This window comes from Archocentrus centrarchus, chromosome 10 (assembly GCF_007364275.1).
Source record: "Archocentrus centrarchus isolate MPI-CPG fArcCen1 chromosome 10, fArcCen1, whole genome shotgun sequence".
NCBI lineage: Eukaryota > Metazoa > Chordata > Actinopteri > Cichliformes > Cichlidae > Archocentrus > Archocentrus centrarchus.
Window position 1 is genome coordinate 19,617,593 of NC_044355.1, and position 66,213 is coordinate 19,683,805.

The 66,213-nt window shown below is 40.4% G+C and overlaps 3 protein-coding genes across 4 annotated transcripts; 2 read left to right on the forward strand and 1 right to left on the reverse strand.

Annotated features, from left to right (window-relative positions):
• The first annotated feature begins 15,772 nt into the window (after window positions 1-15,772).
• Window positions 15,773-20,818, forward strand: zdhhc15b (zDHHC palmitoyltransferase 15b). Its single transcript, XM_030739786.1, has 11 exons — window positions 15,773-15,911; window positions 16,336-16,362; window positions 16,475-16,569; window positions 16,640-16,760; window positions 17,070-17,139; window positions 17,421-17,453; window positions 17,549-17,669; window positions 17,825-17,957; window positions 18,090-18,216; window positions 18,838-18,956; window positions 19,929-20,818. Exons 1-11 carry the CDS (start codon window positions 15,794-15,796, stop codon window positions 19,970-19,972), a joined length of 1,008 nt encoding a protein of 335 aa, XP_030595646.1. The 5' UTR covers window positions 15,773-15,793; the 3' UTR covers window positions 19,973-20,818.
• A 1,080-nt stretch (window positions 20,819-21,898) lies between these two features.
• Window positions 21,899-30,861, reverse strand: uprt (uracil phosphoribosyltransferase (FUR1) homolog (S. cerevisiae)). Its single transcript, XM_030739787.1, has 8 exons — window positions 30,840-30,861; window positions 29,894-30,125; window positions 26,954-26,996; window positions 26,799-26,868; window positions 26,550-26,612; window positions 25,470-25,631; window positions 24,628-24,726; window positions 21,899-22,299 (listed from the first exon to the last, which is right to left on the reverse strand). Exons 1-8 carry the CDS (start codon window positions 30,844-30,846, stop codon window positions 22,193-22,195), a joined length of 783 nt encoding a protein of 260 aa, XP_030595647.1. The 5' UTR covers window positions 30,847-30,861; the 3' UTR covers window positions 21,899-22,192.
• On the forward strand, window positions 30,440-55,707 carry abcb7 (ATP-binding cassette, sub-family B (MDR/TAP), member 7). Of its 2 annotated transcripts, XM_030739784.1 has the most exons (16): window positions 30,440-30,619; window positions 32,128-32,211; window positions 32,297-32,374; window positions 33,583-33,702; window positions 37,452-37,584; window positions 39,394-39,662; window positions 40,275-40,363; window positions 41,474-41,561; window positions 44,058-44,232; window positions 44,762-44,919; window positions 46,987-47,150; window positions 47,325-47,454; window positions 47,888-48,059; window positions 50,745-50,848; window positions 51,587-51,694; window positions 53,013-55,707. In XM_030739784.1, the coding sequence occupies exons 1-16, from the start codon at window positions 30,470-30,472 to the stop codon at window positions 53,229-53,231; spliced, it is 2,241 nt and encodes a 746-aa protein (XP_030595644.1). In that variant the 5' UTR covers window positions 30,440-30,469; the 3' UTR covers window positions 53,232-55,707. The 2 variants fall into 2 exon arrangements, with proteins under 2 accessions (XP_030595644.1, XP_030595645.1); XM_030739785.1 differs by lacking the exons at window positions 37,452-37,584; window positions 39,394-39,662.
• The last annotated feature ends 10,506 nt before the right edge of the window (window positions 55,708-66,213 follow it).

Genomic DNA, 66,213 nt, shown 5'->3' on the forward strand with positions numbered 1-66,213 from the left:
CTCAACACGACCAAACACACGGGTTCAGAGTGGAGTGTGGAGAAGAGTTCACAGAAACCACTGTCACAAGTCACCCAAAAGAACAAAATAACACAGCCTCATCTCTGTCTGTCAAGGTTGCAGTCGATGGTACCACGAGCACCTGCAGGTGCCAACTGTAAAGCTGAGGGCGTCTGCGAGAGCTCTGTATGACGCAGGGATGCAGTTTCTGCTCTGTTTGATATGTACTGGGCATTCTTTAAATGCTTTAGACACAGCAGTAGTGCTTACTTTGAAGGGTAATGATATAAGCCTCTATCTGATTTTAAACAGGAGTAATCGTCCCTCCTCTGAGCAAGGCTGTCTCGACAGCTGTGAGTCTGAACTTTTCTACTTTCTTTTTGTCAGCCGTGTCATTATAAGTAAAGACATTTATTCACTACACAAAGTTAATTTAAGCCTATGTTTAGTACTACATGGGACAAGCAGACATGAACACTGACATAATTATGACCTTACCTTAGCAAACAGGTTCCATCTAATAGATACAAAGCAACATTTGACATGTTTGTAACCAAGCAGCAACCTACAGTGTTGAAAAATGATGACTATGCCAAAGTGCAAAACAACCAAATTCCCCCAGAAGACAATTTTGGATGAATTTTGCCCCAGCATGACTGTACACGAGGTACTCACTGTAATTAAACTCAAAGGTTTACGTTATCAGGGCACGGATACTTTCTGTGACAGGTGCAGTTTTGTCTTCAGCATTCAGCTGTACTGACAGATACTTAGGAGTTGGCTGTTCAGCTTTTCTGGCAAGTAAATTTTGTTTCCAGCCTGTAAACCTTTTTAGTCAAAGGTAGCATCCCTTTCAGTATCACAGGTAATTACAGACTAGTTACTCAACACTTGTGTTAGCACTAAATAAAGTAGGTACTTTGAGCTGCTCCCTTACTTACCAGGAGGTCACCGCAGTCGATAGATCCACATACTTGATTTGGAACGGATTTCACACCAGATTCCTTCCTGACACAACCCTCCCATTTATCTGGGGTTGGGACTCACAGAAGGAGTAAACTAGCTTGTGAATCCCCCCTAAAGCTGGGTTTTGCATCTCCTCCCAGTTGCCCTATGACAGCCTATCCCACCTGTCACACAGCGAGTACACCCTGGACAGGTCGCCAATCTGTCACACAGCTAACACAGAGACAAACAAGAATTTGCACCTAATCACCAGGTAACCTAACCCCATGCATGTGTTTCGACTGTGCGAGGAAGCCAGAGGTCCCAGAGAGAACTCACACAGATACAAGAAGAACCACAGACTGGATTTGAACACAGGACCTTTTTGCTGTGAGGCGACAGCATGAAACACCACACCACTGTGCCATGCGGAAATAATATCCTTCTAGCTAAACAAAGTTATGTTGGCAAAAAAACCCCCCCCAAAACCCCAAAAAGTTCAAAATGGTAATGGCTAAATTCTCAAACTCGAGACTTTAAAATTATACAGAGCCGGGTTGAGGCATAGGCGGCATATTCGGCTGCATAGGGCCCCCTGACCACCAGGGGGCCCCCAAACTCACCCACATTTGTCATGAAACTTTTTTGGTTTGCTTTAATTTTTTACATATGCCAATGTCCTAAAAGAAAGAAGAGACTATTCTAACTGTCCAGATTTGTACACTTGTAACAATACTAATTTATTGAGTTGGCTACACTCTAATATTTCTGTCTTGGACTAATACTGAAAAGCTAATTCATGCATTTATTACTTCTAGACTGGACTATTGTAATTTGTTATTATCAGGCTGTCCTAAAAGCTCTCTGAAAGGCCTTCAGCTGATCCAAAATGCTGCAGCTAGAGTACCGTATCACCCCAATAGAGCACTTTGCTCTCAGGCTGCTGACTTAATTGTGGTTCCTAGGATACGTAAGAGTAGAATGGGAGGCAGAGCCTTCAGCTTTCAGGCCCCTCTTCTGTGGAACCAGCTACCAGTTTGGATTCAGGAGACAGACACCCTCTCTATTTTTAAGATTAGGATGACTGTTGGGTTTTCTCTGTAATTATTGTAGGGTCTTTACCTTACAGTATAAAGTGCCTTGAGGCGACTGTTTGTTGTGAGTTGGCGCTGTATAAATAAAATGGAATTGAATCAAAAAATTGAATTGAAAAGGCTGAAACAGCAATGCATCCTAAAAAAAAATTAATAATCAACTTTAACCCTTCAGCATTAATAGCGATTAAGTTCAGGGGACAATGAAATGGTATGAAGGAGGCCCCAAATCAAATCTTGCTTAGGGCCTATTCAAGGCTTGGGCTGGCTCTGAAATGATAGCCCAGAAACCAGTGGGTATTCTGCTTGTTTATTTGGCTAGAGGCTATGTTTTTAACCAGCGGGATATATTAGCTTGGTCCCCTTTAAGCTATTTTTCTCTTCCCCACTGACTTTTGAGAGTAATATCTGTGTCATGAACTTTGTGAGTTTGCTTAGCCTTTTGCAGGTAGTAAACATATGTTTTTGTTGAAAACAACTTCCTGTTGCTGCACAGTGGTGACATTGAAAAGTCATGGGGCAGAAAGCCCAGAGCAATAAGCCAAAAGATGCTGAAAAAATCCCCAGAGCTGAGGCAAACTTTAGAGTTTGGGTGCATATTCTCTATGGATTAGTCATGTGAACCAAACACTGATATTAGCAACTTAAATATCAATTTACTACACTCACATTGAGACTAATTCTTGCCTGGTTGTGAAAAAAACATGAACAGATGCTCTGAGTCTTCATTACCACAAAGGCAGCCTGGCCTCCTGAGTCACATACTGACAATCAATGCTGTCCTGTACAGCCATCCATCAGAAAACAGACGTTCTTAAACGCCCTGCTTCACTAAAAAAAGAAATACAAGAGAACTACCTCAAGTGGAAAGTTTGTTACGCTAATGTGTTGAGGGACTGCAGGGAGAAGTGTCAAGTGTGAAGGATGTATGGCTAAATATCTAAATAGTTCGGCTGCCGTCCCAGCTCCTGGAGTCAGTCCTGTCGCACTGTTGCAGTGGATGCTTGTTACTTGCCAAAGGGTGGGAAGAGGGAGTGTGGGTACACAGGAGCAGCATGAACCATGCCCCTCCTTTCTGTGTTGCTTTCTCTTTCCCTCTTCTCCCTTTTGCAGTCCCCGACTTTGATGTAGCCCTGCTGGTTATGCCATATTTTTCTTGGCTATTGAATACAAATGGAAAATAGAATGTAACAAAGTTCTCGTCACTGCCCAAGTGCATAGATTTAACTTTTTATGTGACTTTAAAAGATGGAGGAACTATTTGGAGGTGACACTGGCACTCTAATTCCCCCCTAATCCCCAACTTAACACAGAGCTCTTTTGCAAATGAGAAGTCTCTTCCACACTCTAGTTAATGCTGGAACTGTCCTTTGTATGGAGGTAGTGACATCATCACTACAAGACACGTCCATTATCAGCCACCTGATGACATGTGAGCAAGTTGAATTTGTTGTCTTGGAGACAGAAACACTGCAGTATATACAACGCATATCTCTGGCCACTGCACAACAACGCCCGGTGAGATTTTACACGCTGTTCTTACAGCTTGAATCTTGCACAAATGATTCACATCAGGAGCTTATCGCTAAAACAATAACTGACAAACACAAAGTGGAGATAAGTTAAGAAAAAGAGCAGTCGTGCCACTCTTGGTAGCCTGAATTCAATCCAAGCCAGATGTACAACAGTTGCTCAGAATATTAGGCTTACATGACTATCCAAGAGAAACATGTTTCTACCCGCTGAGTTACTGTTTTCCATCAATGAATCACACACACATTACGAGGAATTTGTGTTTGCACTCTTTTGACAGTAATTACTTATGTTGTCAAGTTTATAATAGCATTTTGGAATGGCATGCCATAGTAGGCATTGGAGTTACAGTAGGTATAGTCTGCGGTCTGTGGGAGTCAGTGCAATATTTTGGACTTCACTGAGTAGATGAGGATTTACAGTCATGCTAAGACCTGAAGGACCCCAACTAAGGTTCTGTTTGGACTCACGAGAATCTCTCTCCAGGCAGCTGTCGGTCTGGCCGGTGGCTCCTGACAGGAGTGGGACTGTAACACTGGATCCAGTGCAGGGGAGACAGAGGCAGCTGCCAGGGTTTACATGACACTGCCAATGGAAAGATGGAGCATTTAAAATAAAATACATCAGTGGAAAGACCAGCAGTGAAACGAGCTTTCCCCTACAGATAAAAGGTGCTGTGAAAAAAAAAAAATACACAAAACAAACCAAAACAAGTTCTTGACACTTAGTAATAAACCATGGCTATAAATTTCTCACTGATTAATGGCTGTCCTGTGACAATGCTAGGCAAATTAGAGACAAGACAAGTGGTATTTATAAAATAAATAAATTAATACAAAAAATTATAATTGCCATGCTTTGATTAACTACTTTGTCAATTGCTTTAGCCCAGCCTTAAATATCTCAACAATTATTACAATGATTGTTGTAAAATGTTGTACAAACATTTATGGTGCTCAGAGCATGAATCTTAATGACCAGCAGGTCCAAATCAGTAGAGGTGCCAAAAGTACAGACATTCTGTTCCTAAGTAGAAGTACAAATACTTGTGTTAACAAATACTCTGGTAAAAATTGAAGTACTGATCTCAACTTCTTTACTCAAGTAAAAGTGAAAAAGTACAGGCTCTGAAATCTACTCAAGGTAAGAAAGCAAAAGTAGCTCTTTGGAGGACGTTTCTACCAGCTATTTTTGTGCAACAATAACTGAACCTGGTGCTATATTAGTGTAATACTAAAACAATATTATTGCATGGGAATACAAACTTTATTTCAATCTAAATTCTAATTCTAATGAATGCACTCAGCTTGAACACGTAAAACATGTAAAACATGAGCAGAGAAAAAGAAAGATAATTTGAAAAATTATTTGTTGTTAACTACATTGTAGAGGGTGACTGCCTCATCACCTAAACAGTCAGGGGTTCCAGTGGGATTCAGCAGGTGGGCAGACCCTAAGATCAGTTGTAGTGGCTTAATGTGGGGAAAAGAGTCCCAGCACACAATAATTTCTATTGTGAGGTCCAGTAGATTTTGTTTGTGTGAAGGCTGTGATCAGCTGCTGCTGCTCTGAGGTTTACTGCTCTGTGTGGATTTACACAACTGAATTCAAAAAGATATTTCCTATCTTCCATCCCCTACACTGAGTATAAAGTTGGTATAAAAGGTTGAATTCAGTGAATGAATCTAAGCTTCATCAGGTTAAATTCAAACTCATCGTTGCTCTGCACCAGTCCAACACAGAGCTTTACTGTAAACTCACTGCAGTACAGCAAACTAACCTGTTTATCCTGCACTAAACTGCAGTATTTTCATGCTAGTTAGAATACCTCAGTTTGTTTGGCAGGACGTTTCACAATAGAAAAAAAACTCAACTTCACATCATAGCTGATTTTAAAAAAATAAATAAAACTTTAAACATCCAGTTTATCAGATGTCACTGAGCAGTCCTTAACTTTAAATCTAACCTCTCTTCTTCCTCTCCTGTCCTCTTTCTTCCATCTTTCTCCATCTCTGAGAGAACTTCTCCCCCTTTCTCCTTTCCCTCCCTGGAAATACAGCAGCTGGACCTTTAGCTAGCAGACACACTGTGTGACAAACTGCACACAAACAGTTTGTGTGTTTGTTGAGCCGATAGAAATGTTGCATTTGAATTTAGCTACCACAACAAGTTACCCCCTTTATGCTCGCTCCTCTTCAGTAGCGCTGGCTAGATGCTGACATACCGCGACCACAACTTACGGGCATCAGCACTCAGTCCGGCCCACTGTAACCCCAGAGCACAGCGCTATAAGTGCATAAATTATATGTTTTTGCCTCTTTCATGTCTTGCGATAAGCCCCGGGGATGGATGGATTGTCTGTTATCTGTTATTATTCCTCTGTTTAGGCTCAGTTCGGTTTGATGTTTGAAGGCGTGTATTTAAACCTAAAGTAATGAGTCTGTTTTGAAAACGTAAAGAGTAGAAAGTACAGATATTTGTATAAAAATGTAGAGAGTAAAAGTAAAAATTTGTCAGAAAAATAAATACTCAAGTAAAGTACAGATACCTGAAAAATCTACTTAAGTACAATAGCGAAGTATTTGTTGTACATTACTTCCCACCGGTACAAATCAGTTATCATGATGTACACTGTGAGCATGGTAAAGCCCATACCACCTTAAAGTGGACCTGTTATTCTTTTTACAGCAACATTTACGCTCACCGGCCACTTCATTAGATACCTGTTCAACTGCTCATTAATCCAAACATATAATCAGCCAATCACATGGCAGCAACTCAATGCATTTAGGCGTATAGACATGGTCAAGATGACCTGCTGAAGTTCCAACTGAGCACCAGAATGAAGAAGAAAGATGATTTAAGTAACTTTGAATGTGGCATGGTTGTTGGTGTCAGGTCTGAATATTTGAGAATCTGCTGAACTACTGGGATTTTCTCACACAACCATCTCTAGAGTTTGCAGAACATGGTTTGAAAAAGAGAAAATATGGTATGGGGACATTTTCTTGGCACACTTTGGGCCCCTTAGTACCAACTGCACAATGGACATTGCTGCTGACCATGTCCATCCCTTTATGACGATGGCTGCTTCCAGCAGGATAATGCACCCTGTCACAAAACATGAATTATCTCAAACTGGTTTTTTGAACATGACACTGAGTTCATTATACTCAAATGGCCTCCACAGTCACCAGATATCAATCCAATAGAGCACCTTTGGGATGTGGTGGAACACGAGATTAGCATCATGGCTGTGTAGTTGACAAAACTGCAGCAACTGTGTGATCCTGTCATGTCCCATGTTTCCAGGACCTTGTTGAATTAAGGCAGTTGTGAACACAAAGGGGAGTCCAACCTGATACTAGCAAGGTCTACATAATAAAGTGGCTGGTGAGTGTATAATGGAGTAGCACTGCATGATTTATGGTTCAAAATAATCCTTATTTATCATATACTGTGCATTGCTTCAGCCCTTCAGTTCATTCACTGTCTGACCAAGTTTTTGTCTCTGTGTCTGTCATGATCATATCACGTCAGACATCTTACAGGTTCAAAAGTAGAAAAAAAAAAGAAACGGTCTAAAACTCTGAGTGTTCAGAGCAGTCTGAAGCCTGAGATTTTGGTTCACAGGTATTACTTGCACATACACTGAGCTAATTATGTAAAACTTTTAAGTTTTAATTTGTCATTGCTTAGTCAACTGCAGCTGATCCAGAACGCTGCTGCGTGGCTATTAACACACACACGCAAGACCACATGTCCCTCATACTGACTTCCTTACACCGGCTGCCAGTCAGTTTTAAGGGTGATTTTAAGATTTTGTTTGTTCTTAGAGTATTGCATTGGGTTGGGACCTCCTTACCTCTCTGATCTTTTAACTTTGCACACTCCCACTGAGGTCTGCTGAGCAAATGCTCCTAGCTGAGCCACGCTCCAGATTAAAACACAGTTTTTTTTTGGTGTTATTTTACCATGTTTTCCCATTTTATATTTTCTTTTTGTGTTATTTGATTCTTTTAGCTGTACAGCATTTTGGTCAGCAGGTGCTGTTTTTAAAGGTGCTTCACAAATAGACTAATGACAAATTTAGCTGCTCTTGGCATCATGCAGATTCTTGTTGGTTTGTTCCTACAGCTGATTACAACAGTGTGAACCCTCAGGCATGAAGCTGTATTGTACAAACCGAGAGGAAATATCTTTGCAATATGAGAAACTTCCAAGACACATGGTTTATGCATTATATTCTATTTTTAAAAGCAATGTCAGCTAATGAAGTGTTCCCGCTGGCACAGGCAGTGATTTGAAATGGCACACGGGCCCTTTTTCTACGCCTGCCTGTCTTTCTGTCTGTCTGCACTTCAAAGGCATATATGTATCAGATAGAGCGACCGGTCCAGGTTTCTTGGGGGTGCAGACAAGGTCAACAACATGTGCTATGACTACTAACCAGCCCCCTGCGGCTCCAGACTGCATCTGTTACATTCCTTACGAAACAGAACAAAACACGGTCACCCCGTCTGTTTTGGTAACCCGTAGCATGAAACACATTAGTGTCTACATCAGGAGGCTTTAAATGCAAAAGGTTGGGATTACTTAATGCCATTTACAACTCAGTAACTGTGCCACCTTTGGCTGCCTTCTCTTGCTGAGCTGGGAGCTCTGACTGCATTACTAAATCAATAAGCCCCTTTCCACTCCCATATGCTTTCGATTTGCTCCTTGTACCTGGATCTTTCTTTGTCAGCACCCCGACATTCATGGATCGTCTAAATCTCTTTTACCTATGCTGTGTTTACCCTTCTGTCTGCTCCTTGCTCTCATTACTCCTCAGCCATCTTGTCCCTTTTTTCATCTGTCTCCCACATTCACCTCTCTCTGTTCTATTTATTCCACTCTCACAGTCTGCCTCTCTGTCCCCGTGTGTTAAATTGGTGCATGGAAACAGATTCCCTTAAGTACCTACTCTGGAATCTCCTGCACGATGATAACTCCAGACCCTTTCCATGCAGGGCTGGGAAAACAGTCAAGTCGAGCTCAAATTCAAGTCTTCAATTCAAGACTCGAGTCTTTCCTCAACATTTGTGAAATGTAAATTACTGAAAATTTAGATGGTGTCACCTCTTCACTCATGGCATCGATAGGAATATTTATGAGTATGTAATTTTGGATAGAATTCATTTGTGAATGGTTCAGATGGGGCGCTCATAAATTACTTTACACAGGAGACAGATGAGCTGTTGTCACCCAGATTTTCTTTATGCCACATTACTGCTGTGTCTGAGATCCATCCTTTGCGGGATCTGGCTCAGACGGACCCGAGCACATCTGGTACCAGACTGCTGACACTCGAGATGACCTTGCAGCCAGACTCTTAGGTGAACGTGGACAGCGACCAACTTGTCAGAGAGGTGATAAATCAGAATTTTTTTTTTTTGATTGTTGCCAAGTGCCACCTGGAATTTTCATTGCTGCCTTTTATACAGTAGGCAAGAAGTCTGTAAAAGTTTATGTATGCTTGAATAGTTCCATATCATTAATTCTGAGAGTAGTCACTCTGTGTGTGTGTGTGTGTACATATACATATGGGCAGAGCAGTGTTTATTCATGAGGATGAGTGACAGACACCAATGGTGGAAGAAGACTGATTTGTTCCCATGTGAACCTGATGTGGTTGCGTCAGTAGGACTGGATCATCAGAACCCAATGAGGCCTTCCACTGTCTACCTCAATCTATTCCCTGTTGCACCATTAGTGAGTAATCTGTTTTCTGAGGTAGTGGGGGTGGGGGGTGGGGGTGTTCTGGCTATTGGTCTCATGTGTTCTCACTGCATGCCCGGAATCTGAAACAAGCGGATACAAAACATCCAAAAAAGGGGAATGTATTCATGAGTACATTTTTCCTTGTATTATGCATGTTGTGACTGTGTGCTCCATGGAAAGGTGGGCATACAATGCAGAGCAAACAGTTTCTAACCCTGAGAGATGATAGAGTTTCCGGCTGCCCTCTGCATCCAGTCCAGTACTTTGTTTTCTCTGTTTGTATCTCACTGGTGGCACTTAACAACCGTTTCCCTTTCACTCAGTCAAATAAAACAAATCGATACAATCTATTATAATTATGGAAAGTTAACCTTAGGTGATGAAAATGAGCTTAGATATAAGTAGATTGCCTTTTGTTCTCACTATCTAAAAAGGACCACATCAGACTTTCCGCTTTCAGCGGTGTAGAGGTGTTTACATTTAGACAGGCAGCTTTCAAAGGGGCTCTTCAAAGTGACAGAGCTGCTCCAGTGTCCCTTTGATTTCCCCAGCCAATATTACCATGTGGTTAAATACACGGTGTTACTTTATCACTTGATGAAATTTAATTAATCGGTCTGATGACAGGCATAGAGATCACGAACAATGATAATGATGAAAAACAGTTTTTGTTTAAATCCTGTGAGCATCAAGGCAAGGAAAAGGACATCAAGGCATACGGTGTGGAATGAAACGCCTTTATTAAAGAGCATACGGTCCTCCTTTTGTGGCGTGGCCACTGAAATTTCCATGATTGTTGAAGACACAGAGGTCTCCACCCTTGAGCAGATTTATTTTCACACATGCTGGGTGAGGTGTCTGCAATTCCTCCCTGCCCTGTCATTGTTTGCTCTGCTGTTAAGTGTGAATATGAGCAGAGGCTAGGCAGAAGTATAGCCCCGTTTGAGGGCTTCTCCTGCTCCACCGAGTGCCGTTTGCTGATGTCACACCAACTCAACAGCTTTCCAGACGTCTGAACTCCGCCGTATCCGTCAGTGGGGTGAGAACGAGACCTTGAGGCTCTGCAGTTGTCCTCAGAGTCTGAACATTGGGCTGTATGACGTAAAAATGCAGAAATGGCATGCATTATTCTCCCCGATTCCAACCTGGCTTATTCATCCATGCATAATGCATCAGAACAAGTCTCTAGACATGTCTCACTGCAGTGCATTGGTGTTAATAGGCTAATAGTTGACTGGATTAAGTCTTTTTTCTGGGTTGTGTTAAACTAAATTACAGATGATGTGCGTGACCATGTTTTGTGAAGTCATAGCTGTATTTTCTTGTACTGCTCTGTCTCTCTAATTACTCCTGTGCTCATGGCTGATTTTTGCACACATACCTTTTGTCTAAATGTGGGCAACTCAAACCAGCAACTCTTCAATCACCTGGACACACACCAATGACAATATGTCAAGATGAATGCAGACTTTCCAGTATGTGCTGCTCCGTACTGACTTCAAACGGATGCACACATGATGAACTCCCAGCCCAGACACTAAAGCATGCAGGGAATGAAATGGAAATCCTACCAAACTCAATACTGCATCATCTTGTGGCATTTCAGAAACTGAGACAGACACGAAGCCTGAAAACACAGAAAACTAATAATACCACCATTCCCTCTTTCTCTCTCACACACATACGCAGGCTATGTTGCTCCCTCACATACACATGGAAACACACACACACACACACCTCCCAAATGAATCACCCTCCCAAGTGCTTAGCATCATCAGCATTCCCTGAATCAGCCGTGACTGCAGAGCACAACTGCATGACATGAAAGTCTCAGGGGTCAAATGAAATGCACACTCTAAGTGCCACTTCATCTTCAAGGCATAACAGTGAGCAGCAACACAAGAGCAAACTCAAATAACGCTAGACTGTGTCAGCCATTGTGCTCCTCTTGCCAGTTAATAAGCCTGCATGGTGGTTCATTGTAAAGCGTGGTCCTTTAGCACTTTTCTGCAGCCACGCATGACTTCTCCCCAAATGGGCTCTTCTCCAGCCCCTACTGTCTGTTTATGTAGACTACCACCAGGGCGGCAAGGAATGCACTTCCAATGCGATCTGCTCGCACACATCTCTTAGACGAGGGGTCTGCCTCAACTTGCTGATATGAGCTGTTTTTTTTACTTTTACACGGGAGTAAATGTTTTGATTAAAAGGCCGTTACTATTTTGCTAGTCACAATGACTTTGTAGTGGAGGGGTTTGCTGCCGTGCTGATGGATGGATGGCCGCTCCCTGCCTCCAGTGAGCGGTTGAATCAGAGAAGAGCTGTCATCACCGGGCTGCCGACACTGTTGCCTGAAATGAGAGGAAGGCGGGGTAGTGGAGGGGCAAAGAGAGTAGGAGTTAGATGGAGAGCCAGTGAAGGACACTGTGTTGAAGTGGGGGAAGATGTAGGCCTTGAAAAAGAGAAGGGGGAAGAACACAAGAGGTCAGTATTGGGTGCAGCTCACCTCACACCCCAATCCCAGAAGGCACTGCAGAGAGGGAGTCTGCATTACGTAAAGGGGGGAAAGCAGGTGGTACTGCTGTGGCTTTTAGTCCACAGTTAAATGCTCTGGTAATCTGGGGTCCCATGACATAATGAAAATGGGGAGATGATTACGCTCGTTGATACGCACTGTGTTGATCTGACACGTCAGAAGATGACGACACGCCATAAAATCTGAGAAGAAAAGGCGTACAGGGCTGAAGCTGCACCTCTGTGATGGGGTACATCGGGGGGTGGGGTGGGGTGTTATGGAGATGAGAGTCGCCCGCTCAAAAACAGACATCAGTTGAGTCTTCGGTTTAAGTTTCTTTTTTCATAACTCATAAAGATGAGCCAGAAAAACACAAATATATGTTCACACAAGTCTAATTACTGGTATAATTGGATTTTTTTGATGTTCACCCACAATCATTCATTATAAAGCTTCAGTGCCCTTTGATGCCAAGACTCGTAGTCGATGAACACATCTAATGAGCTCACATTAAACTAACATTTGACTACATGCAAATTTGAGCTTGTAAAAAAAGCAATCAATGTGTTGTAAACCACTCAGATTATGTCTGCGAGACTGTTCTGGTTTTAAAATAGTCACACAGTGCCTCCTATTGGGCACTCCTGCAAAGTGCATGTGTTTTGTCATATTTTAAGTGAAACCCTCTAACCTTTATTTTCTGTATTTCACATATATTTCAGAGTAGCGTGATAATCAAACCAGTGACCAAAATAAATAAATAAATAAATAAAGCCCAAACAGATAAGCTGCAGCAGGTTTCTGCCTCCATACCAGTGTATGTAACCTTGCAGTGCATGAATGCAAATGCATTTCTCTCTTATTTGGGGTCAACTGCAAGAATCTGGCAGAAAATTTCAGTGAATCACTTCCAGAAGGACGGTGCAGAAGCTGTAAGTACTTCATTTCCAAAACAGAAAAACACCTGACATCTGTCACCACCTCGAGGAAGCTGGAGACACCACACTCCTGTACCTCTAATAAAACTATAAAACAGTGGCGCTGAGTAGAAGAAAACACAAGCACACTGTTCTTCCAGATGAGTCTCATGCTTTTCAGTATGCAACATCACATGCCATCAACTGTCTGTGGGGCACCAGCATCGACACAGGAGAGACCAGTGGCATAAACAAAGTAGTGGAAAGGCTGGCTCTCACAGGGCTAAACCTGACACCCTGGAGACAATCCTTTTACCTCCTCTGTGAGAAGCTGAGGCAGTAAACTCTTACAACTTCCACTTCGTACCTCAACTATGCAACAGGAAGGTACATTTTGACTAAAAGGCCACACACTGAGGTAACTGGGAGAGATCAGAGAGCTTATACTTACTGGAATACTGTTCAGATGATCCCCAAAATATCCACGACATGACTTTCTGTTTGATTTTATGTAAAAGTTAACACTTTAAGAAACACATTAATAAGAAACAGAAGGAGAAGAAGTAATTCACTGAGCATTGTTTAGTAGAGAGGGTGAACATTATTCTTTATGATAAAAGCTAATGAATTGCAGCAGCATTCAGGTCTCACCTCCAAACAATGCAGACGCAGTCTAGTTCAGTGTTGGCAGGTCAAAAAAATTAGCCTAAGTAATTTAATGTAAGCATCTGTGAGGTCTGCAGTTATTCTGACAAAGATGCAGCTCTTGTATAACCTATAAATGAAGCACATTGGAGTAAACAAGAGTGCCAAATTGAAAAAGTACCATGTTATTGTTAAGTCATTCCCCAGGTGAGGTCCAGCTGGGTGCCTGTCATCGCACATCTCACATCATTTCTTCATCAGCTTCTACTATCCAATTTTTAAAACTGGGAAAAAATGTGTAAAATAATCCTCTTCTTATGTTTTAAAGTTTGTTTTCTTAAGTGTTATAGTGTCAAATAAACTGTTCTTCTGATGATGACAAAGGTTAAACATTACAGTGATGGTAAAAAGAAAGTGCACCCTCTTGCACCGTTAAGGTTTTACAAAACAGGACATAAAAATGATTTGGTCCTCAGATGAACTAAAAAAACATGACATATTACACCATGTCATTATTTATTTAACTAAAATTAAATAAACACGAGCATTAAGAGGGTAAGTAGCAGCCAGGTGCTGGTAATCAAATGCACTTGATTAATTGATCATCAGCAAGTGTGAGCACCTCTATAAAAGCAGAGGTTTTGGCAGTTTGCTGTTCTGGAGCATTCAGGTATGTGTTAACACAACGCCAAAGAAAACAGCAATGATCATAACGAAGCAACTGTTGCTGCCCATCAGTCTGAGAAGGGTTATAAGACCTTTTCCAAACATCATTCTACAGTGAGAAAGATTATTCATAAGTGGAAAACATTCAAGATAGCTGCCAGTCTTCCCAGGAGTGGATGCCCTCAGTAAATTCACCCCAAGGTCAGACTGTGTATGCTCAGAGAAATTGCAAAAAAACCCAAGAGCTCCATCTCAGACTCTGCAGGCCTCAGGTAGCACGATAAATGTTAAAATTCATAACAATAGAATTAGAAAAAAAACTGAGTATGACTTGTTTGGAAGGATTGCCAGGAGAAAGACTGTCCTCTCTCTAAAAAAAAAAAGAACATGGCAGCACAGCTTAGGATTCCAAAGTCACATCTGAACAAATCGCAAGACTTCTCGAAAAATGTTTTTTTGGACAGATGAGACCAAAGTGGAGATGTTTGATCATAATGCACAGCACCACATCTGCAAAAACCGAACACAGTGTATCAGCAGGAACACCTCATAGTGACTGTCAAGCACAGTGGATGGAGGGGTGATGATTGGGGCTTGTTTTGCAGGCACAGGACCTGAGCACCTGTTTGATAACTTAACCTTAGCCCAAACTGATTCATGCAACAAGACAAGGACCCCAAGCACAGCAGCAAATCTACAGCAGAATGGCTGAAAAAGAAAAGAATCAAGTTGTTGCATTGGTCCAGTCAAAGTCCAGACCTCAAAACAACTGAAAAGCTGCAGTGGGATCTCAAGAGAGCTGTGCATAAACAAAAGCCTCAAACCTCAATGAACTGAAGAAAAATGTGGCAAAGAAGAGTGGGCCTAAATTCCCCCACAAGGATGTGAGAAACTGATAAAGTCATACAGAAAACAATTATGTTAAGTTAACCCTGCTAAAGGTGGTCCTAATTTGTTTTAAAAAAAAGCAAGACTGTACCTGAGGGTACTATCATAATATACAGATTGTTATATAGTTTTGTTCAAACCTTCTGTCTTTTGAAGCACAATACTTCATTTCTTTACTTATAGAAAAACTGGACTTTTCAAAGCAGAAATTTTAACCTGTCACAGAAGGAAAAGCCCAGATGTTACTGATAACATTAACAGCAGAAAGGCCCTGAACCAAAGCAACTAGACAGAATTGTTCCATCATTAATTTTTATTATTTTCACCTGGGCCTCCCCCCGTTTCTTCCTTTCTTTCATTTCCAAGGGTACTATTAAAATGTGTATCCTTTGGTATTTTGCTTTTTTAATCCAGCTTCCTATAACAGGCTTTATGTGTCCAGATGATTACACTGGAGAGCGGAAGCGTTCGGGATTGTTCTGTTCTTTAAGTATTGCTACACATTGCAATAATGCGTAGCAATAATTACACAAAAACAGTGCCAATAAACCAAACCTGGCTCTGATGAGTTGACAGGAATTTGCCATGTATAACAGCTGTTCTCCCCTAAGAAAATGACCTTTTTATATGCTTATTATGCATATTTGAGTAACTCTATAACAGTGAAATTAATATTCGTCTAAAACTGCTGTAAAAAGAAAAAGAAGGAAAGAAAACGAGCCAAATACATTGATAGCCTCAGTGCAGTGAATCGCTCCCAGATGCCACTGATGGAAAATCCCAGGAATGGTAGTCGAACGCGGAAGAGCGCGGAGCTCGGATGGAATATGGCTCTCTCCAGAGGTTTGAGATGCTGCCAGAGGGTTTTCTCCTGGATACCTGTTCTCATCATCACCGCCGTTGTGTTGTGGTCATACTACGCCTATGTCTTTGAGCTGTGTCTTTGTAAGTACGGCAGACTGTGTCGGTTTGCTGTGACTTTGATCGTTAAGGCAGAGACACCGCAGTTTACCGCACAGCGGTGTTAACAGAATATACGATATAGAAAGAACAGGAAGTGGCTTCAAGGGTGTGCCTTTGTTTTAGTTCATTTAAATTAGCTTCGTCTCACACCTAAATTAATCTTCTATTTGCCCCTACAGGGTCAGCGGTAACTGTTTTTATACCAAAACTGTTGTACCTGTTATTTCTCTTAGCTAACTACCGCCTGACAAACCGGCTAGTCGTGTTAGCCGGTAAATGTTGTTTGAGTAAATAATAAACAAACTAGTGCAAGCATAAACAGTTTTATAGACTGTTGTCAGTCTGTGACATCCAGCTTGTGTATATTTCGAAAGTAATGTCCTTGTTTTTTTTGTGGTTTTTACAGTTACAATCTCCAGTACACTGGAAAAAGGTAAGTTACCCACTCACGTTAGTGCAAAAAGCAGTGTGCCCTGCTAACCCATGAACTAGAATAACATCTCGCTTGTTTCTGATATTATTGTGGCTGTTTCTTGTGCTTGCAGTGGCCTATTTGCTTTTATTTCACGTTTGCTTTGTGATGTTCTCCTGGACCTACTGGAAGTCAATATTTACCCCTCCTGCGTCCCCATGCAAAAAGGTAGCCCGAAGGACTAACCTGAATATTATTCATTAACTGTGGACCTATGCTGAATATATGTTTGCTTTAGTTTCAGCTGTCATACTCAGACAAGCAAAGGTACGAAATGGAGGACAGACCAGATGTTCAGAAGCAAATCCTGATTGAGATTGCAAAGAAGCTACCTATTTTTACTCGAGCCCAATCTGGAGGTAAAGCAAGTGAAAAGATCAGATTGCCCCCCCCCCCCCCCCCCCCCCCCCCTTACCATTATTTGATATAGAGAAAAGAAATTAGCAGCAATCCATCATCTCACACATAATCTGTGTGCAGTGAAAGGAAATAGGTGAGGATAATTAACTTTGTGTGCTTTGTGAGCATCCCCATCCAGAGTAATCAGCCAGTGGATCTCTTTCATTAGTGCTGATTGCTAAGACTTAAGTTCTGGGCTGCAGGAAGTATGGGAAGGGTAAGCTCAGCTCAAATGTCATCCGTTCAACTAGCCATCCTCTTGTCTCCAGCTATCAGGTTCTGCGACCGCTGCCAGGTGCTGAAGCCTGACCGCTGTCACCACTGCTCCGTTTGTGAAATGTAAGACACCCTTTCCTCCCCAATCCATTCATCTGGAGATTGAGAGAGGCAATGAGATATTTGTTGGCCAGGGACTGTTGTGATAATTAGAGGATGTTGCCTTTGTTGTCATGTCATCTCTTGGAGAGATTATCTCAAAGATCAATCAGTGCATCGGTTTAGCAAAGGAAATCAACTGATAGCTACCACTGTACATATAAAGAAAACTGTGAGAAAAGTTGTCCTGTCCAGCAAATTAAAATAATCAGTTTTATAATATAAAAACTTATTTTGCTTTTAAGGTGTGTCTTAAAGATGGACCATCACTGTCCCTGGTAAGCTGTAACCTCTTCTTCTTCTTCTGTTTCAGTGTTGGAATAAATGTATGCATACAGTTTGTTTTGACATCAGAATTTCTTTTTCCTTCTAGGGTGAACAACTGTGTGGGTTTTTCCAACTACAAGTTTTTTCTCCTCTTCCTTGCCTACTCTATGCTGTACTGTGTATTCATTGCAGCAACAGTTTTTCAGTATTTCCTCAAATTCTGGGAGGTGAGTGTCATTCTTCTTTTATGACTCATGTTGAACATCAGATAATGGCGTCATACTGCCAGTTTTAAGTGCTTATAGTCAGCAGTTCTCATCAGAGCGTTCTGTCATACTCTGTTCAAAGGTTTCTAGTTCTCCTGTTTCTCTCTCTTTCTCAGGGGGTCTTGCAAAACGGGCCAGCAAAGTTCCACGTTCTCTTCCTCATGTTTGTGGCTCTCATGTTCTTTGTTAGTCTCATGTTCCTCTTTGGCTACCACTGTTGGCTTGTGGCCAAGAACAGATCCACATTAGGTGAGATTTATTCATATTTATTCCTTTTATTTCACTCATTAAGCACACATTTGGTCTCTTTGGTCAGTGAACTAAGGTATGAAAAATTGAAAGGCATGGGAAAAAAACTGACCTACATTTTTGTTTTTTTAGAGGCCTTCTCAGCTCCAGTTTTTGTCAACGGACCTGACAAAAATGGCTTTAACGTCGGCATACGCAAAAATCTGCAGCAGGTATTTGGAGAGGATAGGAGACTGTGGTTCATCCCGGTCTCTACAAGGTGAGTTTGTTGTCTAGAGGCAGCTGGTGAATTTCCATAATTAACTGATGGCATTTTGGCATCTGTACACTTAAATTGTGACCCCATAGTTTGCACTAGGGTTTTGAAATACACAGAATTAAACCAAAGGGGCCTCTGAAGAGTGCATCATCTGCCTAAACCAGTGCTCCTTTTTTTCCCATCATGTAAACAGAACATGACCTGGATCCTCACCAAAAGTTAATGGATTCTTTCTTTGTTCACCCCAAGTTCTCCTGTGGGTTTCATGAATTTGGACTAGTAGTTTTTGCATAATCTTGTGAACAAACAGAAAAATATAAGAAAACAGGCTGAGAAAATTTCTGCTTCTCAGCTTTTGCCACGGTGGAGGAAGAATTAGAGATCAGTACAATATGGAATAATTAAGTGGTACACAATGTTTGAAATATAAGGGATATGAATAATTGATAGAGTGAACAATATGGCATTGACTGCAGAATACAGAGTGGTTTTACATCAAGCTGCAGTGGGGCTAATGAATAACATGTAGAGTGAAGAATCTGATCAATGGTTGAAGCTTGGTTAATAGTTAACTGGACATTTAACAAGCTTCCATCTGTTTCTGTACCTCGTACATGTCAGCCAAGGGAATGGCCACTACTTCCCTTTGAAGAACCGGAGCTCTGAATCCCAGAACCCCTTATTAGCTAACGAGAACATGTGGGAAGAGTCAGATGATGGGTCTGAGGAGGGAAGCTTGGGTGAGTTTATTTAAATTCTGTCATGTATAAAATACAAAGTATACTGTATATCATATTCAAGTTTTATCATCTAGGACAGGTGTCATGACCTGGTGGTCACCATATCTCCACAGTAGCACCTGATTCATAAAATGTATGTTTCTTAGCTTTTATTTAGGTGAGATTGGTGGCGCTAGAGATAAAAACAACAACAAAAAACTGTTTCCTTCCAAAAATTGTCTCTTATACTTTTGTTTTTTTCTTAATCCATTAAAAACCTCTTAAGAGACTAAATGCATGCGTTTTCCCCAGAATCTGTTAGTATCTAATTACTGTTATCTTGTGGGTCACTGTGACCTTTGCAGTTACTTTGCACTGTTAAATTTAAAAACAAAAATAAAGAGTGAGTCAGAGGCAAATGCTTGCTGACTTTTACTGTATTCTCAAAACAGATATTTTACCCAACGTTTCCAGATTCCAACACCTTTTAGGTCTTACAGAAACAATTAGTAGTGTCTAGTGAATGCCTGCGTTTTATAAGTTGCTTGTACTTGGCTTTCTTTTTAATTTTCATTCCTATGAAAGTTGTATTTATTGCTCGAGAGTTATGAGAGAAAAATTATCCATCCAGAGACCCTGAATTTTCCATAACGTAATTATCCAAATGTGGAACACTTACACTGAACAATCAAAAAACCAACCTCGTTGGAGGTTGCACGGTAGGCACAGTTTGTAACCTTGGACTAAAGGCATAGCGGATGGGAGTGCGCACCTTCTTTGCCACAGTAATGACACCAAGCAATGGCAGATTTGTTCAGTTAAAATGACCTGAAGGCTTCACTAAAATTCCTGCTGTGTTTATATTGTGCTACCACCTGTTGGTCATGTGAAACACATGGTGAACTATCAGCTGCATCAGTTACAACAAAACCACAGAAAAAAAAATTAATTTATATGCTGATTTTCTTTTTCTCTTATAAATCATCATTCCAGTGGAGGATGTGGACCCCTCTGTTACCATAGAGATGGAGGAATAATTTACACTGGTACAGATGTAGACTTGTATCACACACACTGTGTATTGAGAAGTAAATGCATTCCAAATCACGAGGACGTTCAGACACACTGAAGGGGGCCAAACGAGAGGATTAAAGACCTGCATTTGGACCGTCGTTGCCAACTCTACCCTGATGTTTCACGTACTGATGAACAAAGGAACTCATTGGATGACCAGTGGAAGCATCACCTCTTCTCTCATCAGCATTGGTTTTATTTTGGGGGGTGGGGGTATTTCCTAATTTACAGACAAGCAACTGTATTATTTTATTATTAACTGTAATTACAGGGCAAACAGTTGCCCGTATTTATCTTGACAAGGCATTCAAACCTCTAAAGCTTCTGTCTGGCAGTGTGCAATTTTACAGGTTTCTGTTTCAGAGTTAAGCTTACAGTGTTGCACCTTATGGTCTGGTTGGTGGGGGTGGGGTCGGGGGGGGGGGGGCTCACACACGAGGCTTCAGAAGTCTCAAGATTTTGTTTGGCCTCTACAAGTTTGGGGTTTACAGGATTACAAGATTTGACTTACACTTAAACGTATTTAAAAACAAACAAAATAACTTAACCTGCGCCTTATTAACAAGTATTCCTCTGTTTTTGGAGTCTGTCACCTCAGAATGTATCCTCCTGCTCCTCATCATCCTTTCGAGTACAATGCACTAACATTTTGGGCACTTATTTATGGAAGAAGTGATCATTATTGCCCTTTTATGGAGTGTTTTAGCATCCCTGTTGCAGTTAGAATGCCATTATATCAGTGTCTAATCAGAATGGTGACTGTAACAAAAACACAACAAGCATAAATTGGGTCATAGCTAGACCTTATTACATTTTACATCTGAGTATTATGGCAAACTTGATATGTCTATTATCTATTAGTGGAGTCATCCTCAATATACTGTATATCATATCAATGCTGTTTGCTACATCGATTAGAACGAATGCAGTGATTGCTTAGATTTATGGCTGGGGTGAGCATATGAGAGACTTTATCAATTCAGTCCTTTTTTTTTTTTTTTTAATCAGTTATTTCTGGTAAGATAACACTTGAAGTGGACGCAGGGGATTTAAAAAACAAAGATGAAAATTGCTTTTGTTATAGGCATGTAATCATGCATATGAGGACATAGGTTCTTCTATGTCTGTTTTTGATCTTTTTAGACATACAACTGTACAGATATATTAACTGCTCCTCATCCACCGGTTGGTAGAGGGCAGTGATCTTCTGCAATGTGTTTTTTTTTTGTTTGTACCTGTGTTTATGTATTTTTTAATACCAATGAAAGAGATTCTTCTTATTGAGACTGCTTTTGAACTTGTGTATTTAGACAATGTACTTAGCTGAAAACCACTTCTTTAACTGAGTACAAACATTTATTCAGTATGCATAAAAAGTTGGGTTTTCATCGGCTCTTAACACGGTTTTATTTTGATGCTTTATGTTGCTTTGTCGGATCGTTTTTTTCCTGCGTTGAGTAAGCCAAACTGAATGCTGCTCCTGTCTGAGAAAGGCTTCTGTTATTTGACTGAAACTGTGGTTTATTTATCAGGGATATGATTTGGTGTTTGAAGGCATGTATAAAAACATTAGGAAAGATGTGGATGTTGAGAGTGGCATCTAGTCTTTTGTCTATTGTTATAAAAGTCTGCTTTTTATTTCTTCTTGTGTACTGAGTTTGAACCATACCTGCTGCAGGCGGTGTCTGTATATTTTGTTCTATTGAGTGAACTATTGAAGCAATGTACTTTCATCAAACGGGATATTTACAGAAGATGAAATGTTGGGAGGCAGGAATTCAGTGTTGCTAGAGCACATGTGGTCCCTTTTAACCTGTCTTTGGAGTATGTGATTGTGGCGCTTCCCTTTTTCATCACCTCAAAACTACCAATAGTTTCATTTGCTGTTCTGTCTGTAAACAAATATACATTCTTTATTGATCCACCAGATGTTGTAACATGCAAAATAAAATGATCCAAGCTGAACTTTTTACATGGTTATGTGCAGTTTTCTTTCTATAGCATGACTACACAGCATAAAATAAATACATTTCAGTTTGATAAATTTGATATCAGTTTATGAAATTTGTAAATCAAGCAGCAGTATTTGGCACAACGAGGAGAACATGACAAATACAACGCAAATCACATGAAAAACACAACCAAAACAATTTGCAGATCATGTTCCTCAGGTTGTCCTCAACTCAGTCGGTGCCAAAGTACCTCTGTCCAAAATGTGTTGGAGCCACTGGGTGAACTTCTGTTGTCAGGATCGTGATATCTGGGAATTCCTGGATTATAGATTTGGCTCCTAGAAGAGAAATGTACAGTTTCTGTTTGAAACTAAAGGCATCGATGTGTTGAATTAGTAAAAGTAGCTACAGCTACATAAAGCAGCAGCCAAAACATGAATAACTATTTTTCTGAGGTAAGACTGCCATGAAATGCCAGTTCACTTAATTCCCAAGCACAGCTCAGGTCAAACTGACACAGGAGCCCAGACCTTAAGAAGCAACACAACAGACAAATCCTCAATTTTTAAGTTTATACAGCAAACATATTAGTTGCATATTTACACATTCATCTGCTTCCAAACAAAATTATTATTTATCTGGTATTTGGCACTGTTTTTGTTTCTACATCCCCTGAGGGGAAAAATCTACCTTTAAGTCCACCATGTTCATCAGCTACTCTGCTTGCTTCCTACTGTGGCTTTTTAAGTGCCTTTTTGTTAGAGGCAGCTTTCTACTCTAGCTGTAAATGGAGTGAGAATGAACCCATACAAAACAATGAAGTGAAACTCACTATAAAGCACTGTCAACTAAGGGGAACTACAGGGGATCCTGTTGGTTCATTAAAACTCCTTTACCATTGTCAGACACACTGTTAGTCTAAAAATCCTGATTGTAAATTATTAAAAAGAATATGATGGTAGCAGACAATGGCCTAATTCCACATTGATAAGGACACTTACAACAGTTAGTGCAACAACATTTCAGTGGCCTCCAGTAACTAAAAGGAATATACACTCACCAGCCACTTTATTATTAGGTACACCTTGCTAGTATTTTGCCTTCAGAACTGCCTTCATTATTTATGGCACAGATTCAACAATATACTGGAAACATTCCTGAGAGATTTTAGTCTATATTGACATGATAGCATCACAAAGTTGCTGCACATCCATGATGGGAATCTCCTGTGCCACCACACCGCAGTGCTCTACTGGATTGAGATTTGGTGAGTGTGGAGGCCATTTGAGTACAGTAAACTCACTGTAATGTTCAAGAAGCCAGCTTGAGATAATGTGAGCTTTGTGACACAGTGCATTATCCTGCTGGAAGCAGCCATCAGAAGATGAGTATACTGTGGCCATAAAGGGATGGACATGGTTTCATGTTGCTTAATGTTGTTTTGACCCCACCATCTGAGACTCATGAGACCAGGCAATGTTTTTCCAATCTACTATTGTCCAATTTTGGTGAGCCTGTGGGAACTGCAGCCTCAATTTTCCTGTTCTTAGCTGACAGGAGTGGCACCAGGTATGGTCTGCTGCTGCTGAAGCCCATCTGCTTCAAGGTTTGATCTGTTGTGTGTTCAGAGCTGCTCTTATGCATACCTTGGTTGTAACAAGTGGTTTTTTGAGCTGCTGGTGCTTTCCTATCAGTACAAAGCAGTCTGACCTCTGACTTCTGGCATCAACAAGGCATTTTCTCCCAGAGAACTGCTGCTCACTATTTTCTCTTTTTCAGACCATTCTCTGAAAACTCGAGAGATGGCTGTGTGGGAAAATCCCAGCAGATCAGCAGTTTCTGAAATATACAGACCAACACATCTAGCACCAATAACCATGCCATGTTCAAAGTCTCTTAAATCACCTTTCTTAACCCATTCTGATGAATTTCAGTAGGTTATTTTGAACATGACTAGATGCCTACATGCAGTGGGTTGCTGCCATGTGATGAGCTGATTAGATATTTGGATAAATGAGCAGTTGAATAGGTACCTAATGAAGTGGCAGGTGAGCGTAAATGTTGCTAGAAAGAGAATAATACATCCACTTTAAGGTGGTATGAGCTTTACTACATTCACAGTGAGCATCATGATAACTGATCATTTGGACCTGCTGGTAGCATTCAGAAAAAAAGAGCAGCTGAACACTGTACCTAATAAAGAGGCCACTGAGTATATAGTGTACACCAGGATTTAATTACCCAGTGAAAACAGCTTTATAAAGCTTCAACCCCTTTAGAGCATTAAATGGCTTTTTACATTTTATAGCAACATATCCTTCAAATTTAAATGTTTCCTTTGAGTGGAAATAATCCATGAACATCTACATTAAATGTCATGACACTCTGCCCGACAACTAAAGGAGATAAAACTGCCGAGAACATCCAGAAATCACAGGACAACTCTATTTTCTAACGTCATAGCTTGCTGGTGACTGCAGAGCAAACCTTCAGATCAGCAGTGTCACAGAACCTCATTGTGCTTAGCTGCAGAGTGTTTTATGAAGACACTGACGCAGCAGAAACAGGAGTGGAGGAGCAATAGAGGACAAAATGTCTGATCTGGGAGGGGTGGAAAAAAAAAAAACACGCAGGTGATGAGTGCTGTGTTGAGCTGTCTGGCTTACCATGAGGTGTGGAGAACAGGCTGAGTAGGATAATATGTTTGGGCTGCACGCCGTGCTCTATCAGCACCCTCACAGCCTCAATCACGGTGTTCCCTGTACCTGCAGACACAGACAGTATGAGGTTACTCGTCTGCTTCACATTCCAAAAAAAAGTTTATATGTTAAATTCGCTGACTCAGCTTAACAATATGTGACAATTCATAAAAGATTCTTAAAACAAACTACGTAATTGCATTTTAAAAAAATTATTATTAAAATATATGCAACCCATCCATTATAAGCATCTCAAAAAGTAGGTGAGTTGTGTGCTAACTGATTGGCCCATGAGTCTAAGCACTTGGCAGGCTTTAATTTCACATCCAGTTCGCATGCATCAATGAAACCATATGTTCCATCATTCTGACATTATAAAATATACCTTGAGCCTAGCTTGGTTGCATTTTTTTTTTTTTTTTTAAAGCTGAGAACAGAAAAATGCTGCTTTGTGACACAGGGAAACCGGGGCTATTAAGATACTATTTTTGTTGGCCCTCATTATGTTATTCAGCAGCCTGGTGGCTATCTCCCAGGCACTGTATAATTACCCCCATGAGAACCATAATTATCAGAGCAGTGTGAATGGGCCAGCATGATGTGGAAATGCAGAGTTAGTGGTGAAGGTCAACTCAAGGGAGATTTTTCAAAATGAAAAAGAAAAAAAAATACAAAAAACTTCTTTTTACACTTGCACAGAACATCTCTTGACATTTACGTGCAACTGAAGGTGACAAAGTGGAATCACCAGTAAGAAAAGATAGGAGAGAGAAAAAAAAAAAAAAAGAGCTCAGCCCTTAGTTACTTACTGAGAATGGGGTACATGAGCAGCACTTTCCTTCTATACACATCTGGGGGGAACTTGGCATAGTAGACCTTGGCTTTCTGTGTCTCTTCATCACTCTGTATGAGGATCTTGCCAATGCGGATAGAGCGACAGCAATCACGGAGACCCTGCTCCATGGCTTCACCTGTGAGAAAACAAATGGTGGTTGAACGTTTACTCAAATATATTTGTGGTTTGGAGTTGGTGTCGTCATCAGTGGGGATTTCCAGCTGACCCGCACCTACGTGTGATCTGTGGCTCATCTTTCTGGTAAGACGCGCTGATACCAAATCGGTTTGTTTTAAGCACAGTTATGAGCAGCGCTCATCTTAAAGATTTATTTTTTATTTTCCTGAAAACGTTAAAGAAATACAAAGCCATAGGTGATGCCATTTAAAAATCACAATGCTGCATCAGTTTCCCTCCAGCATCTATAACAAATGCAGAACTGCCTGCTTTTCTTACACAACTGCACAGAAAAGTTCACACATTGCTCAAACTCTTAACTTCATTCTGTGAAACTGTCTTCATTTCATTGCAGCGCTCTATCTCGGCTATGTTCAAAGTCAACCCACAAGGATGTGTCAAAGTGGTGTGGAAACCAATAGAAGCAGGTGTTTTGACTTACCTGATGTGTTCAACCTTAAAGGTGCAGTATTTGAGTTTTATACTGTGTTCAACATGCCAACAATTTTAGGTTTTAGTCGAGCGTGACTGTCAAAACAGGCTTTGCAGACAGCTATGGTAACAGTCTCATTAAACCAAAAGGATAGATAACAAGTGTCACTTCTGGTTGTGCGGTCTGCTGACAACAAAGCCTTCAGAGACCATGCACTACAAAAGCAAAGACAAGTAGCTGTCTTACATGCCTAACATAACATTTATATAGCTTAGTATTCAAATGAGAGAGAAGTCTAAGATCCAGTGCAAATGATAACTCAAGCTGATGAGTAAGAGCAGAAGAGATGTCGAGCACGAGTCCACAGCTGCACAGAAGACTTATGTGTTCCTAGGAAAGACACTAATTTGTTTTGATAGGTGTGCTGGAGCAGGTTTAACTTACCACTCCTCATAATGCTGACTCCACAGTTGCCTCTTTCAAACTTGACACCCTCATACTTGTACCCTGAGGGAAAAAATGAAGCAGAAGCAGTCACAAAATGTAGCTGTTCTAAAAAAGCCCACTTAGTCATATCATACTGGAGTTAAAACATCCAGCCACTGGAACCCACTGGTCAAAATCTGGAGCTCCATTTTTGTCTAACCCAGTGTTTAAACCAGAACAATGACTTATTACAGAGATCCTCCTCACCTGTTGGCGTGGTCACTGTGCACTCCGAGTAGGGGAGTTGATTCAGGCCCTCTTCAACTACAAGCCTGATCTGTTTTCCAGGACAAAAACAATGAAACATTATTTATGGAATCTTCACACCCTTACAGAATACTGTAATTACGTCACGATCTTACCAGTCGGTCCGCACAAAACACAAAATCTCCTCTGCTGGTTGTCCTGAAAACATAAATATGAGTTTGAATTAGACTGTTCTAGATCAGGTGGTCGGCAAACTTGACTATCAAAAGGGTCATTTTTAAGCAATTTAAGCAGCAAAAACATCATAGTCTTATGATGGCAACTTATTTAAGGCATTTGTTATGGATTCATGTGAAAAAAGAGTTTCCACAGGACTCTATGTAAGTCTGTAAAATTAAAAGAGACTTCATCAGTCTCTCTCACATTATTGTGAAGGAATTTAGGCCCTGTGTTACTTCAGTTCATTGAGGTTTGCAGACATTTGTTTATGTACAGCTCTCTTAAGGTCCCGCGATAGCATTTCAATCAGGTTGAGGTCTGGACTTTGACTGGACACACTGATTATTTTCTTTTTCAGACATTCTGTTGTAGATTTGTTGTTGTGCTTGGGATCACTGTACTGCTGCATGAGACAATTTTCATCAAGCTGTAGCTGATGGCCTCACATTTGACTCTAGAATACTTCTTGAGGAGACTGGGGTCCTTTAACATCTGTAGGAGACTCTTGCAGATGTTCTACCAATCTATAGTTGCCAGCATTCTCTTTCATGCTGTGGTGTGCTGGGGAGGCAGCATTAGGAAGAGAGATGTGCTGCGGCTGGATAAGTTGGTCAGGCGGGTTGGGTCAATGGTCAGAGTGGAGCTAGACTCTCTGACAACAGTGGCAGAGAGGAAGATATTGGAAAAACTTCTGTCTATCACAGACAATAACAGTCACCCATTACACACCATCATAATGAAACAGAGGACTCTGTTCAGTGGAAGGCTGCTCTCACAGAACTGCTCAACTGACACATCATTTGTTCCAAGAGCCATCAGACTTTGACATAAAATCATCATTACATATGTTGGTGATCGTATTGGTTTGAATGTACAGACACTTTTATCTGCACATTTACAGTTAATTATCTTTACAGTAACTAATTTGATGTTTGATAGTCTGTAAATCTGTCACTTTATCTCTTTATTACTATACAATGTCACTTGCATTGTTGCACATCCATCTGTACATTGATGATTATCCATATATATACTGCACTACCGGACTCATTGTATCCCTGTATTCTTTGTTTTTAGAACCCTAAGTCCTTGTACAGCTTACTATAGTTTGTATAGTTTATATAACTACCTCTATTGTTTGAATTTAGCCTTATTGTTTGTATTTAATTGTGTGTTTTAAGCTGCTGGATGCCCTAATTTCCTTTGGGATCAATTAAGTATCTATCTATCTATGCAGAATAATTTATGGTCAACTCAGTGACTGCAGGGTGCCCAGGTCCTGTAGCTGCAAAATAAACTCAAAACATCACCCCTCCTCCACCGTGCATCACAGTTAGCATGCAGTGTTTGTGCTGATGAGCTTTGTCTGGTTTTCAAAAACATGCACTGTGGCCAAACATCTTGTGGTTTGTTCAGCTCAACTTTGCAAACCTAAGCTGTACTTGCAATGTTTTGAGAGCAGAGGCTTTCTCCTGACAACCCTTCAAAACAAACCATACTTGTTCAGTCTTTTTTTTTTTTTTTTTTTTTTTTTTTTTTTAAGAGGACTGTCATGAACTTTCACATTTAATATATTAACTGAGGCCTAGAGAGTGAGATGTAGCTCTTGGGCTTTTTGCAGTTTCTCTGAGCATTGCACGGTCTGAACTTGGGGTGAATTTACTGGGGCATTCATTCCTGAAAAGATTGTGGCATTGTGTTAACATATACCTGAATGCTCCAGACCAGTGAAGTAAACTTCTACTTTCATAGAGGTGCTCCCACTTGGTGATGATCAATGAATCATGGAAGCACTAAAGATGTAGTTCATTTTTTACAGCACTGCACAGTCCTGTGGAAATTGTATATATGTTTTTTTTTTTTTAACTTGATTCTTATCCCGTTTTAATGAAGGTGACACAGCCTATTATATACAAGTTAGCCTATCACAATACTAATAGGTGTAAAAAAAAAATTTTTTTTGCAGTGGTTTATTTATGATTATCTAATAATTTAGCTTTGCATTTTCATTACAACAATACCATGTTGTTCCATTTATGATCATCAACTTCAGCAAATAGAAAGGTAAAATATTCATATGAATATCATTTTCTGTCAAAGCCACAGTGAGCCACCACATGCATTTCTGGAGCTGGTTGATACTCACTGCTCTTATTTTACTGCTTCAATTTCAAATCTTTTTGTGTGGAACAGATGGTAATTATTTCTCTTTGTATTTGGTAAAGTAACATGAGGCAACAGCTACAAAATGTCATAGCTGAAATTATTTGACTTTTCCTTGAAGCGTAACATTAGTCACATGCACGGACAGCATCACATAACATGTTTTTTTTTTTTTTTTAACCATGTTGCTTTGCTATTGAAGCTACATGGGCCATTCCATTTCAACTGACCAAATCTAAGAAAAAAATCCCAGCCTGACCATCTCTGATTTCCCTGAAAAAAACCCAAAAATTTACAACCAAATATCTGCTACTATGACTTCATGGTAGTAGTTAACTTGTTCTCTAGATACAGCCATTTGAAAATGGCTCCACAGAAAAGGCTCGAAAACACCCCTGACTTCATCACAAAATATTTCTAAGAACAAACTAATAACACTCGAGAGATAAAATTTAGTAGTTTCCCTATTAAGAAGTGTGCCACACCATTGGAATTTTTTTTTAGGGAAATGAGAGATGGTCAGGCTGGAAGCATTTGGTCAGTTAACGTGAGATGATCCACATGTTTACAGAGAGTGAGATATTTAAGCCCAAGACTGTTTTTTTAATACTACACTAAGATTTGAAATGTGCTACACAATGTTTGGCCTGACATATGTGGTATGATTTTAAACTCTATGACTGTGTGTCAGTAAAGGAGCGTGAGGAACTCACTTGTCCCTGATTATTGTCTGTAATTCACGGATCTGGTCGTTCAGAGGAAGCAGCTTAAGCTGGGGTCCGAGACTGTCCTGGCTGACAGGCTGTGTGGTGGCATCGCTCGATTCAGAGTTGGACACAACTGCAGGGACACTGCTGCTACTGTTTGCAAACCGAACTTGCTTCATTGGGTGCTCCTGGCCACTGCTCACATTGTTCAGCTGCTGATTGTGGCATGGCATCCTGACTAAAAGAAATATATTACTTAAGCTAAAACCAGCTAGCTTCCCGCTTACTAACGATGTGCCAAAAGGAAGACAACGTGCTCCTCCGTTAGCTTCAACTCTCAGTTTATGCTTCAAGCTGCCACCGCACAAACACCGTCTGTTAGGACCACACTCACAGATATGCAGACACCCAAAGACGTCGTCTTAAAATCAGTTCGCTGCTGTTATTTTCCCCTCCCGCAAAAAAGACAAACGCAGCGTTTAGAAGTCCTACTCGCCCGTTAGCTTTGACACTGACAACGGTGAAGAAGACCGGATATGACGCACCCGGTGTGTTGACTAACTACCTTCCTTCCTTGTCAACATGGCGCCGATGTTGGCACCGCTAAAATGCGGCATTCACTTTCAAAGACGAAAACTAGCACTTCTCATTCGACAGACGAGCTCGTATCGTGTCTGGAATAAAAGTCGTAATGAGCCACGGACGGACCATGGACGCCAAAACGCACATCTGGTGAGTGAGGACACGGCTGGTCAGTGAGGACGCGGTGTTTTTTGTAGCACAGCCAGCAGCAGCAGGCAAGGGCAGAGATAAAAAGTGACTCCAAGTAACTTCTAGGAATGTTGCCGCGATAGATGGTTTGTCATTTGGTTTGTTTGAGAGACAAGGACATGTCATTTGTCAAACAGACGTTTTGTGTTTGCGTTAAGCAGCTGGCTAACTACTAGCTCACCTTCCATTAACTTAACCAGTTAGTTAGTTAGGTTACTCGTGTTGACATTGCGTCATAACGTCGCCGTTGGTTTTGACCAACGTCAACTGAACGGACAGCACGTCTAAGTTAAGGAGTTTTCTTAACAATAGCATCCAGTATGTTTGTATGTGTTAACCCCGTAACCCGTCAGAGGTCTTAGTCACGTGTCATCTGCTTTTTACTTAAAACTTAGATAAGACTGTCCCACCCCGACAAACTCAGTATAACTGTCATCTCATGTAAACGCATTGTTATTGATTATTTGGCACATTTACATTTATTCATTACCAACTCACACTATCACACCTGATCACAGTCCCGTTTCATGTGTCAGGTACTCGTGTGATACTAGAAGATGTTCACTGTCATTTCATGTTTTATTAAACATGCTTTTTATCTGATAACTTAATATGGGAGGTCAAAACAGAGAAGAGGGACGTTTGCAGCCGTGCTAAACATATTAAACCACGTGCTTCACCCATAGACATGCGTGCATTGATTGGAGTCTTATTACAGGATAGGCTTAGAACCATCCTTTAGGCATGTGGGTAGTTTTCATCCAGTATAAATCATTACTGTGCTTAAATTTGGTCTTTATTTTTTCAGGGTTTCAAAAGTTTGCAGAGACTTTTTAAAAAAAAAAAAAAAGTTTAACCAAATTCTCTTCTGCTTGTTTTGTTTCATAACCTTTGAACTCTGACTAAGGGTGCTTTAAATTTAGGTGAAACCACATAAAGAGAAAAATATTTGTTTTTAGTGCCCTAAGTCCTTGTACAGGTTAGTTTATACAGCATAGTTTGTATAGTTATATAGCTACCTCTATTGTTTGTATTTAATTGTGTGTTTTAAGCTGCTGGAAGCCCTACTTTCCTTTGGGATCAATAAAGTATCTATCTACCAATAGATCTATTTATCTAGAAGAGTTCATGTTCAGTGACTGCAGGGTGCCCAGGCCCTGTAGCTGCAAAATAAGCTCAAATCATCACCCCTTCTCCATCGTGCATCACAGTTAGAATGCAGTGCTTGTGCTGATGTGCTTTGCTTGGTCTTTCAGAAATGTGCACTGTGGCCAAACATCCTGTGGTTTGTTCAGATCAACTTTGCAAACCTAAGCTGTGGTGACCTGAATTGTTTTTGGGCTATTTTAGCATTTTTTTGCTTTTATTTACTGTTATTGTTTCTCAGTGTTTCTAAGTGTTAAAACAGCAGTAAATTAAGGGATAAGAGGAATAAACATCAGTAAAATTAGTGGTCTCATGTCTTTCAGTTAAGTTCCCCGCCACACCTACGAACAGCCACATGGAGTACGAACAGGAGCGAAAACAGTCGTCGGATTTTGGAGGCTGCAAAAGTAAGTGTGTATTAAGAAATAATTGTGCATTGGTGTCTTGCTATTAAAGTCAGACATAGAGTAATGATGAGTGCTGCTTCCACAGCACTTTCAGGTGACAGACAAACGGACATGCTGGCATGGACATGCAGGGGGAGGACTAAGCGCAGATCCAAAAAATGTGGTGAGTGTGGCACCATGTTTTAGTGACTATTCAATGCAGCTTTTTATGTTCATATGCATAGAAATTAAAGAGTGCATGAAACTGATCATTTTAAAAAATGCAGATTTTAATGTCAGTGCCAAGGTAATTAACACCATGCACAAGTATGATTGTGGGCAACAGAGTTCACCACGTACATAGGTTATGTCATTGGCTCTACAAAGATTTAAATTGCATCCAAATCAACTGAGTATCTGTTAGGATCAACATGCTTTTTTATTGGATTTTTTTTTTTTTCTAATGTTCCGAAGGTTAATAAGTGATGATTTATTATTTCCTATATGAATGAAATTCTGTCTGTGAAAATTGGGTTAGGGGTCTAAACTTTCAGTAAACTCTTAAAAAAACTGCTTAACTGCCTAATAGATAAAGCTCTAAAACAGAAATCTTGGGAATTGTGCAAAAACTTGTGTTAACTGCTTGAAAATATACAGTACAGGTTATATTAACTGAGGCTTAATCAACAATGTTAAATATTGAGTTTAACTCTGAAAGCTGTGTTACATTTAATAATTCCAGGTAAAACAAATAACTGTAACGAAGTTAGGCCTTAGCCGTAACCACTCTCCTCCACTCATACAGAAACTTCAGTAGTGCATTAAACTGTTAATTTGAATCCTCCCTCAGCAGTGTCACAGATTGCTGATCGTATTTGATTAAAAGCAGGTGTTGGGTGCACTTTCACTGTAATTTGTTAGGAGTTGCTGCCATACAGCAGTGTCGTAACATGGTGCCACCATATTGAGTGGATTAGAGGAATTACTGCATATTCTCCGGCCTGTGGAGAGTCCCCGTGGCAGATGTGTGTTGGAGCGTGGGTAAACAGCTATGCTGGCACCAGTGGGATCTCGGCCTCAGCTGGGATGACAGCCCAGGTATCTCATGGGACTTGTAGTGTCAGACTGGATCCCCAAGTCCACCTGGAGACTCTGCTGTCATTGTGGCTGGCATATCTCCTTGGGGACTCCTGTTGACATTTGATGTTCTATGTGTGTGCCCAGAAAGCCATCTTTAGGTTATTTGGATTGTCAACACTGAATGCAAAAGACACGGTAGTTGGCAGCATTGTCAAATATGGCAAGTTAGAATGTTAACGTGGTAGTTATCTCACATATTTTACCTGATGTTCTGTTGAATAAATAAAATTTGCGGTTGTATCTTTCACACAGCTGAAGGAGGTGAATTCAGCCCAAATCCTGTCAGCTATGCTGTCTTATGTGTGGCCAAAGGATAGACCTGACCTGCGGGCCCGTGTCGCTCTCTCTCTGGGCCTGCTCGCTGGAGCCAAGGTAACTTTCATTTCTCTTACTTATTTTTGTTTATGTCATATAAAGTTAATTTCATTTGACAGGTGATAAGACATGTTACTTAGACTTATCTAACAGCTGATATTTGTATCACATTACTTCTGCTTTATGCTTTGTGGATTTGTTCCACCCTGAAGAAAAAGGTACTAACAGCAGCTAATGCCCTCCCGCCCTTGAGACATTAGGACCCAGATATTCTTAGATGAAAGCAAGATACTTTGACAAAATAAACTTAGCTGATTAGATGGTTAGAGTTGTTAACTTGCACAAACCCCCTGCAGTCTTCACTCATCATATATTCCCACAGCTTCAGTCATTCTTGCATGTTGCTGCTTATTTTTAATTTGTTGCCTGTTTTCAAAAGAGATGCATTATAGAGAATTGGTAATTGCAAATGAGGATTATTAATTTCTCCCCTGGTAGATGTTTTAGGCAAGGGCATCATCAGGATGTTTAAAAAAAAAAAATAGTACCCTAAGTCATGTGAGTGGCTTTTCACAGTGAAACACAGCAACAAAGGTTTAACAGCTGACATCAGTTAAACCCACTAGATTATTTATAACTGTCTTCATAAAAAGTAGTATGCACTGTACAAAGATGAAGCAGTTTGCAAATCATTTAAGTCCTATATTTAATTTAAAAAGTAAAGACAGCAAATCCGTTTTCTACACTGAGAAATTGTTAGATTTTTTTTTTTTTTTTTAAATGTTGTAAATGAGGGGCACGGGCAACAAAAACCTAGAAATATGTATAATGCTAAAAAATAACCTACATGAAAACTAATTAGGCTGTTTGACAATAAGAGAGGCAAAAAAGTAAAAAAAAAAAAAAAAGCATCACATCAGTTTTTATCATCTACAGTACCTGATATTAAAACATTCACAGAATCTGGAGAAATCTCTAAATAATGGACAAAAAGCAGGAAACCAGTGCTGAAAAGCTTTCAAACCACTGTTACTGGGTTCATCGCTGTTACAGAACGAAGTGATACAAAACAGTGGCAAACATAGATCATCCACACTTTGTTGAACAGTTTTGCTGTCATCAAATAAAAAAAAGACATACATTTCTAGAAAAAAAGAAACGCATCAACTTCAGCACATGCTATGTGTTGTTGGTACTACAAGATGTAAGATCTGTGAAGAATGCCAGTGTTCAGCCAAGTCATTTGAATGGGCCTAACAAGGTTCCTGAACAGTGACTTGTGGTAGTGAAGGCTGCAGAATCACAGATTTTTGTTAGTGTTTTTCACAGCAATATGGTGCACTACTACATCATGCTTGGTTGTTGTTATTTGTCACCAGCTCGTCTTTTTTTTGTTTGTTTGTTTTTGTTTGTTTGTTTGGCACTGTTGTTGGAGTTTGGGACTGATATGAAAAGCCTGATAATAATGTGAATGTGAAGTGCTCTGAAGCCCAACAGATGAAATTTGGCTCTTCAGTTTTGCTTTCATGACTCAGTTCAGTCATTTTCAATGGAAAACAAAACCCAACAAACTAACAAATAAACCTTTACAACATGTAATGCTTGCTATTTTTATTTGTACAGAAATGGTACAAGGATGGAATCATTTAGTCATTAATTACACCAGCACTTCATTATTTTGCATGAAGCTGACCTGTAGCTTCACTTTTCTATACAGTGACTATATACATCCACCCATTTGTGTGACCGCTTATCCTGTTCAGGATCACAGGGTTGGGTGGAGCCAACCTATCTCAGATATTATAGGGCGAGGGGCAGGTAGATCCTGGACAGGCCCCTCAGGCTGTTGCAGGAAACGGTGCCTGCATCTCTTTTCATGTAAATTTGAGTTGATAAACACTGCTCATAAATGCATGTTGCTTTTGGTTTTCTGTCATCCCAGAAGCAATTAAAAACTGAATCTCATTATCATTTTTGTCACACCAATAGCTGTACTGGTAGTTTCTAGGATGATATATATATATTTTTTTTGCTTCTATCATCTTGTGGGCCTTAAGTTTTCTTTGACAATTTCCTACAATGATTCTGTGCTACGAGTTACAAGCGACTCTGTAATAATGTACTAACAGCTACTTTCAGCTACTCCCTTATTCAAAAGGGGTCGCCGCAGCAGGTAGCTCTACTGTAGTACACTTAGCATATTAGAGCACCAGTCTTATTTTTGAAATGATGTTTATTTAAAAAAAAATTGCTTACTTAATCAGATAACCTCTCAGCTCTGACCACCCTGTGTTCAAACAACATGAGCACTCACCATAGGTGATCACATTTGGTGAAGATCCCATGTAAAACTAAAAAACAGTGTGCATTTAAAACAGCATCTTATGAAATAATTAATCGCATACACCAATCATCGCGTGATGCAATGATTGGTGTATCCTTCTTTTGTTGATGGTCTCTAATTTACACCCTGGAAAACAATCACAAATTCACAGCTCCTCAATAAGCGTGTCCTGCTGCCACTCAGCATGGCTCCCTCTAGTGTGTGCTAAAGAGGAGAGAGCGCGCACATGCAATCCAATCTTCTCCTCCTATTTTCCTGCTTGGCTGGAGTTAACCTTGATTTCTCCAGTATGTCTGTTTGAACTGAAACCACCAACAGTGTGGATGCAATTTTTAAATCAGCAGAATAATTATGCGGTTAAAGTGCATCACACCTCTGTGAGGGACATTATCAATGACATTTTCATTTCAAATAAATAATTATATATTAGCTCTTGTTTTTGTCGCCCTCAAATAAAGCTTTCTCTGTCTGTATGCCTTGCTATAAGCTTAAGCTAATTCTTTGTAGCCTGAAGCCTTTTTCTACTTGACACAGCATCTCTATTATGGGATGACACACTGCGAGGTACAGATTGACATAGTGTCAATTTAATCTCCAGCATTGCCCGTTAATGGATTTAAAGAGCGCATCCAACCTTATCATGTATTAGTGGTAAAATTGAGGACATGTTTTGGCCCTGTGATAATAGGCTCAGGCTATTTTTGTGACATGTTCTGTTGTCTTGGTAGCAAAGTGGCAGATATTGTTTTTCCTTGAGGGACTCAGAGGACTTCTATTGTCTGAGCATAATACCCAAGAGTATAAAGCAGGAACCCTAGAGATGCGGTTTTTGCACTTTAAATGGGGTGTTATTAGGTGTCCTTTTACATCAGAGGTGATATAGGTTGATGTCATACATTTGCTGTTGATATTTTATCAAAATTATATCACACGGGATTTGATAGGGGTAAAGGAACATAAATTAACCCTCCCCCGTGTTAGAGGTTGAGATGTTCAAATGAAATGGTTTTTAAAAATGAAAATGCTTTGCTCTGTGATGCTGTGTTCTCTGTCTGTCCTAATGCGCAGCAGACCGCCCAGCCTGAGTCACACAGCTGTCCCTGTGCTTTTAATTAGCCCTAATAACCATTTCAATTCCATTAGCAGGAAGCACCAGCCTCCTCTCCAGCACCACCACAACCAGTCAAGATGAAAACACGTGCATGCATGCACATTAACACAGCATACCATGCATACACATATCTGAATGCACCTGAATGGTAATGTTGGTTTGACAGTGTAACAATGGAATTCTACTTTCTAGACTCTTGAGGTTTGCATACACAGAGACACCTCAGAAAGCCAAAAAGAGGGGTCTGGACGCATATGTCGGTTTAATAGGCTATTTGAAACTGTTGCCACTTTTTTTTTTTTTTTGTTCCCCTCCTCTGAGTGTTTTGTCCCTCCCTCTCTGCCTTCCCAGATCACCAATGTGATGGTGCCCTTCATGTTTAAGTATGCAGTGGACGAGCTTAACCAGATGTCGGGACACATGCTGAACCTAAATGACGCGCCAAGCACCGTGGCTACCATGGCAACGGCCGTGCTGATTGGCTGTAAGTCCCAGACTTGTATTGCACTGGCAGGTGCCGCGCTCATCAGATGGGACTATGGGACTGCCTATTATCTACAGGCTGACCTTTCTCACCACATTCATATCAATGCCGCGCCGCAACCTCTGCTACTCGCTCACATTATTTACATTATGAGCTTCGTTCTGTGTCTGAGTTCCATTCCTTGTAATCCTCACGACCCTCTCGTGAGTGCTGAGGATGATCATGTATGATACCCGTGCGCTCTCAAGGCAAACAGAGGTGAATAGATGTGTAAAGCAGCGGAGAAGAAATTGCAAATGTCCTTTTGAAACTGGTCGGGTTTTTTTTTTTTTTTTTTTTTTGTGTTGTGCCGAGGCCAGGGTTGTTTCTTTCACTTCTTCTTTGAGGTCACCTTTTCTTCTCTTTGTCCAAATGGGCCTGTGAGTACAAAAAAGACTCAGCAGTAAGATGTGAATGTGACGTTTCTTCCTGATTAGAGTATGATTTCTTGGAACTGCTGATGGAAAGCAATATAAAATGAATAAACATGACAGTACTGACAACCAGTGCAAGTCACTGTGGCCTTGGCTATAAACTAGCCCTGTAGCCACTTGTCGTAATAAGCCCACTTAGGTTTTGTACACTGGTACTACAGTTGGAGCACATGACCAGACCTCAAGATGAGATGAATTAGGATGACAAAGAAAAATGAAGAGGAAGCTGTTTAAAAATAGGGAATGTTTTTTTTTTTTTTTTTTTTTTTTTTCTTTCCCTCTTGTCTCCTCTTCTTCATGATACTGGGGACCCAGTACTTGTAGCTTGCAGTGTCTGGTGTAATTTGGCTGAAAAGGGTGCACCGTGCTCATCCTACCTTGTCAGATGTGGACACATTGTTCATTAGATGAGCATTCCTATTTAACGCCACATTACAGCCCCACGAAGACCAGCAGACAGAGTGATTATTGCCCTGACTTTGGTCTCAGCAGATGTGCCATGTATTCACACAACTCAGTGAAATCACCACAGGAAGACCACATGTCATTCAAACACGGACTAATATCAATTTGTGACAGTCATGCTAGCCATCTGCTTGTAAAACAATTTATGAGGAGTGTGAGAGCTCAAATGAACTGATTTTTTTTTTGTTTGTTTGTTTTTTTGTTTTCAGTATTTAGTTGGATTTACTATCAAACTGAACAACTTTTTTTTTTTTGCTGCATTTTAATTATCCTTCAAGAAAAAGAAAGGAAGCATCCAGTAGTAAGATTACTATAAAGAAATACTTATTTCCACTTTTCTCCTTCAGTGAAAGTCTAGCTGCAGCATTCATATTAAGCCTGTTTATTGACAGCTCAGTCACAGCTTTATATTATAAGACCTCCTCTCTCTTGCTCTGTTCTGTCGGTATTCACACTCAGTGCCTTGCTGTACGCTCAGATACCCTCCCTTCCTTTAGTCTGCAGTGAGCTGGCCCGCCATAGTAGTGAGGTTTCAGACAGCATCCTGCTCTGTAATTACAGAGAGGAGACTGCTGCTGTAGCATTGCAGGGCTTGCAGACCAGAGATGATGTGAAAGACTTGCCTTGCCAGCTCTCGTGATCCGTCTCTTCCGAGCAGTCAATGAGCCTAAAACCTGTCTAGTCTTAAGTGCCTCAATGTGCTGCGTTCTATTTAATAGGACATGAAAAAATGTGGGTCAGAATTTTGTTTTGCTGCTTCATAACAGTCTCCTGTGTTTAGGATAGTTTCTCACTTCATAGCCCTGCAGTTTAAACCTCCCTGCTTTTCACAGCAGGTGTCCTAAACTCTCCATCTCCTCCGCTATCCCAGATGGTGTCTCACGGGCTTGTGCGGCCTTCTTCAACGAGCTGAGGAACACCGTGTTTGGCAAGGTGGCCCAGAGCTCCATCCGACGCATAGCGAAGAACGTCTTCCTCCATTTGCATAATCTGGATCTGGGTTTTCATCTCAGCCGGCAGACAGGGGCGCTGTCTAAGGCCATTGACCGCGGCACACGGGGGATCTCGTTTGTCTTGAGTGCACTCGTCTTCAATCTCGGTCCAACAGTTTTTGAGATGGCCCTTGTCAGTGCCATTTTGGTGAGTTATAGGTTTAAATCAAGAAAGAAACTATCACACACTCGGCTTACACTTTATTTTTTTTTTTTTTTTTTTTAAAGCCTTTTCTTATTGGTGTTGCTGTTTCAGTGCTTAATGTTACCATCACCTTGCCACTCTTCATAGCCGGTTTCCCGGAAATTAATTTCAGCGATACCATCTCATTTACATTTTAAATGGAATATGAATCCCTGTGAACTTTTGGTGGGCCCATTAGTGCTAATGATGAAACCTAAAGCTTTCTTGCATCTTAATGTCCTCCTGTGGCGTATGCCCTAAACAGATGCCCCTTCCTCTACTGAAAGAACGGCTCATCTTTAGCTTATTACTCCACTGTGGATGATCAGATTGCCTGTAACAAGTGCAGACTCCATTGCCCAAATAGCTAAATCATTATAACGAGTACTACTTCTATTTTCCCATTCATTTGTAACATTCGTTTTTGTAATGGAATGATCAAAAACTATACCCTCTGACAGTACCGTGTGACTCTAATAGACTGGTCTGATGTGGTCTCTGGACGTTTATCACAAAGCTGTTGAGTTGCAGTGTGTAAAAGATGCTTTGTCCTGCCTGTGCTTTTCTCTTCTGCAGTATTACAAGTGTGGTGGAGAGTTTGCAGCAGTGGCCTTGGGTACCTTATCAGCATATACCATTTTCACAATTCTCGTCACACAGTGGAGGTAGGATTGATGATTTTTCTGTCTGCCTGTTGTTCAGATTTGTTATCACTTCAAAGGGGTTTGGTTAATATTTCTGTGGCTCTCTTCATTGTTAAAAAAAAAAAAAAAAAAAAAAAAAAAAGCTCACTTTGAAATCTGCAGATCAGCTACGATTAAAGCCAGCAACGGACGGGCAAATTACACAAGATTGATTGCAATGCAGTGTTCTGCTATGAGACCTTGGGTCCTTTCATTCATGTGTTTGTTTCTTAGAAAAGTATCACCCACCTAAACAATGTTCTCTGAAACTGGATGAATATGTGGCATCCAAAGACCAGGACAATTTTTGGTACAAGAAGCTTTTTGATTTCCATTTACAGCCAATTAGTAGTCAGGCCAAGTCATCAAATGATAGCCGATGGTTTCCCAAATTGCCTAAATATTGCCATCAACCAAGTACACGGCCTCACATAGTCTGCCCACATTGGATAATCTGCTTATTAACTGCTAGAACATGATGAAGAGCCCAAGGTTATGGCCCTCTTTTCAAAACTTGTCAGAACCCAGTCTATTCAAACATCCATGGGATGCATTAGATCGAGCCTGATTAATGGCAACACCAACCTGCAACACGTAAAGTCAGGATTTGCCCAAGGATGTCAGAGTTTGCACTAAACTCTCATTTTGTCATTTTGATATACAGGATCTTAAAAATGCATTCAGTTAGTTGATAATGAAATGCATGTAATTGCATTTGATTATCAAAAGCAACTTTATCATAATAATAGTGAATAGACCACTTTTAGGACTGGAATTAGCAGTCACACTGAAGCTATTATATTGTAGTAGGAACGTTTCTCCCTGGGAAGTCAGCGAGACTCCACTCTATTAAGAAAGAACTCCTGTGAGTATGGAATGATAGTGTTGCATGTTAATTACTTAACCAAATCATTTAAGAATATTTACATCAATGCTGCTCCAACTACCAAAGTCACAGTGCCAGACACTGCAGGAAAGGTCCGTGAACCCAGGGTGCTCGAGTGTGTGTGTGTGTGTGTGTGTGTGTGTGTGTGTGTATTTATGTACTAATCTAAATATCTAAATGATTGTCATGATTTTCTGTGCACACAGGACTCGTTTCCGGATAGAAATGAACAAAGCAGATAATGAGGCAGGCAATGCAGCTATTGACTCACTGCTCAATTATGAGACTGTTAAGGTGAGTTCCAAAGACATACCTATACACACGCGCGCGCACACACACACACCTGCCAAATCTCCTCCTCGACCCCAGTCCTGTCCTGCATCAGTATCTCTTTATTATCTGCTCCTTGTAGCCTTTTTCTTTTATTCACTTAAGGCAGGCACATTGATATGAGCAAAGCGTTTCCCTTGCACATTTGCACTTCTGTATGTGTCACGATATAAAAATTTTAAAATCATGAGGTCTGTGGGATAATACTGATGTACGCCTGTAGACCTTAGCTGGGAGTTAGTTACCTTTTTTATTTGCAAGGTGTTGCCACAACAGCCGGATCCACATATTTGATTTGGCTGATTTTTATGCCGGATGGCCTTCCTGACGCATCCCTCCCGGGGGATTTGTGTCTCCTCCTGGTCTTGAATGAGGGCCCTGTCACATGTGAAACAAATGTGTTAACCACTGCACCATGGACACTTTGGCTAGGAGTATGGTGGCGAAATCTTTTTGTTGTGAAGTGAATCAATATTTTGTAAAATTTGGAATGTTGTGCACTGTGCTAAATCGTCATAGGCAATAATAATTGATTTGACTGAATATTGCTCTTCCATGTTGTTTGGATATTCTCTGTTGCCCGTGTGCTCAAAGATTGACAACATTTTCAGGAAAATGATTTAAAACATGTTTGTTGCCCTTAGAGCTGAGGTCTAAGAGTCTGTGAAACATGGATTAATTCCTTAACTCCAAAATAATATTTTACTGTCACAGGAGACAAAAAGCAGCAAATTATTCCAGTTTATGGAATTGGAATTCTTTGACATTTTCAAAATATTTGATTAATTCTCTTTTGGGTTTTCCATCAACTGTTTTTTTTTTTTTTCTTTCAGCTCTTACCTCTGACTATAAAAGCATAATTTCCTGTGTTTTTACTTTTCTAATATTTCTTTGTCTGCATTTTGCCGCCTGATTCTCTGCTGTGGTCATCTTCTCCATATGAAATTGTTCAGCATTTCTCTAAATGTCATTTCAGTCGCTACAAACAATGAGACATTTCTCACCGGACACTCATTTTCATGGTTTAGTCAATGGTCCAAGTTGTGTCACAATTATAGTTTTAGACTGAAAGGTGTCTGCTGCTGGGGGCTTTAAAAAAAAAATGATAGAAATGTCAGCTGAAGTCCTGGGTGCTTTGTGAGTGAGAGTCTCACCTGTCTGATGTGATCTGTAAACATTACTGTAAACTTTTCTCAAGGTCTGTGTTACCTTAAACTCTGTCTTGTTGCATTTTAAGGCTCTTTCTGGGTAACCTTATTGTACATAGCACAAATACAAACATAATCAGTATCAAGTTTCGGTGCTTTGTTTGGCCGTTCCAGATATATTTTGGTTACCATGTTATTTTCTTCACTGTATTATTTTGTGTCCTGTTTTTCTTAACGTTTTGTTCTGTGTTATTTTGTGTCATCTGTGTCAATGCGGTCGGATTTAGCATCACTCTGAGCTGTGAGTGTGCATATGTAATTAGATCTCCGCCCACTCAGAAATCCGTTCCACTTTCACAAAGGGCTGGATGAGAACCTGAATACGGCGCCTTGCACTGCTTCAGTTTGTCCTCCATGTGCTTTCTAGTCTCTCTTATTCAGTGCATTTCCTTATATGCAAATCAGTGGCAAGTCTGTGTCCGCACAGCACCACTGCCGTTAGCTAGAGAAGCAAATCGCCCACTTAACCAGAGCAGAGAAACAATGATGCAAGCTAAACAAACAGCCGTGCAGCAACAATATTAGGTAATTGGCAGCAGAGTTGAGGAGGATTGTTATGATTATACTGTTGTTTTTATGTGCTGAATTTAAGAGAAGTGAAAGAGTGCTTGTGGCTGGGGCCTTTTTTTTTTCTCTCTCTAAATGATAGCTGTATGTCTAAATCAGAATTAGTGCTGCTTGTGTGGTGTAACACTTAAAAGAGCTATCTGCACTCTGTTGGTAATCTAGGTGTTTGTGTAAGCTGCTGCAGATGTAAATATAGAGGATGACAATATCGGTGATGAATAATCTGCAGCGATTCTTGTTTTACTTGGACGTGATGTTTAGGCTTTTCTTCTAGTTCTAATTGTATAATATTTGTAACTGTTGTTTTGGTTCTATTACGCTTACTCTGCCAAAGCTTTAAGTCTACACCATGTAACGATAAGAACGCTGTATTCCTCTCCACATCCTTTAAAATCTAACGGGAGCAGATGAAGATACAAAGACATGAAAAAGTGCTTTAGAGGCCAACTGAGATCCAGACTATACCCAGAGCGGTCACAGAGAACAAATGCAGCCTTGAGGCAGGCTGCGCTAAAGTGTCTATCTGCCCGACACTGCTCTCCATGCTTCCTTAACCTTTGACCATTACCACATTTGAGTCTCTCCCTCTTTCTCTCTCGACTTACTCTTTCATTCCTTTTGTGAATCTTTTCATTGTCTCCATGGCCTGTGCTCTGTCTCTTAATACCTCTCATCTCTGCTGCAGTATTTCAATAATGAAAAGTATGAAGCTGAAAGGTACGACGGATTCCTGAAGATCTATGAGTCATCCTCTTTAAAAACGACATCCACGCTCGCCATGCTCAACTTTGGCCAGAGTGCCATCTTCAGCGCCGGCCTCACCGCCATCATGTTGCTCGCCAGCAAGGGCATCGCAGCGGGTGAGTGCAATGTGGAGTTTTGGGTGGTGATGTCTAGATGTCTGTTATGGGCTTCCGATTAACTTTTAAGTCATAAATTGAATTGGATCCATCTGAAATGGTTAAAAAAAAAAAACTTGCTAAACTGACTTGAGCTGAATTGTAACTCTGTACAAATGATTTGTGGTAATACCACAATTGAAATGCAGTTTAGACATAAATAAGCTTAAACATCTCAAAACAAAATCAAATGGACTGACGAAACTGGAAAAGAAGAGTAAACTCTGCCTGTGCTGCATAATAGCAACTAAATGAGAACAAAGCACAGCAAGCATGGAAAAGTGGCATGAATAGGATGTAAAATGGCTTTGATGCAGAAATTGAAATCACAGGGGGTGGAGATGGTTTGTCTACTTTCTCAGCTTGGGGAAAAAAAAAAAAAAGTTTGGCTGTTGTTTATTTTTTGGATCTTGCGTTCAAGTGTACATACATGATACTGTAGAGCTAGAGCGCGTGCATTGCTGCAAGTTGTTCTGTTGCCTTTCTGTAGGTACAATGACAGTGGGAGACCTGGTAATGGTGAACGGCCTGCTCTTCCAGCTCTCCCTCCCTCTCAACTTCCTGGGTACAGTGTACAGAGAGACCAGACAGGCCCTGATAGACATGAACACTCTTTTCACCCTGCTCAGCGTCGACACCAAGATCAAGGTAACTTATCAGCCTGCCACGCACTTCTTCACATTTTTTTCCTCTAACGGTAGAGAACAGAATGGACGAATCTCCACAGAGCTAAATCTAAAAGGTGGAAGACAAAGACAAGTCCAAAATGTGATAAAGCCTTTTACCCATCCATTTTCTCCAGCAGATTAAAAACAAAGCAAGTGGTAAAAGATTTTAACACCAGACTGAGTTCCTCTTATTGCTGCATGACTAACCTATCCTCGTGTTTAAAAAAAAAAAAAAAAAAAAATGATAGGTTGTAGTTAAACATAGTAATTACGTGCTTCATGTGACTCAGGTGCTTCCTCCTCTATTGCCACTCGTAGTGCGTGACAGTGCTTGCTGCATTATTGCGATCAGTTTGCGGATGTCATGGGAAATTTCTGCAGAACTGTTATTCACGGCTTTCTTTGTTCAGTGTTTTTAGTTGTTAAACAGTGGTCATTTTCCATAATTTAGACTGATATGGTTGTATAGTAAAAGCCTGCTTTTTTTTTTTTTTTTGCCAAACTAGGCCTCGTTTCCCTCATTTTCATTGTTAATTTCACTGCAGTGTTTCAGTTAATTTGTTGTGCTGCAATTATCTGTTGGGCTATAAAAATAATAAACTTGTTAACTTGTCTAATATTTGTGTTACATTCTAGCACAATTATTGATTATGACTAGTGGTAGCAAACAGACAGAAACAAAAGCATGTCAGTGGGGAGAAATGAAAGGTCAAACTGCACTTAAGTGAATGGTATTCTGTTAAAATTGCTACACTCACATAATTTTGGTCATCAGTGATTACTGAGTGTTCTTTGAAAGCACTGTATCGGTCCGCCTCAGCCTGTGGTGACAGACGCTGGAGAAGGTGGGAGCCTCTTAAGGTTCATTTTTACCTTGTTAATGATTTCGTTAACAAAAGCCACTTCTGCCTGCAGTGCAGCTTTCCCAGTGTCTTCTTTATTGTTCCCGTGCCAGGTGAGGGTGTAAATAACAATTCTGTCAGTAATCCTGACAGAATTAATGAAATAATAATGAACTGTGTGATGAATCTGCCACCACTGCACAAATGTTAATAAATTCTCTGTCTATAAAGTCGCTTTTAATCCCATAGATATTAGGCACATTTAAAACAGATCAAATTCACTAGAAACTGCCTCAACAGTTTCCAGTGCTGTTGCTTTATATTATATATTTTTTTTTTCTGGAATGCCTCATTGTATGGTTTTTTTTTTTTTTTACAAAGACAGCACGACAGCCCATGTTGCGTCAGAAGAGTGCACTTAAGTGCAAATGTTTGCCTCCTCCCTAACAATGCGAAGGCCATTCTCATCCACAGCCTGTAATTACAGTCAGAGAAATGAATCTGTCCAGTTACTTTTCACTCATCAGTAATATTCCTCTCCATTGTAATTCCCCGTGGAATGGCACTGCCCAGCAGGCCATTACTGTCTGAGTGTGTGTGTGTGTCTGTGTTTGTGTTTGTGTTTTGTTTTTGGGAACACATTGACCGATTATGTAGATGTAAAATAATTTAAAACTCCCCCTCACTTGAAACCCCATCGCAAAATAAAAGATAAATTATTTTGGCTTTTTTCCATGTCACAGGGTGTAAAATTATCATCTGTTTATACTAATGGACTGTGAGTTATTTGTATTAATTGACTTAGGTGGATAGTGGGTGATTATGTTGCTATTAGGTGGTATAGACATGGAGCAGAACAGGCTTTTACTCTGAAGCTAAAGACAGTGTTTTATTCACTGCTGACCTTGGCTGTATCTCCGCACTGTGACTGAGCTCAGTATGTACCAAAAGTTTTCACGCCTATTGATCCTTCAATCACTGTGAAGGACGGCGTGTGAAGATTCGTACAGTCTTTTGAAACGACCTCTCAAATTTGCTGTGAATGTCTCGCTTTATGCAGTCCGTGTAGGCTTCAGCAGTATGCCTCTTTACAAGGTGTTGGAGTAAGGTTGCATCATGTTGAGCCTTCTCTGCCAGTGGCTGTTCTGTATCCTTCTCTTCTTTTTCCATTTTGCCCGTCTTAACCCTCTGATGGTGTGCTCTAGGAGAAGGATCTCGCTCCACTACTAACCATCACACCACAGGAGGCCACCATCCGCTTTGAGGATGTCTATTTTGAATATCTGGAGGGCCAGAAAGTCCTAAATGGAGTGTCCTTCGAAGTACCTGCTGGGAAGAAGGTGGCTGTAGTTGGCGGCAGCGGGTCGGGGTAGGTAACCTTTCTGAGAACTACGCTGTATGTCAAACCTTTACCCCAGCCTGTGCTATCTTATTTGCATGTACAGACAGTCTGATCAGATATGATCAGTAGAGTAGGGGGGTGTAGCTCATCCCAGCTCACAGACAGAATGATGCTGACGATTGGTTCCACGTCTGGTTGCAGGAAGAGCACCATTGTGCGACTTTTGTTCCGCTTCTATGAGCCCCAGCGGGGGAACATCTACATAGCGGGGCAGAATATCCGAGACGTCAGCCTTGACAGCCTGAGGAAGGTTTTGGGGGTTGTACCTCAGGTATGAGACAATCCATCACAGTAAATAAACACAAATGAAAAAAGTAATTTTATCATCCACACAGACAGAATTTGTGTGTGTGTGTGGTGGTGGGGTGGGTCTGAAGCTCAGAAGAAATGTGTATCTTTGTCTTTAAGTAGTAAATGTAATAATATATTGTTAGTGATTGAACACAACAAGGGGGCAGCAAAGAACAATGTAACATTAACAGTTAACAATAGCATTTAGAAATGAGCTGAATCCAGTTTGGTTTTCGCTGCAGTGAGCTCAGAGGCTGATCTGAACAGATGGTACATGCACATATTTTTGTCATTTGCTTCCTTCACTTTCTCCCTCTTTGTAACTGCAGTCCTCTGTTTCTTTTACTGCTGCAATTAAAACAAAACAGAATCTCTGAAGCCTTATTTTTTTCCCTCAACTGTGTTACTGTCAGGATGCAGTTCTGTTCCACAACACCATTTACTACAACCTGCAGTACGGGAACATCGACGCCACACCAGAGGAGGTCTATCAAGTAGCTCGTCTAGCAGGCCTCCATGATGCTATCCTCAGGATGCCCCATGGCTATGACACCCAGGTTGGGGAGCGGGGCCTCAAGCTGTCAGGTTTGCTGCACCATTATGCCTGCTGTTTAAATATGGTGTCTCCATGCAAGCCAGTGAAAAACCCATGTTTTTTTTTTTTTTCCCCTTAATGGTATATTACACTGGAGGGAAAAAGAAAATCAGAGCCACTCAATCAATAATTGGCTGTTAATAGTTTCACATTTTAATACAGTAATAATATTATACAATGATGTAACACTCTGTTTTTATTATTATTTTCACTGAAGAGTATCTGCTGGTTATTTCCTCCAATCATTTATTTTAAAAATCATACAAAAAAGATTTATACCAATTTCAGTTGTCTCAAAAAAAGACAATTGTTAAAACAATTGTTAAAACCATTTGTTTAAAAAGAGCCACATTTTACACACATAGATACATTAGAACCACTAAATATTTTGTGAAAAACAAAAACAAAGATTATTTGATCAGCAGAATATTTTCTTGTGCATTTTAAGTATTTTTTCTTTGACATGTTGTCTTCAGTGTCGTTTGTCTTCGAAAAACACTGCCCCCCCCCCCCCCCCCCCCCCCCCCCCCCACACACACACACACACACACACACACACAAAATATTTGCTCAGATAAATTAACAGTTAAACTTCCATTTGTTTAAGTTGTTTCATAAAATTACAAATGAACCTGAATGAACAAATGAATGAAGTTTATACACTCACTTGCCATTTTGTTAGGTACATCTTGGCAGTATTGGGTTGGACCCTCGTTTGGCTTCAGAGATTTTGGTCTGTATAGACGTGATAGCATCACACAGATTTGTCAGCTCCACATGCATGATTTGAAACTCCTGTTCCACCTCATTTCAAAGGTTCTCTGTTGGATTGAGATCTGGTGAGTGTGGAGGACATTTGAGTACAGTGAACTTATTGTCATATTCAGTAAACCAGGTTGAGATGATTTGAGCTTTGAGACATGATGTGTTATCCTGCTGGAAGCTGTTATCAGAGGATGGGTTAAAGTCTGCAGCTTAGGCTGTGTTTAAATGATGCACAGTTGGTATTAAGGGGCCCAAAATGTGCCACGAGAATATCCTCCACACTATTATATCACTACTCAAACCTGAACTGCCAAAAAGGCAAAATTGTGTGTTGTATACACCAAATTCTGATCCTACAGGCTGAGTGTCACAGCAGAAATTGAGATTCATCAGAGCAGGCAACATTTTTCCGTTCTTCTTTTGCCCAATTGTGGTAAGCCAGTGTGAATTGTAGCCTCAGTTTCCTGTTCTTGGCTGACAGAGATACCCAGTGTGGTCTTCTGCTTCTGGTTCGAGGCTTGACATGTTGTGTTCAGAGATGCTCATCTCTATACCTCGGTTGTAACGAGTGGTTATTTCAGTTAGTGTTGCCTTCCCATCAGCTTGAAGCAGGCTATTCTCCTCTGACCTCTGGCATTAACAAGCCATTTTCACCCAGAGAGCTGCTGCTCAATGGATATTTTTTTTCTTTTTTGAACCATTTTCTGTAAACCCCAGAGATGGTTGTGTAAGTCAGTCTGAAATGCTCTGACCAGCCCATCTGGCACCAACAGCAACACTTAAATCACTTTTCTTCTCTACTCTGATGCTCAGTTTGAACTTCAGCAGGTCATCTCGACCATGTCTACATGCCTACATGCACTGAGTTGCTCAGCAGTTGATCAGGTGTTTCTAACAAAGTGGCCAGTGAGTGTAAATCTGCTAGAAATGACCTTGAAACAGCAACTATAAATTATAAATGTTACTTAAGAGTTTGATCTCTTTTAGCTTTTCTTTGAAATAAATTACATTTTGTTATCGAATCCAATCAAATGAAGTGTGTGGCAGTAGTTTGTATGTTGTATGAAAGTATCATGAATGAAACATGAGCATTATATCATATACTGAGAGGCCACAGGAAGCTGCTGGGCTCTAAATTTCATCACACACACAACTTGGCATTTGAAATAGTTTTAACTGTGATTAATCTCTTGCTGTACTGTCATTACTTCAACATTTTCTTCAATTTAGTGTCTGAACTTCTTTAATGGCATGTTGCCTTACAGTTAGTCACCCTCATTTGATCTACACACGACTGTGTAGTATTAGGTTCCTAGCATCACTGTGCAACTCATTTAGCCCACGTAAACACACACAGTGTGAGCATTTTCACTCAGCATTCAAGATGCAATTACTGGCAGCACAGATTTCTTTATGTGGAGTGACAGAGTGAGTGAGAGAATGGACAAAATAAAGACATGACTAACTTCTCATTAATTTCACTGTGGCTGTACGTGACAGCTGCCTGTGAGTTTGTGAGAGGCGGTGGTGGCGGGGGGTGGGGGGATCAGGAAGGAGGCAGTCTGGGCTCTCAGGCTCCTAACTTTCTTCATTTCTGTTCTCCAGTGCCAGCAGTATTTACACTCCCTGAACGCCGCTCGCTTTCAAGTGGCCGCACACGGCTCATATGTAATAAAGGCAAAGTCAGACACAGCGGGAGAAATCTTTGTGTCCTGCTGATTTTTCTTCACAATTAAATCAAAGTCTGTTTTTAACCCGACAGAAACCTGTAGCATTGGTATTGTCTAAGTGTTAGCCCTCAGTTTGAGGTAATTATCTGGTGAGAGAGGCCAGACAGAGACCTGCGATAATGCGTATTTCAAACATTTGGGCTTTAGCCTCACTATTTGTGATGTCTGGTTTTGTTTCAGGAGGGGAAAAGCAACGGGTCGCCATCGCACGCGCAATACTGAAGAATCCACCCATCCTCCTGTATGACGAAGCAACGTCGTCCCTCGACTCGATCACCGAAGAGGTCGGTCTGACAGTGACAGACGCTGGCACGCATTTCTAATATACCTACAAATGCCCGTTCTCTACTGCACGCACACATTATCGACTCTGCATACACATTTAACAGTACAAACACCCACTCAGTCACCTGCTGTAGGTACACAATAATTCAGCTCATTCCTGCATCACATACCTGCTGTGACATACACCCGCCACACACACACACACACACACACAAACACACACACACATGCACGCACGCACACCACCCCCATGTTCTCCCTTGCCACCTGCCACTGTTTTCTCCTACTTAATCTCCAGCTCAGCTTAAACCACACAGTCTTTGTAAATGTTACATTTAATGAGAAAGTTCAGCGCGCCCTCTCTGAACTTCAGGGAAAAAGAGTGGGGCAGTAGACGTGGTTGTTAATTGAGATTTTCCTCTTGCTTCTCATCACGATGGTGTTTTTAATTTATCATATGTAAACACTGCAAAGAAAAAGCATATGAAGGTGGATGTTGCTGAGCAACATTGTGTTGACTTAGCTTCTCTTTCAAATCAAAGTTTGGGAGTATATTTCATATATTTCCTGTCATTCATGCTCTTTTTTTTTTTTTTTTTTTCTTCCTTTTCTTTTTTTTCTCCCTTTCTTTGGAGACCATTGTTATTGCAAACTTGGAACTATTTTCCTTTGGATTAGGGAATACTCTTGTAAAGCTTAACAGTGTCGTAATGTTATTTGTCCTTGTGTGCTTCCAGAACATCCTGACTTCAATGAAGGAGATGGTGAAGGAAAGGACGTCGGTGTTTATCGCCCACAGGCTTTCCACAATCGTAGACGCAGATGAGATCATAGTGCTCAATGAGGTGAGAACTCAGCCATTTTTATTTATTTATTTTTTTTAAACTTGATCTCCTTCTGCCCTGATGAACATCTTCAGGTGTAATGTAATTTTATGACTGCTGAGTGTGCCCAAGTATAAACATGCAGTGTGTTAATTGCCAGTCTAATTAGACGATTTTGCATTGAAGGATGATGACCTGCACTCTGCGTGACCTTCGGTGCACTGTTTGTGCCAGCAACAAGAAAGAAGTTAGCGAGTCATCTATCCTTTTTTTTTTTTTTTTTGCTTTTTTTTCTTGGCACTCATTTATTTACCTTTCTTGAATGTACGTGATAAAAACATGCTTTGTTTAGCTCCTCTCATTAACTTCAACAACAACAGGACACTGTTGGTAGAAGTGAATGTATTATTTTCTCCATAAGGGCTCATTAAACCAGTCAGACTCGACTGGGTGTTTTGGTCAGATGGCGTGTCTTGTTTGTCTCGGTGACTAATAATGTATGGGCCAGCTTCCCAGACACTGATGAGGCCCTATCCAGGACTAAACATGTCTTTCAGCGGTATTCGCCATACAAATGGCTTTATGCGGTTTTTGGTCAGATGCGTTTAAGTCAGGGTGGAGGTGGACAGTATTACTTTACGTGCTTTGCTGTTGTATGCTGCATCACAGAGCTATCCCAGCTGGTTGGGCTCGGAGACGCTGTAAAGCACAACACAGTGAAGTCAGTTATTATCTGGAAAGAAAGAGTTCAAATAAAATGTAACACAGGTGAAGTGACATTTTCCGCCAGCGCTCGAGTCAGATAGGATAAAATGAGAAAAGGCTTCTTTGAACTGTGGCGAGTCGAGCCTGTGCCGTTCATGTTTCCAGTCAGATGGTAGGGATCAGAGGGTCGTGGCGAGGAGGCATGTTTGCGTGTGATGTCGCCACGGCGTTTGCTGGTGTCACCAGCAGAGGACTGCCTGGGGTGCTCATTAAAATAACGAGCGGAAGCAGTCACATGCTCGTCCTGGGTGCACTAAAGATGATGCCAACACCTCTGCATGCTCATGGGAGGTGGGGGAAGGGGGTGCTTTCATTTGTGTGTGACTGTGTGGGAGGGTTGTGTGTCATGTGTGTGGATTTGCGTGCGTGTGTGCGAGTCTGTGCTTTTTACAAGAGGAATGCAACAGTTGTTGGGGAGGCGGAGGGATTCTGGGGGAGGGGGGGCACTCTCTGCAGAGAGAGTGGCCATGAAGAGATGCTAACTATATGATTCTGCATTAACAGCCTCTTTTATTGTCATGTGAAACCTTTTTCCCCTAATTAGACTTTTTCTTTTTTTCCTTCCTCTGCATAGGGTAAAGTGGCAGAGCGAGGCAGCCACCAGGCTCTCCTCAGCACCCCGGGCAGTCTGTACGCCGATCTCTGGAACGCCCAAAACAGCAAAATCCTGAACAGCAGCAAAAACTCACCAGAGCCGCAGGCTGAGCGGCTGACCCAGAAGGAGGAAGAGAGGAGAAAATTGCAGGAGGAGATCCTCAACAGCGTGAAAGGCTGTGGGAACTGCTCCTGTTGAGAGAAGCTGCCACTCGCCATGTTTGTTCATCCCTCACAGATGGCCTACACTGGAATCCCTGGTCTGTGTGCTATTGGGCAGGCGGGTACATCCCCACTACCCGCTTCCCACTCCAGCCAAAACCCTCTTATAATGACTATCTCTCCTCCTCTTCATGGGAATAAAGGCCAGCGCTCGCCAAAATGAAGGAGGAGGAGCAGAACAGGGAGCAAGTGTGTTTAGCACTGGCTGGTGTCCAGAGATAGAGCTTATATGCCAGTTGTCTCAGTTGAAGCAAAGCATAAGAGACCTTGTATATCACATACGTGTGTGTAAGACATCTGTTAGTCAACATGGTTGCCCCCTCCTCATTTTTGACATCAGGTTTATTGACATCTTCCACTGCACTGGAAACAGATGAGAGTACATGTAATGACTTACATATGCCTTGATATTGATGCAAAAATTTTATTGATAGGATTTTTTTTTAATTCCTTACAAAAGGAATTAAACATATGGTTTGCTTTTTATGTAAAGGGTTTACACATATCACAGTTTATTCCGAGGAACGTTGTTATCAACATTTATTCTAAAAATGTGATGATGTGTAGATGATCTATTCTCAGTAGAAGGTGATATTTTTTTTTTATTATGTATGCAGGAGTTGTTTGTTTTTTTTGGGCAAACATGTTGTTCATTTTTTGTGCAGAAGTTTAATATCTGTACACAAAATAGGAAAAAAAACTACCCCAAATATCACCTTATGAAACATCAGGGCCTTTGCACAAATCAGAGATGAATGAAAACATTATTTAGATGCTTGCACTCACAAAAATTCAAAATAGCTCCCCAGTGAATTGCTTATATGTCACGGTCACATTCGTGTAAGCTTAACACTGAAACTAACAGGAAGGAACTCTAATAAATCATGGGTGGGTCTCACTACAATTTGAGCTACATTTACAGGTAACATTTTAAAAGGATTTTTTTAACCATCATATCCCTCAGCCTTGGTTGACAAGCCAAAATGCAAAGTTAATTGTGAAGATTTTTTTTTTTGAGTGTATGACCAAAGAAAGGCTGCTTCCCCGTGAAGGTTACATGTAGCTTTTTAAAGACTGACAATACACACGTGTATAAAATGGCCCTCTCCCTGACAATGGTCCAAACATTTTTTGTTTGGACCACTGCTACAATATTTTATCTTTAAATGGAGAAATTAATCACTGGGTGTCTTTCACACTTTGCTTCATAGTATTCTTGACTATGTTGGCGTGTTTATACAATTCAGATAAATTAATAAATGTTGGCTTTTCTCTAAATATTAAATGTTCCATATACTGCTGTTCTGATGTAATTTGAGAGCTCAATAACACAAGATTATATGCATTTTTTTCTATTTTTAACTATTAAAGAGGGTTGGCACCTCTACGAGGTGATGCATACAGCCTTGCATATTTAAAGTTTTTAAAGAAATAGTTCATTCTTGTGAAATTTGCCTGTTTCTGATCGACTCGCCTAGAAACATGGGGAAACAGCTGTCCCGCTTCTGTCCAAAGGGGGCAGCGTTCAGACCTGCTGGAATTCAATCTTGTTTAAGTGGTGCAAACAAATCAAAAATTCCATTTTGCAGAGACTTTTATTCCCGTGCAACTCTCCAGTTGCTTTATTCTTGGGTCAGAAATAGTACCATGCATGTTTCCCAGTATAATGCCAAACAGGGTGTGAAAATTTGGTGAGGTATAAAAATCTAAAGGTGTCATGTGGCTAGCGAAGTCGAACAACAGACTGGCGGCTGGGGCTTCATAAGTGTTAGACAAACATGACCGAACATTGTTCAGTCTTTCTGTTACTCTGCCAGGAGGTGAGTAAGCCTATTTACAAAAATCTCTTCAGGTAATTTTGCTACTTCTGGCCTATAGAAATATTCAGAGAAAAGAATGAAATATTTGCCTGAAGCACTCACTGCTCAATGCAACGTGTCAGGATAATTGAGCTGAATTTATTTGTATTGATCTTATTTTTATATTTGCTTTAGTTTATTTGCTCTTAACGACATGCCCACATCATTAAATTGTCTCAGTCCAGGAGCAATATTCTGATGCATCAGCAGCACAATCCAGAAAGGTTTGGATGCAGTAGTCCGAGCTCATTCAGGATGGAGTGAGATGGAATCTGACTGATAAATCAAAATTTCTACCAGGCTGTTTAAAAGAGGCTGTTTGCAGTTTAAAAGACAGCATCTGTGATGGTATGTGGGTGTAGTGCACATGGCATGAGTGACTTACATGTGTGAAGGCATCAATGCTGAACTTATCATCCTACAAGTTTCAGAGTAACATGCTGCCATCTTTCTCAGGGAGCACTTTGCTTATTTTAGCAAGACCAAGTCAAACTAAAGGGCAAAAAGCAGTAAACCTGCCCCAAACCTGGAAGTGCCCTAACTTTTTTTTAAAAAATAAGTTGCTGGAATTAATTTTAAAATGACCCCCCCCCAAAAAACAAAAAAAAAAACCCGCTTTCAGCATTTAATATTTTGTCTGTGTAATAATTTAATAAATATTACTAACACTCAATTAAGTTATTGCATTCTGTTTTCATGTATGTTTTGTAAGCATGGTTTTATTCTTGAAATATCTCATAAAGATACAGTAGGGGACATAATTATTGAACAGAGAAATGAACAGTCTCTAATTTTAATGGAGAGAGACAGAATATCAACCAAAAATCCAGAAGTTACAAAGTGATTTGCATGAAACTGAGTGAAATAAGGATTTGATCCCCTACAACCCAGCCAGGATTCTGGCTGCCACAGATTGGCTGTGTACCCGTGCAGTGCACAAATTATAATCAGTTAATTACAGATAATCTGGATTGTTATGTGTATAAAGCACACCTATCCACAAAGTCCGTTTCTTTCATTCCAACCTCTCCACCACCATGGGAAAGACCAAAGAGCAGTCTAAGGATGTCAGGTACAAGACTGCAGACCTGCACAAGACTAAAATGGGCTACATGACCATCAGCAGGAAGCTTGGTGACAAGGTGACAACTGTTAATGCGATTATTAAGAAATGGAAGAAATATAAAATAATCATCAGTGACCCTCAGTCTGGAGCTCCCTACAAGATCTTGCCTCATTGGGTGAGGATGATTGTGAGAAAGGTCGTGGATTGGTTTAAAACTACATGGGAGGAGCTCATTAATGATCTGAAGACAGCTGGGACCACAGTCACCAAGAACACCACTGGTCACACACTGTGCTGTAATGGACTGAAATCTTATAGCACCTGCAAGGTCCCTCTGATCAAGGAGGCACATGTACAGGCCTGTCTTAAGTTTGCCTGTGAAGATCTAAATGTTTGAGAGAAGGCTTGGGAGGAAGTGCTGTGGTGAGATGAAACCAAAATCAAGCTCTTTGGCATCAGCATGACCCGTTGTGTTCGGAGGAAGAGTAAATGCTGAGTATGACCCAAAGAACACCAACCCCACAGTCAATCTTACTGATGTGCTTATCAACAAGGATTTCTCCAACAAGTACTAAGTCAATTTCATAACATCTAAACAAATAAAGAACACTCTTGAGGAGGTAGACATATCACCGTCAAGGTCTACTATCAAGAGGCGCCTTCATGCATGGAAATACAGATGGTTTACAGCAAGATGTAAATCACTGCTTGTACTCAAGAACTGGAAGGCCAGACATTAGACTTTGAAAACATCTAAAAGAGCCTGCAGAGTTCTGCAAAAACATCTTTGGATAGATGAAACCAACATGAACTTGTACCAGAAAGATGGAAAGAGAAAAGCATGGGGAAGGAGCTCACGGTCCAAAGCATACTACATCATCTGTCACACACAGTGGAGACAAAGTTATGGCATAGGCATGTATAACTGGAAGTTGAACCTGGTCACTGGTGTTTATTGATGCTGCGACTGCTAATAGAAGTAGCAGGATGAATTGTGAAGTGTACAAGGCGATACTGTCTGCTCAGATTCAGTTAAATGCTGCAAAACTGACCGGACAGCTCTTCATAGTGCAAATGACCCAAAGCATAATACAAAAGCAACCCGAGAGTTTCCCGAGGCGAAGAAATGGGATATTCTTCTATGGCCAAGTCAGTCATCTGAGCTCATCCTAATAGAGCATGTTTTTCAGTTACTGAAGACAAAACTGAATGAAGAAAGACCCATAATGGATTAATTTCAAATCCACTGTGGTGGTGTGCAGAGGCAAAACTACAAAAGTTTTGTCTTTGCCCAACAAATGATGGACTTTACTGTAAAATGTTTATCCCTTAATAAATATTCCTCTTATAGACGCTGAATCTGTGTCACCCATGAGAGCAGTCAAAGAGATTGTTTCAGTATTTGCATTTTACCCCACTAAAGCAGATAAGATCTGTCATAAGGAGTGAAGCATTCAAGCTTGGAACACAACAGTGGCACTAACACACTCTCCTTGTGTTCATTGTCTGGTGGACAAAATGACACTGGATTCCCCTCGAGAACCCCTGCAGCTTTCTGGATATTCCTCCGGGACCAGAGACATCAGACAACATTTTCTGTGAGGCCTTTTGGCAGGATTATAATTGAAACTGACAATAACAAAAACATTCCCAATAACGTGACAGACCAAGCCCTGCTGCGCTGCATTGTGAGGCCTCCACCACCTTCTGAGGAAGTCACACATTACAGATGAAAGTAGACTTTGATAAAGCCCTGCTTAAAAGGAACCCAACTGGATGATTACTGGTTGGATGGGTCTTCTTTCATGCGTCAGATGTCCAGGCAGTTGAGTTGATGTTAATGGTGTCCTTCTCATCTAACCTAGGAAGAGATTATGAGACTATTCATTAGCGGCTCCCAGCAATGTTCAGCTGCTGCCCCTAACAGGTTATTCACTAATTATTCAGTGAACATAACTCGCTATGATCTGCCCGGGTTCTGTGAAAGAGCCTTAAATATTAAACAGACTTTTTCTTTTTTTCTTTTTTTTCTTTTGCTTTTCCTCATCTTTGCTGAGGCGAAGCTTTGTGTGTGTCTGATACGGTCAAGGACACAACACTCTCAAGTACTGAAGTTACTAAGCAATCTGAGATGGACGTACGCAGGGAGGGTGTTTGCTTTCTTGCTTTTTATGTTTAGAAACTGAATCCTAAAATCTTTTCTTCAGTGACCTTTAATTGTCTGTACGCCGTGCATGTGATTAGCACAGTTCTGAGCTGCCTGTCTGCATGTTTTGCGGAGGTACTAATATAGGAAGCCACTGCCCTGTTTACTATGCAGCATTCTACATGCATAAAGGAAGACAGGCATACAAAGGCCTTCATTAATGCCCTTAATATGGACCGCAGCAGGCAAGTCAGTCTGCAACACAAACCACGACCTTCTACTGAAGGAGAGATTTTCAAAGAACATGCTGCTGATGTACAGATAGGATGCTATCTTCTCGTTGCGCCCACTCTTTCTGCCTGCGCATGGTTATAACATATTATCCTTCATGGTGATTCAGTGCTGATTTTAATATGTAGATCCTTCAAACATGCCCAGAGAGCTGCAGCTCTGGTCCCATGACAGCCTATCAGAGTGCACAGGTGATAAGCCGAATTCAACCACACACGTCAAATCCCCGCTGACCCTCCCCTGGCCTGTTGCTGAGGTCCTCTGTGCTTATTTTCATCACGATAACAGGCAGACCGGGCTGAGAATCAGGGCGATCCCTCTGCACCAGACAGTTAGCTGACTCCCATCCCACTACAATGGAACCAGCATGTGGCCAAGGGCGTTTACGCCTTAATAAATATGCATTGATGCCTCAGAGAAGATGTAGTTATTTCCACCGTTTTGTGTGGGAGTGTAAATTTATGTGCGTAATCCCTGTGTACTATATCAATGCTCCTGGTCAAAATGAGAATGAATATTCACACATGTGTGCACTTGCCTGCACACAGCTGGTTCTTTTAAAGTCAATAAACACAGATATGATGGTATTACCATGTCTGCACAGACACAGTGTGCTGCACATGATGCAACCTCTGAGCAGATGATCCAGGCCACACATTTGTGCGTGTATGTGAGTGAGTGTGTGTGTGTGTGTGTGTGTGTGCAGTGCTTGCTGCAGATGCCAAATTTCTGAATGTATTTTGAATTTCAATCTGTTTGGTCCTCATAGACAAGAGTAATTCTTACATTTTGGCATCATGTAAACAGATGAATATTTTCAAAATCTGATCATGCAAAGTTAAATGGCTCCCTTTTTGAAGACAGTTCACCACCCCTCTTTAAGTTGGGACTTTGTGGGTTTGTAAACTCAGTTCTACTTTCTGCAAAATTTTTGTTACTTTGTGTAAGATGTTAACGGCAGGCACATGAGAGATGGAGACCCAGTAAAATGACTATGGCTGCTGTCAAAGAATCCCAGCGGAGTTGTTCCATTATTCACCGTCTGCAGAGCAGCTTCATGGGTTTGTGACTAAATGACATCATCATCATCATCAGTACTGTGGTTCAGCAAAAAAAAAAAAAAGAAAAAAAAGAAAATCGATCAAACCCACAGCACAGTTTTACTAAAAAGTACCGCAGAATTAACGTCTACTTTAGCAGAGATTATCTTTTCAGGGTTTCAATCTCCATAAGAAAGGTCGTGTCTAGAATTGCTTTTGGCGTTGAAATTTTGCTTCCTGCTAACATAATTGGTCATTCATTTAAAACTTTTGAAATGACACAGTAATAAAACTCTCTAAAACTGAGGTGTGCAAAAAAAAAAAAAAAAAAGGAAAAGAAAAAAATTCAGATAATACAGCTTTGAGATCAAATGTATGAATGTATCACATACCTGCTACATGTGCTTATTCTGCTTGTGTCCTTCATTCAGTGGTGTTATTAAAGACTTCAAATTGATTCACGTGAATCACGGCGATCCCGCACGCACATGTCAGTTCTGCTATTTGAATTGCAGTCAGTGCATCTCATGCAGAGGCGACACATCGGTTCAGGTAGCCCCTTCTTAGACTGCTTGGTCAGGCACACTGATGCTAATACAGAGAGGGATTCATGCAGGTTACAACTGTTAGAATCTTACTGGAGATTTCACACTGACTGTCAAACCTGGTGAGCATCAAAGCCTGAAATTTCAGCATTTACGTTCCCTTCCTCAGTGAATAACAGACTTTAATTTTACATCGTCTCGAACTCAAATGTTCCCCTGTGGATTTATTTAAACTTTAAACTGTGTTAGGTAGAAAGTGCCCATATTTCATTTTTAATTCAGGACAGCCATTCAGCTGCTTAATGTGATAAAACATTATGAAGTAAAAATAAATAAATAAAATCTGTCATTAAATCACTTTAAATTAAATGGAAATAATGAACCACAAAAAATAAAATCTTTTTGAGAGCAATTAAATGAGAGCCTTTGATTTACAATCTAGTAACAAAGGAAGATAATCTAATAGAAATAATAATGCCATTCTCTGTAAGAAAACACAAAAATAGTGTGATGATTTCACTCCACATCTGTGTAAAAAGAGTTTGGACATGTAAAGCTTCCAGCTGTGATGGGCAGCTGTTTGGGCGTTCCATTTAGAGAGCTTGTCAGTGAAGCTGTTTCTCTGAAATACAGAAATGCAAATAATATGTCATTCTTTTTCTGGTCCCTACCTTTTTTTCTGTAATTTAAATCACTGTGTGTGTTTTTTTTTTTAATTCTCTAAAGCTGCTGTCAGCTATAAGTCTGTATGTTATATGTTTGCATAAGGAGACTGGTTTTAGCAGGGAGAAATACAGGCTTTTGATTCTGCGTATGGATTCCTATTTGTTCTTGTTGATTTTTTTATGTCAAATCTTCAACACAGTGTGCAACCTTTGATCCATCTCACCTGTCTCAAGAAATAGATATGCAAAATATTTCTCAGTAATCATCCTGCAAAAAAAGAGATCTTATGATGTTATTTATTCTAATAATCCCATATCATCTTTGGTGATGCCCTGCAGCAGACTGGTGACCAGTCTAATGTGTACCCCGCTTCTCATCCTATCATAGCTGGGATCAGCTCCAGCTACTCTGTGATGCTGAATTGTATAAGTAGAAGAAGATGGATGGATGGATGGATGGATGGATCTTTGATGATCAATGCTTAAAATAAACAAATCACGAATGGCTGCCATCATCAGTGATAAGCCAACATTTTAACTCCCTGATTCAAAAGTTTCAGCTCTAATCATCTACTCTCTGGACATTTTTTTAGCTGCACCTTGCTAACACCAGGTTGGACCTCCCTTTGCCTTCAGAACTACTTTAAGTCTTCATGGCATAGATTCGACAAGCTTTTGAAAACATTCCTCAGAGATTTTGGTCCATATTGATGTGATTGCATCTCAGTTGCCGCAGATTTGTCAGCTGCACATCCACGATGTGAATCTCCCGTTTCACCACATCCCAAAGGCGCTCCATTGGATTGAGATCTGGTGGCATTTGAGTACAGTGAACTCACTGTCATGTTCAAGAAACCAGTTTGAAATTATTTGAGGTTTCTGAGAAGGTGAGTATTCCTGCTGGAAGCAGCCATCAGAGGATGGGCACACTCTGGTCATGAAGGGATGGACATGTTCAGCAACAATACTCAGGTACTGTTTAAATTATGCAGTTGGCACTAAGGAACCAAAAGTGTGCCAAGAAATGATCCCCCACACACCATTACACCACCAACACCAGCCTGAACCGTTGATAGAAGGAAGGATGGATCCATGATTTCATGTTGATTAATCCAAATTCTGACCGTACCATCTGAATACTGCAGCACAAATCAAGACACATCTTCTAATGCCCAATTTTGGTGAGTAAGTGTGAACTGTAGCCTCAGTTTCCTGTTCTTGGCTGACAAGAATGGCACCCAGTGTGGTCTTCTGCTGCTGTAGCCCATCTGCTTCGAGGTTCAATGTGTTCTGCATTCAGAGTTGCCTTCCTATCAGTCTGAAGCATTCTGGCCATTCTCCTCTAGACTCTGGCAGCCTTTTTACCCAGAAAACCGCCGCTCATTGGATATTTTCTCTTTTTTGGTCCATTCTCTGTAAACCATAGAGATGGTTGTGCAGGAAAATCCCAGTAGATCAGCAGTTTCTGAAACACTCAGCTCTTTCTTCCCCACTCTGATGTTCAGCAGGTCGTCATGACCATCTCGACATGCCTAAATACGCTGAGTTTCTGGCGTGTGATTGGCTGATTAGACATCTGTGTTAATGAGCAGTTGGCGAGGTGTACCTAACATAGTGGCCAGTGATCTGTACGTGCAAAATTAAAGTTTCACCATTAAAGCATATTTTTCATATTAATTTCACTACCGCAGTACTTATTATGTCTGTTTACTGTAAAGACACAAAGGAACTAATGATAGCGGAGTGAAAACATACCTCTCCTGGCAGCTTTGAGTTTGGTTAATAACTTGCTGTACTGAGAGAAGCTGTAAGTTAATTTGTCTCTATCTTAAAACACACACACACACACACACACACACACACACACACACACACACACACACACACACACACACACACACACACACACACACACACACACACACACACATCTGTACTGATGTATGCAGTTGAAAAGGTATTTTAAGAAGTGTGGATATAATTTCTGTTACTATGGAGATCATCAGCGCTTGTACTTTACATCTACAGTGAAAACACAAGTAATCAAACAAATGCTATCTATTTCAAAAGGTAATTTGCAGTGTGTGTTTGTATGTGCGTGGGTTTGAATGCATTTCAGCGAGTTATAGATAGATATGGTTATGAGAAAAGATCTAAGAGCAAGTTCAATATCAAAGAATACCAATCTGTCTTTGTGTGTGGCTTCAGTAACAACGTGACTGACCGCGCTGCACAACGTGGACAATTTTTGTTTGTTCTATTGGAAGCCATTACAAATCAATCATATAACAGGAAATGAACTGTCTCATTGAGCGACTTTGTATTGTTAAGCATCACTACACATTTGGGATTTTTCACCACAGGATGAGCCTCCAGATGTGTCAGTATTTAAATCTAAATCAAAACTTTCAGGGTGTAATTTTTTTAATAACCTAAACAGCTACAATTTGTGTTGCAAGTTGTTAAAAATGGATCCTGATTTCATCTGCATTAAAGGTCTGAAACATTGCTAGTTGTACAGCTTTTATATCTGCAAAGACAGTTACCCATGGCCTGTCATAGCACACCCAGGTTAGGTGATTAAGCCAAAGTGCAGTGCTGGCATCATCCACTGAGTTATGACAGTAGTGTTTCTTTATGATGACAGCAGACTGACTAATATGGAAAAAATGAGACATATTGCTGCAATTGCAATTATTTTTGAGAGGTCTCAGGTTGTTCATCATCTGTTCTGTATGTGGATTACTGTGTATTATTATGATATATAGTTATTATGGTTTGATAAATGTGAAAGCTGTAAGAATTGTTACTATTTACACTAAAGGAAATGTGAAGATGTGTTTTGGCTGGTCTAGCATTGCGATTGACAAATTGGGCAGTTTCCTGGTTTTATATTGACTTTATAGATATTTGTGGTCAGAAGTTTACAGACACTCATTGTATCCCCCACAGACACTAATTGTGTCTGTGGGGTAATTTTGGGCCTTGAATCTTTGAATGATTTCAGTTTTGAACTGTTCTTTTTCCAGGGTGGAATGATTGTACAACAGACAACTTTAATGACTTCAAAAAACAAGAATTGGTTTCACAAGTTTGAATTTATTTTGGATTTTCTCAAATCCACACAGGGTCAGAAGTATACATACAGGTTTAAACATACACATACATATTTGGTTAAACGCACCTTAGCAAGTTGCACTTCAACCAGATGCTTTTGGTAGCCATCATCAAGCTTCTCACATGATTCTGGCTGGATATTTGACCCCTCTTCTTGGCAGAACTGGTAGAATTTATTTAAATTGATTGGTTTCCTGGCACAGACCTGGTTTTTAAGTATAGCCCACAAATTTTCAAAAGGGTTGATGTTGGAGTTTTGGGAAGGCCATTCCAGAAGCTTAATGTTAGCCTGCTTTATCCACTCCAAAACCAGTTTTTATGTGTGTTTGGCATCATTGCTCTGGGCAACTTCACATTTCAGTCGAGCTTGAAGGTGTCGATTTTGGAGCAGGGGCTTCTTTGTTAGTCAGCACACTAAGAGTGACACTGGTGTTCCAGCAGTTTCCAGTTCATGGTAGGTTTGAGCCTTGGTGGTTTCTGAACATCCTGACCAATTTTCTCTCATCTGAGGGTGACAGTTTGGGTCTTCTTCCAGAAGAGTGGTGTGACGATCTTGGAATCTGCAGTTGTTTAGAAATGTCTCCAAGAGACCTTCCCAACCCCTGTAAATCTACAATTCTCTTTCTTAGAGCTTTATTGAGTTCCTTGAATTTTCCCATTGATCTTAGTATTGTGCAATCCAGTGAGTGCTTTCAAACAAATACTTTTTATGCCGGTAAAGAGAAACTACCAGTTGTGGTTGATCATGATAAAGAAGAATAAAAGACATTATAGAACCTTCAGTGCCACTTATTGAAAGATTTCAGTGAGAGTATGTGTATATTTGAGCCTGTATGTATTTTGGGAAAATCCAAAATAAATTCAAACTTGTGTTTTACACCCAATTCTTGTTTTTTTAAAGTCATTAAAGATGTATGCTGTACAATCATTCCAGCCTAGAAAAATGACATTCATGCCCATGATGAGTGGATGTAAACTTTTAACCACAACTGTATAACAGTGACCCAGTTTAATCAAAATGTTCTTAATTTGTCTGACTTAATAGCTCTTTGTTATAATCTGATTATTCAAGTTTAACAATTCAATTTAAGGTTTTTAAACAAGTGAAAAATGCATTAATCAGCACAGCAGTATTGTTTGTAAAATATTAGAAAATAAATAAAAATATCTACCATAAGTTCTCTGAATCAGACTTTATTTTTCAGACTAGCAGCAATTCATCATATTTCATGAGCTAAAAGAAGAACGGTTTGGCATTTGTTATTCATCCTGTGTCTCACTTACAAAAAGTGAGACACAGTCTAAAGCCAAGGTCAACCTTGGGGTTGACTACCCTGTCTAGCACGCTGACAACTTGTACAGGGTTCGCGGGTGTCCTCCTTGACACACACACACACACACACACACACACACACACACACACACACACACACACACACACACACACACACACACACACACACAAACCACGCCCAGATCAGTGCCAGTTACAAATGTGATGAGAGTCAGAGGTGAGTTACCCTGAGTCTACCCAGCCACATGAAAGAATCTGAATTTGTCACTTTGGCCTCTGAAGAATTCAGACTACTGGCACTTGTTTTGTTGTTTGTTTTTTTGTCTTTTTTTAAAAAAAAACAATTTATATTTTCTATATGATACAATTAATAGAATAGAATAGAATACCTTTATTGTCATTATACAGGATGTACAATGAGATTGGAGGGCCACTCCTGTTCAGTGCCATGTAACAGAAAATCAAACTCTCTAAAATAAAAATATTATGAAAATATTATAATCTAGTATGATCAATATAATCAAGATATAATCAGTATTTATAACGAACATTTCGTTGTGTGCCTTGTGCACACAATGACAATGAGTTGAATCTAACATCTAATCTAACATCTAACATTTGAAGCAATAATCAAAATATTTAATGGTTGCATACTGCTTTTGTCTCTGAATATATAAAAAAACATAAACTGAAAGTTGGAGCGAGGGATCCATACATCTAGCCTACTCATAGTAGCCTATTTTTTTTTACACTCACCTGTCCACCTAGTGACACATTTACTCTAACATATTATCTTACATAAAACTACACAAAATACCATTGTCATTTCTGGAATAGACGTTAATGAAGTCACTCCATTTGTGTGTGTGTTTTTAATGTTTACGTATATGCAAAGCACAGTTTTTTGAGTAATGGATTATTGAGTTTGCCAATCCG

Coding starts and splice junctions, on each gene's coding strand:
- zdhhc15b (XM_030739786.1), top strand. CDS start 15,794: ATGGCTCTCTCCAGAGGTTTGAGATGCTGCCAGAGGGTTTTCTCCTGG. Junction 17,670..17,824: donor ATTTCCTCAAATTCTGGGAG/GTGAGTGTCATT, acceptor TCTCTTTCTCAG/GGGGTCTTGCAAAACGGGCC. Junction 18,217..18,837: donor TTCATCCCGGTCTCTACAAG/GTGAGTTTGTTG, acceptor CGTACATGTCAG/CCAAGGGAATGGCCACTACT.
- uprt (XM_030739787.1), bottom strand. Junction 26,997..29,893: donor CAGACAATAATCAGGGACAA/GTGAGTTCCTCA, acceptor TTATGTTTTCAG/GACAACCAGCAGAGGAGATT. Junction 26,869..26,953: donor TGTTTTGTGCGGACCGACTG/GTAAGATCGTGA, acceptor CCTGGAAAACAG/ATCAGGCTTGTAGTTGAAGA.
- abcb7 (XM_030739784.1), top strand. CDS start 30,470: ATGGCGCCGATGTTGGCACCGCTAAAATGCGGCATTCACTTTCAAAGA. Junction 30,620..32,127: donor GACGCCAAAACGCACATCTG/GTGAGTGAGGAC, acceptor CATGTCTTTCAG/TTAAGTTCCCCGCCACACCT. Junction 32,212..32,296: donor GGATTTTGGAGGCTGCAAAA/GTAAGTGTGTAT, acceptor CTGCTTCCACAG/CACTTTCAGGTGACAGACAA.